The sequence below is a fragment of the Ptychodera flava genome, chromosome 13, assembly GCF_041260155.1.
Source record: "Ptychodera flava strain L36383 chromosome 13, AS_Pfla_20210202, whole genome shotgun sequence".
Classification (NCBI taxonomy): Eukaryota; Metazoa; Hemichordata; class Enteropneusta; family Ptychoderidae; genus Ptychodera; species Ptychodera flava.
Window position 1 is genome coordinate 25,920,663 of NC_091940.1, and position 72,089 is coordinate 25,992,751.

Here is a 72,089-nt window from a genome sequence, read left to right on the forward strand (position 1 = left end):
TCAATCTGTATTTTACATAAAGTGTTTTGCCATATTGCAAAAACTTCACGTGTTATTGAAGTAAGTCAGACAACGCAAGTTTGCACAGTACCACAGACAGAAAAGGAGGCAAGTCAGCCATATTTATTCATACGTCATTTACGTCAGTAACTCTACACAACATTGGGGGCGCACTTTTCTTGCGTCGCCACTCAAATCAAACTGAATAATACAGGTAACCGATTTCCGCTAATTTCGAGTTGTCCGTCCCAGTGTCTTGTTTAGGTGGCGTTTTCTAGAATTCAAGTCTTGCTAGGACGCAAGATTTTCTTCGACTGTAAGCAAATATTTTGACATGTCCAGTGCTGGCGCACACATCTGTAGGTGAAGTAGATCATGATGTTACGGTGTATGGACAGAACAAAACTTAACTATTACCAGAAATCTGAACCACATGCGGTATCAGAGGAGTGCATGTATGCAGAAGCCTAGGGCTACTCCAGTTTCTCTACTAGTTTGCTTTTGCTAGGTTACTGTACAATTTTCAGTTGGAATAGTTAAGTACTTATTCTGGATATGGGGAATCTAATGTACATTCCGAGAGTTTACTTGTTTTAGTGCTCTCTCTCAAGCAAATATTACCGAAATTTTAAAACGAATATATTAAGTGTTCGGTTCGGTAGCATTAAGAGCCAGTGTGATAAAAATTGATAGACAGTGAAGAGATCTGAAATCTTTATTAAGGGTTACATGTAAAATCTGTAAAGAATACTTTTTATTCATAGAATTGGTGTTTCTTTTACTCTGAGTCTTACATAAGGTAGATATTTGTCAAAATTTCGTAGCTTCAAAATGCAATTGATTTTACATTTGCTATTGTTTTTACTTCTGACAAAGTTTTGAGATATTCTATGACGAACAATTCACATTAAATTTGTAATCATGTGTACAGTACCAACACTTGAATTACACGGTCGATACTCGATTGACTTCTTGCTATATTAAAACCGCATACTCTCCACTACACTATAGTTGTGGGACTTCTTCATAGAAACTACTTCCAAGAGATGCCACAATTTTATCTCCTAATCTGTTAATCCTAAATTATTGTAGAATCTATTTTCTTGACTTTTAGCGAGTCGTAAGATACTGCTGGACTTTGAAAAGCTCATACTCAGGTTTTGAAATTGTTGTCATGCATACCTATTTCAATAGTACCACACCATGACTCTTCGTCTGTAGATCAGTAAATGTTCTCCAGAGAAAACGAATCACTATCATGAAAAAACGAAATGCTCAAAATAATGTTCCTAATAACACCCTGAAGGATTCAGAAGGAAACAGAACGTTCAATGTTCGCCTGCGGCTAGTCTCATGTGTATGCCTTGTATTGTTACATCTTTTAAACGCTTGAACGTTCGAAGCTCAAGGCTGACAATGGTAGACCCCAAAGGTAGCCTCGTTCCACTATAGTCCATATGCACGCACGGCCTCGAACCCGCCGCATTTAAACTGCGATAAAACAAGTATTATTGAGCACTGATTTTCTAGTAAGCTATTTGAACCTTTTACCGACATCTTATATGGACGTACTTCCGGTGGAATGAACGTATCCCTCATAGCTAGATCAAGTGCAAAATAAAAATTAATTTTTACGATCGTGTTATGATTTTAATTTAGAATTGTACCAAAAGAGAAAAATCAAAAGATGTATGTGTAGGAATTAACATACCGCCGATTTCGACAATTACGTTCTGATTCAGACTACACATCTCGTCACAAACAGGACGGATTGTTACCATTAATTGGTAAAATACGACATCCCACGTTGTTACAGGCTCTATGGTTACATTGGCGTAACATTTGCACACCAGAAGGGCACCTGAAAAGACAAGCTGACCGGAGAAACATTTCACTGATGTTATGAGTTCAGTTATGAAACTTAGAGACTTGCGCACTGATGAATTATTGAATGCCGAACGCAATTCACAATGAAACCTCGACAATCTGATTCTAGCAATCAGCATAATTGAACGACGAATTGAAAACAAACCCCGACATATCAGCGAGACAATTCAAGGTCAGGGTCGTTCATTTCCATAAATATCTTTTTGATGTCGTTATTCAAGAACGATCAGAAAATTAAGACACGTTGTGTAAATAGGCCAGGTATCGGTTGTTCAGTTTACGATTTTTGCTACCGAAGCGATTTAATCGCGGCCGATGAAATCCGATAGGCATTGAATAATTACCATAGGCGACCAGGCACAGTTTCTTTTATGTCAGGAGCGACCTTATTGAGATGTTAGTGTCCAAGATTCATTCACCGAATGACGCTTATCGTATCATTTCGTTGTCTGTACCTGTACCTTCATTAGTTACCAATGAAACTTCTAATTTGAAGTTTTCTGAATTAGTCACCAGTTTGTACAATGTGCCCGAAGTGATCGCTATTCGACGTGACGGTGACTTATTTTAAATGTAGAATTCTCAACATGTTCAGGTTTCTGAACGTGTAAATTTCTCGTTACTTTGCTTCAATAACATTATCCATCATGTGCGCACGCATTCTAGCATAACCGACATGATGTCTTGACACTATGTTATTCTCGGTCCTCTTAGAAAGTTACAATTTTGAATAAATTGTCTTAGACATGGTGTCAGAACACCATGTGCAGAAATTCACCTCGAATATGAGGTTGTGATCCGTGTAATTTCAGTGCAACTAGCAGATTGCTAGATCGCATAACCAATTGAAGATTACACAGACTCAATATATCGTTTTTATTTCCAAATCCAACCATGAATGTACATCTCATTTTTGTGCGTTAAGACGTGCGCAGGATTGCTGCGGGAGTGGCAGGGCTACGGATCCGCAGCAAGCGTTTACTATGCAATGTGGAGTGGGTACAAATGTACATAGGGCGCTTTAAATAAAATTCTTTGTTTGCCGTCCGCGTGCTGGTAGGTTTCATAGAAAATTAAGAAAACAGACACAATCTTAACGCTATTACAAATAAACATATTATTTTTCAAAAGAAACCTAACAAAAATGACCTTATGTTAATACACTTGCATTTTTTTGTCTGTGTTTGTTTTTACCTGGCTGGCTGATAGGTTTTTAAAAAATATAAGGACGGCAAACAAAGAATTTTCTTTAGAGAGATTCAGGGCCGATCATGCCGGGCGATGTTCACTAGCTTCAAACTCAGTTTCATATTCTTTTACGGTCGTTTTCTACGTCTACAAATTCACTGGCATTGCCAAAACAATAGAATAATAGCAATAATGTACCCCCTCCCTGCCCATAATGGACTCAAGCAAATTTTGCACTCCATAATGTACTTGGATTTGCCTCGTAAATTCATGACAATCGCGTCCATCCCTTCTGATGCTGTGATACTTGACATACCGTATTCTATTACACCTGTTTTGACATTTTCTATTTGTAATTTCGACAATGTCAATCGTAATAATGCACAAGCCCTCAATCGTTTAACTGGAATAAAACAGAAGGGAGATGCAAGATATTCCCCTTTTCGTAGATTTTAACACAACGGCACCGAGATTTAAGTTTAATAAGTCAAGTTGTCGTTTCGGCGCGACCAATCGTGTCAGGGTGATGTAACATTTGAATTTGTGGTTGATAATTCGTGGAGTAACTATACCATCGTGAACACTGCATTTATCCCTTTTACACTTTGCAAATATAATATGCAATAAGGTCAACTTGTAATTGATTATACCATATGAGTTTGACCCCATTTAAAGCAGAGTGTCAAAGTGGGTGTAACTTTGTCATTTATCTGCTATTTTAGCAGCTTGATACAGCCTGCCAATCATTCTATATTCTGATTGGCTGAAAGCAGCCACTCCCTAATTAATGCGAAATCGAATAAAGGCAGTGTTAGCTGGTCACCATGGAGATGAAAAACCGTGTGTCAGATTACATATTAAGTTTATACGCACCGATTGTGATATCAAAATTTTATTACAAACAAAATTACAAACAAAAATCCTGGCATTACTGGCGTATCAGAAAGGAGTGTGCGCAGATTCTGTAACAGGCCTGGTATTTATCATCACAAAACGCGAAGAACTTCATAAAAAAGTTGCGATAGCTTATACGGAAGTTTACCCAGCGATACAGAAAGAACTATGACTGAGTCGCCCCGAGTACCCAATGATCAACGTTATGAAAATCTCACTCAGTAGTGAAAATGTACCTATCTTTTACAGGACCACGGTCCTGTAATCTAGTGTCAGCTCCGATCAAACGAACGCGCACGCGCGCTCGTCGGGTCAAACCAATGGGTTCAAACCCATATTATAGCAGGTTTCGGGCAGACGATACTTTTAAAAGGAAATGGGTTTTGTGCACTCCATTGGTGACATTAATAGGGAAATAAGCGTCGGTATTTGATTATAAGATGGGATTGTCCAACTACCTATATACACCAGCTTTCCTCACTTTCATGTATACAGTAGAAATCATCTACAGACATCAAAATGTATTCAGTGCTGGGCATCGTCAACATGCTTACATTAGCCCGATTATATTTGAATCCAACTGGATATTTTTCAGAAATCAATCAGGAGATAGCTTCATTTTGCGATACTAGCTCATGTGGATAAACAAAGGAGTTGAAATTGTAAACAAAAAGATTGATTAAAAATGTAACATCAATAAAATGTAATGATGTCTGTCTTCTATCTTCTTCTTGTGTCTATGGATCGATGGCGTTGTAAATTTCAATAGTTAATAGACTTCAATTGAATGGATGACTCATTGATAACAATCTTGTTAATACATTTGGGCAAGAAGACAAACATATAATTTGACATTACATATCTCGCTGGTAATTGATATCTTTATTTTTCGATGTTAAAACTTACATGTTTTTAAAACAATCATTCATTATGACCTTTATCGCGCAAGAGTGAAAACACGACGCACCTCCGTAAACACATCAGCTAAGATAATGTCGGTGTTGTATGCTGTCGTACAAACATAGTTTCTCATTTGTTACAATCTATCATCGGATTAATTACACGCGCTATTGACTGCCAATCGTTTGCAAAGCCAGCTCTTCGGAGGAATAAATAGCAAAAATATCAAGTACAATCATAAACGCACCATTTTAAATTTCACAAGTCTGAATGCTTTAGAAATTCGTGTAACATTTATCGTTAGTGAAGTCACCGATTGTTGTCACTGGAAATCAACACTGGCTATCCTGGTGAAACAGGTAAGCACGGAATAATTTTGCAGCCTTGTTATTCATGGATATGAGACTTAGAAGGTGAATGTACAGCGGTTACGGGAACTTCTCAGGTGTTGACTTTCAGTCCAGAATACTGGAATATAACATGTCTCCCTGTCCAGCAAGAAGTTTGCTAATTAATACAATCCAAAAGACTGCGGCGAATTCACGCATAGTAGGTACACAGAGCAGCATAATCAGCTTGAAAGCAAAATTTTCGACTGAAATGATGTTAATTATACTAATTCACCTATGATGGCAAGGAAGAATATTATGAAGGATACCTGTAAGTGAAATAATGGATATCAAGCACCTATGAATCGACGACTGCAAAATATTTTATCAGGAAAAACCAAATACGTTACTAGACTGACAGGCCTTTAGTGATCAGAAGCAACGTACTACCCATACAATCATTTTCTTGGTATCGGTGCTACACAAACTGAAATCCTGCCGGTAGTTACGGTAACTCACAAAGGGGACGACCGAACCCCACGGAAGGATAATCGCTCGTGCGTGTACGGGAGTGACGCAATAGAAATAGGGAGCACTTTATAGAGAAGTGCAAACATTGAAATTCTGCTTTTTCGGAATGAACACCCTTCGATGTCAGATGTGCCCAACTATACAAATTTTTAAAGTATAATAAATGCCTGTTGTAATATAGAAAGGGCACATTTATACAATCTATAGTCTATGTCGTTATCAGGGATGACTTTAATTCGTCTCTTTATTGCTTCCTCTCACACGCATCTCACCACTCTTGCGAAATGCATGAGACCAGCGTATACACATTTGTAAGATATTTTACTGTTTGATCGTAGATGATTTTAAGTGTCTTGGATCACAGTACACCATTCTTCTTGCACCTAAGTCAAAATAATGTAACCAATTACCCACTCAAAGAAATTTTCAAGACACCTTAGAAGATAATCGAAATTTGATGATCCCCCACCCTGCTGCACGCAGTTGGTTTGTGAAATTTGACGTTTGACATTTCAGTATTTTGTTCTTCTTGTAAAAGCTACTTGTAACGAAGCTCTAAATTGTGACACTCTTTTAGGCATTTGATCCATGTATAAACTACAGCTGGTTGGTCTACTTGTCATAGCGTGTTAAATAACCAGTATTCTATTTGTCAATCCACTGTGTTAATGAGTTACCTGTATTGTTATGGTTGAAAAGTGAAATTGGACGTGAACGTCAATTTGATTAGCAACACTAACAATGCAGGACACAGGTACACTGTCAATGTCGACAAGCTGGGTATTGGGTATTTCAATACGCTGTCCGAATTTCACCAAGAAAACGTTGCCAACACATGCAACAATACCCGAAAAAAAAAAAAAGTTGTAAAAAGGCAGTTTGTAGGCTGTAATTATACTACTATATTGCGATTAGCGTTTTTTGATGTAAAGACGAAATCTGTGTATATATTTTTGAGAGTCTACCGGAGGACAATTTCATAGCACGGCAATAACCCAATTGATGCGGTTAATTTCACTGAAACACAAATGAGACACATATAAATTTCGTGTAGAATATTCAAGGCATCCTAGACTTACACAATTTTACTGATGTTCAAATCCCCAACCCAAAAAGTAAAACATTGATAAAATGGTGTCGCAAACCCCATGGATCTTAAAGGTACAATGCACTTCAGCGACAGATATTCAGATTCAAATTTTACGATTCTTTTCTGATCTGCCACTTGAGGGGGCTTATTTTAAGTATCTTGGAGTAAGAAAAGAATTTACCGTCTTATATTTTTGAATTCTTTTTATTTAATTCCATATAGCATAGAGCTAATACAGGGATGGCGGCCACTTTGAATCATAACGTTAGAACCTTGAGTTTTAGGGACCCAAGCCCTACGGGGGTTAGGCCCTAATTGTTTTCACAGGATTTAACTCTTCTTCTGCTAATTCTTATCCTTATTGCCAGGGTAGAAGTCAAAAACGACTCAATGTACTTTTTTCACAGTATATGGCTTACTTGGTCTTACAAGTACCAGTGCACCTGACCATTCAAGTCACGTGATCCAGCTGTCATCTTAGATCGATTTTTTCATTCTACCTTATTTGCATGAAACTTGACCGATGCAGAAATCGCTAATACACTTTTTGGCAACATTGCCGAAATGTAAAATGCAAAGTTTTAAGGTTATCGACAGTGTTCTTTGAGAAGATTTTCAAGTGATTAATTTTAGATTTTTCCGTTTATAATTAATTATGCAAAATCAATGTATCTCAGGAATTACAGGGTTTACAGATTTTACGAGTCATTTGGGACCAACGTTTTTGACAAATTTTGGATGACCTTGAACAACTGTGTCTCAGCAACTATAGGGGCTACAGGTTTTGTTCCTTTTGAATATCGATGAATATGGGACGATTAAATTTTCTAACTTTTTGGATGGCCTTAAGTGACCTTCGGCCTACTTTAACGTATCTCATTAACTATCGAGAAAAGAGGATTTATTCTTTTAAATATTGATTGATATGGGACAATCGTGTTTTCTAAAGATTTTGATGACCTTGGATGATCTTGGACCAACTTAAAGTATCTCAGCAACTATCGGGGCCACCACTTTTTTGTTTTTAACATCGATGTATATGGGAAAATCAAGTTTCCAAAGATTTGAATAACCTTAGATATTTGACCTACTTAAAAGAATCTCAGAAACACTAGAGCCTGCATGCAGGCTTTGTTCCTTTGAATATTAGTGAGAATATGATCACCAAATTTTCCAAACTCTTTGGATGACTAGAAATGATTTGAATTGCTTAAATGTTGCGGAAACTATAGGGACTAGTTTAGGTTCATTTTGAATATTGACAAGAATGAAACTATAAATTTCTTAACTTTTTGGATAACCTTATACCTTTTTTTAAATAAAACCCTGCATGGGCGGCAGGTTTTGGCTTTTTGATCATATGTAATTAAGGGACCAAAATCGTTTTGGCAATTTTTGGGATGACTAAGTATGACGATTGGCCCACTTTTGAGTATCTGAGTTTCTCAGCAACTTACATGGGCTGCAGGTTTCGGCCTTCTTTCTTAAGGTAGAACGCGCCTCGGGGACAGAAATTCGGGCCTTCAAATTTTATCAATTTTCTTCTGACCTACCACTTGTGGGGGCTCATTTTGAAGCTCTTGGCAAAAGAAAAACATTCACTGTCTTAGTTTTTCGTAAATCGAAAATTTTATTTTTTCCCATAGAGTTAACACAGGAATGGCGGCCATTTTGAATTTCATATATCGAGAAATCGCAAGTTATTTGTCTCTCTAGTACCCAAGTTTGCACGGTGACCCTTTATTTTTATTCTTGCTTTAGTAAAGATGGTTGAAAGTTTCACTGAGGAAGTTTGAGCAAAAGTTTAAGTCTTTCACTTTCGAGGTGCATATTACCTTAAAGGACCATCATTTTTGGACATTATATTGGGCGAACTCGTATGACTTTTAAACTCTTTAAACGTTTCTTGGAAACTATAGCGGCTACAGGTTTGTTTATTATTTTTCAACATCGGTATTTGATCACTAACTTTTTATAATTTTTGAATGACCTTAAATTACCTTTGACCTTCTTAACATTTCTCGGCAAATATAGGGGCTACAGGTTTCGTTCCATTTGAATATTTTATGTGAACAGGACCATCAAGTCAAGAATTTTCCAGATGAACTTGGCTGACCTTTCACTTGTTTGACATATTTCAGCAACTATGTGATAAAGAATTTTGTTCATTTCATTGTTAGGTAAGGAACCTTAAAATTTCCAAAACTTTTCAGATTGCCTTTGATAAACTATACGGACAGCATGATCTGTTTCGGTTGAACATAAATTTACGAATTCATTGTAGCTCAAAAACTTCAGGAACTACGGGGTTTCTCTTCTTGTGGATTATTTTGTGCATCGAAGCAATTTTTTTCAAACTGCTTTATGACCTTTTGGTGACCTTTATCCGTCTTCAGTGTATCTTAGGAATTACAGGGATTGATTGGCTTAGGCATAGTTGTCAGGCCTTTCTGCTCTAAAATGCGCCACTGGTCGTATGACGTTTTCCATCCGATAGCTTAGCAGTGTTGTATAAGAAATAAATTTTTTACTATAACCCAAACGGGATTCGAACCCCCACACACTCACGGCACCATCGCCTAGCTGCTAGGCCTCACACAAAACCAGTCGGCTACCGTTTCCAACCCAAAAGAGTTGGTCACAGCAACCGACTTAGATGTTACAATCCTGTGCGCGACCGAACAACACAGTGTGCATGGAGCAGACGACACACAGACACAGTACAAACACACATATAGTAATCGGAAAAGCACGAAGCTTTTTACTGAGCTATCAGACAGACTCGGGGACAAGTAAATATCCACCAGCAGAAACTGTCCACTCAGGTTAAAGAAATATGGCGGACGATTTTGACTAGCTTCAAACTCAAACAACAATTTTCTTTTATATTCGCTTTCTACATCTACAAATTCACTGGCATTACTAAATCTATAACATAATAGCAATACTCTACCCCTCCCGGCCCATAATTGATTCAAACAAACTTTGCAAAACATAATATACGAGGCGAAGCCGAGTATATTAATTTGTGCAAATTTTGCTTTCGCCCATTATTAGCGGGGGGGGGGGGGGGGTTACATTATTGCTTAAATAATCCTTTGCTCTCTGTTTGCCATGTAGGATGGTTGTAAAAAAATATAAGTTGAACGGAACATATCTTTGTTGATATGCAAAACCGGAACCATATGGCACGCGTCGGGCACACGACACTCTTAAAGGCACATGAGCTGCAACTTTTGGTATTATTTTCATGATTTTATATTCAGATTAAAATTAGTTCATAGAAATGTTCTTACTCAAAGATGTTTACTCAAGTATAATTATCCACTGAGTTGGACTGCATGGGGATATTTCAGTAAGGCAAATAATAAACGGGTGCCACACTCAAATATGGCCGCCTTCATACAACTAAATAATTAACAGCGTAAATGGTGCATGTACACATTTGAATCTTTACAAATACAACATGGTGCAACCAACTGAATAGACGGGAAAGGGACTACCTCCACTTTGATAAAAATTCTCCTTTATTCACATAACGTGGCAAGATTTTTGAAAATGGCGGGAAATTTAGAATGAACAAAAATCAGTTCAATTTCTTACCTATTCTGGCAAATGCAAACGTTTTTTAGGCAAAGATAATGACTATATCGTTCAATTTGCAGATTGCCATGAATATCCGAGGAAATGTGAGGTACCTTGAAGTTGGACAAATTTCACAGAGTTGCAACTCATGGGCCTTTAAAGGAAATAGGTTTTGTGCACTCAGTCGATGACAATAATAGGGAAATGAGCGTCGGTATTTGAGTATAAGATGGGATTGTCCAACTACCTATATACATCAGTTTTCTCACTTTCATGTATACAGCAGAAATCATCTACAGACATCAAAATGTATTCAGTGCTGGGCATCGTCAACATGCTTACATTAGCCCGATTATATTTGAATCCAATTGGATATTCTTCAGAAATCAATCAGGAGATAGCTTCATTTTGCGATACTAGCTCATGTGGATAAACAAAGGAGTTGAAATTGTAAGCAAAAAGATTGATTAAAAATGTAACATCAATAAAATGTAATGATTTCTGTCTTTTATCTTCTTCTTGTGTCTATGGATCGATGGCGTTGTAAAATCAATAGTTAATAGCCTTCAATTTAATGGATGACTCAATGATAACAATCTTGTTGATACATTTGGGCAAGAAGACAAACATATAATTTGACATTACATATCTCGCTGGTAATTGATATCTTTATTTTTCGATGTTAAAACTTACATGTTTTTAAAACAATCATTCATTATGACCTTTATCGCGCAAGAGTGAAAACACGACGCACCTCCGTAAACACATCAGCTAAGATAATGTCGGTGTTGTATGCTGTCGTACAAACATAGTTTCTCATTTGTTACCAATCTATCATCGGATTAATTACACGCGCTATTGACTGCCAATCGTTTGCAAAGCCAGCTCTTCGGAGGAATAAATAGCAAAAATATCAAGTACAATAATAAACGCACCACAAGTCTGAATGCTTTAGAAATTCGTGTAATATTTATCGTTAGTGAAGTCACCGATTGTTGTCACTCGAAATCAACACTGGCCATCCAGGTGGAACAGGTAAGCACAGAATAATTTGCAGCGTTGTTGTTCATGGATATGAAGCTTAGAAGGTGAATGTACAGCGGTTACGGGAACTTCTCAGGTGTTGACGTTCAGTCAAGAATACTGGAATATAACATGTCTCCCTGTCCAGCAAGAAGTTTGCTAATTAATACAATTCCAAAAGACTGCGGCTAATTCACGCATACGTACACAGAGCAGCATAATCAGCCTGACAGCAAAATTTTCGACCGGAATGATGGTTAATTATACCAATTCACCTATGTTAGATTGCAAGGAAGAATATTATGAAGGATACCTGTAAGTGAAATAATGGATATCAAGCACCTATGAATCGACGACTGCAAAATATTTTATCAGGAAAAACCAAATACGTTACTAGACTGACAGGCCTTTAGTGATCAGAAGCAACGTACTACCCATACAATCATTTTCTTGGTATCGGTGCTACACAAACTGAAATCCTGCCGGTAGTTACGGTAACTCACAAAGGGGACGACCGAACCCCACGGAAGGATAATCGCTCGTGCGTGTACGGGAGTGACGCAATAGAAATAGGGAGCACTTTATAGAGAAGTGCGAACTTTGAAATTTTGCTTTTTTGAGTGGTGACCTTTCGATGTCAGATGGGCTTAGTTTTAGCAAAGCATTATAAATGCCCGTTGTAATACAGAAAAAAACACTTTATGTAATTTAGTCTATGACGTTTATCAGAGCTGACTTTAATTAGTCCCTTGATTGCTTCCTCTCACACGCATCTCACAACTCTTGCGAAATGCATGACACCAGCGTATACACATTTGTAAGATATTTTACTTTTTGATCGAAGATGATTCTGGTAATCTTGGATCACAGTACATCACTAGGGGGGGGGGGCGCCCAGTGTTTATAGCCGGGCTGGGTCGACAAATTCGTCTTGCACCTCATTCAAAATAATGGAACCTACTACGCACTGAAAGAAGTGTTTATGACCCCGAGAAGATGATGGAAATTTGATGACATCGCCCTGCTGCACGCAGTTACTTTAGGAAATTTTGACAGTTGACATTTCAAATTTTGTTCTTTTAGTAAAAACTACCCGTAATGTAACTCTAAATTTTGACACTATTTTAGGCATTTTGTTCTATGTATAAACTGAAATTGTTCGTCTACTTCTTGTGTCATGTAAAAATACCCAATATTTTATTTGTCAATCCACCGTGTTAATGAGTCACGTTTTTGTTATGGCAGAAAAGTGAATTCGAGTGTGGACCTGAATTTGCTAAAACATGCAAAAAACCCCTGAAAAACAGTTGTAAAAGGCAGTTTGTAGGCCTGTAATTATACTACTATATTGCGATTAGCGTTTTTTGATGTAAAGACGAAATCTGTGTATATATATTTTTTGAGAGTTTACAGGAGGACAATTTCATAGCATGGTATAACCTAATTGATGCGGTTTATTTCACTGAAAAACAAATGAGACACATATAACTTTGTGTAGAATCTTCAAGACATCCTAGACTTACACAGTTTTGCTCATGTTCAAATCGCCTCATGTTCAAATTCATTAACTTGACAGTGCTCAGAGCTTCACGCGACAATTATATATATTTATCATATAAATATCTGTAGCAGGTTTCACTAAATTTGGTGCCATAATTTAAGAGATATATCATTAATTACAAAGTTCATTAAATATACAAATGAACCTTCAATTTTTCACACAACTTAATGCTTCCCACACAGTCGGATATGTGTCAGATCATTTTCTGCAGCAGATTTCATCAAATTTGGTCCAGTTATTTCAGAGTTATATGACTGATTACGAAACTTCATCAAATATGCAATTGAGTTATTTATTAACTTGGCACTGCTCAGTACAATTAGATATCTATCAGATCAGTATTTGTAGCCGGTATCATCAAACTTGGTTTAACAATTTCGGAGTTATATCACTAATTTCAAAAGCTCATTAAATATGCAAATGAGCAGTCAATTGACATGACACTCAGTATCATCATTATGTTCTGAAATTGTCATCTGTGGAAAGTTTTATGAAATTTTGTACAGCATTTCTTGATATATGTCGACACTGTTCTTACTGTCCTCATAGGAAACTATTACATGAAAAAAATGACATTTCATAACTTCATTAATATGCAAGTTAAACCGAAATCTAATTTGTTCTAGCAAGTAGCATATGGTACCTGTCTACCAAATCTGACTTGAATCCGTTCAGATGTTTTTGAGTTATCGTGCGACGTGTAGACAGACAGACAGACAGACAGACACACTCACACACACACACGGACAGACAGACATCGCTACGACATTAGCTCACGTGTGTGAACACGTGAGCTAAAATGACTCAATGTTGTAGGGCTTACTTAGTCTTACAAGTACTAGGGCACCTGATCATTCAAGTTCAACGGGTCACGTGACCTAGCTGTCATCTTAGATTGAATATTTTTATTCTCCCTTATTTGCATGAAACTTGACCGATGCAAAAATCGTTTATAACACTTTTTGGCAACATTACCAAAATGTTAAATGCAAAATTTAAGGTTATCGACATTGTTCTTTGAGAAGATTTTCAAGTAATTAATTTTAGTTTTTTTCCCTTTATAAGTAATTATGCAAAATCAATGTATCTCAGAAATTACAGGGGCTACAGATTTTACGAGTCATTATGGACCGACGTTTTCTGACAAATTTTGGACGACTTTGAATAACTTGTGACGTAGTTTATTGTGTCTCAGCAACTATGGGAACTACAGTTTTGTTCCTTTTGAACATCGATGAATATGGGACAATCAAATTTTTCAACATTTTGATGGCCTTAAGTGACCTTCGGCCTACTTCAACTTATCTCACAAACTATCGAGAAAAGAGGATTTATACCTTTCGAATATTGATTGCTATGGGACAATCGTGTTTCTAAAGATTTTGATGACCTTTGATGATCTTGAACTAACTTAAAGTATCTCAGCAACTATCGGGGCCACAACTTTGTTGTTTTTGAATATCGATGCATATGGGACAATCAAGTTTTCCAAAGATTGAATGACCTTAGATCTGTGACCTACTTAAAAAATCTCAGGAACACTAGAGCCTGCATGCAGGCTTTGTTCCTTTTGAATATTAGTGAGTATATGATCACCAAATTTTCCAAAAGATTTGAATTACTTAAATGTAGCGGAAACAATAGGGACTAGGTTAGGTTCATTTTGAATATCGACAAGAATGAAACGATCAAGTTTTCTAAACTTTTTGGATGACCTTATACATATTTTAAAATAAATCCCTGCTGGGGCGGCAGGTTTTGTCTTTTTGATCATATGTAATTAAGGGACCAAAATCTTTTTGGCAATTTTTGGGATGACTCAGTGTGACGTTTGGCCCACTTTTGAGTATCTGAGTTTCTCAGCAACTTACAAGGGCTGCAGGTTTCAGCCTTCTTTCTTAAAGGACCATCATTTTTGGATATTATTTTGGCGAACTTGTATGACTTTTAAACTCCTGAAACGTTTCTTGGAAACTATAAGGGCTACAGGTTTTGTTTATTATTTTGTAACATCGGTGTGTGACCATTAAGTTTTTATATTTTTTGAATGACCTTAAATTACCTTTGACCTTCTTAAACATATCTCAGCAGATATAGGGGCTACAGGTTTCGTTCCCTTTGAATATTTTGTGTGAACAGGACCATCAAGTCAAGAGCTTTCCAGATGAATTTGGCTGACCTTTCACCTGTTTGACATATTTCAGCAACTATATGAAAAAGAATTTTGTTCATTTCATTGTTAGGTAAGGGACCTTGAAATTTCCTAAACTTTTCAGATTGCATTTGATAAAATATAGGGACAGCACGATCTTTTTCTGTTGGACACAAATTTACCCAATTCATTGTAGCTCAAAACTTCAGGGACTATGGGTTTCTCTTCTGGTGGATTATTTTCTGCATCGAACCAATTTTTTCAAACTTCTTTTATGACCTTTGGTGACCTTTATCCGACTTCAATGTATCTCAGGAACTACAGGGATTGATTGCCTTAGGTATACTTGCCAGGCCTTTCTGCTCTAAATGCGGCACTGGACTTATGACTTCTTCCATCAAATAGCTTAAGCAGTTGCATTTTCGCCAAGTTACAAAAAGCTGTTTATTGTCAGTCTTAAGTAATGTTTCCTTTGTAAAATTACAAAACAGGGAAATAATACTGTAACTACGATAAAAATTATTTTCGATATACTTTAAAATGTCTTCTGAAGAGCTGAAAATACATTAGCCAGCTTAATTTAACCAATTTCTCGAAATTCGCTTTGATTTTAGGAGTGAGAGGGGAAAACAAAATCATTAACAGAGCAACTCGCTATTCCATTGTCTATTGTCATTTGCATGAGTCAAACGCACCTAATCATGAATTCTCTCTGTTCTTTTGCAAGCTCCTGTGCAACTTCTCATTGCCTACACTATTATTCTACCATCAGTTACGTAAGCACTCATGCGGTGACATGCACGGTGCTAGTGCTCTGATATTTCAGCCGAATTTTCATGGTCAGGCCGATGCCTAAGCCTTAAAACCTGTACAGGACGTCATTTAAAGGAACAACGAAACAGACTTTTCAAGATGGGGACTGATTTGGAAAGTTACAGACGAAAAATTGGACATTTCTCTGGTGGCGACCCTTCACGTCAGCGAAAGCTACCAAAGATGGCGGCGCTTCGCATTCCACTTGTAAATTGCTGTTTGTCATTGGCTATCAAGGTATTTCTTGTTGGACTTCTAGTTGTAGCTGGTAATGTCGAAAGAAACCCAGGTCCCCCAAGACTTCGAAGTACAGAAACAGCAACGAAAGAGGACATCTCTGATCTACACGAAAAATTAGATGCAATTCTCGCCGACACAAAAACCATGAACAATAACTTTGCGCTTCTTCAGTCCAGACTAGATAATGTAGAAGAAGATCTCAACGATATAAAAGTGCAAATACAAGAAGACGGAGAGAGAATTACAGAACTAGAAAAGCTGAAATTTGAGATTGATAAAATGAAAGTGAATTCCAGCGTCATCGCTGACTCAGAGATGCAAGCAGACGATTCAGCTGGCTTGCTGAAATCGGCAGTGGATGATATGAGAAAGTCAATCAACGAAATTAAGAAAGAAAAGACGACTTGGAAAACAGAAGTAGAAGAAATAACCTGGTCTTCTTTGGCATAACCCAAGATCGTACAAATGAAAATTGGGAAGACTCCGAAGATAAAGTAATTCAAGTAATTCGAAATCAACTCGGCATAGCCGACAACGTGGAATTTGAGCGGGTTCACCGAATGACGACTGCACCACCTGTTCGCGACTGTAAGCCCATCGTGGCGAGATTCAGAAGCTTCAAAGATAGAGAAAAAGTTCTTCGAAATGCTTTCAAGTTAAAGAATACAAATATCTCTGTAAGTGAAGATTTCTCCAGGAGGGTCAGAAGAATCCGTTCAAAGCTATGGGGTCATCGTCGCGCCCTTCTTGAAACCAACAAAGATTTGAAAGCCCATCTTCAATACGATAAACTGGTGGTGAAAGGCACTGACTGCAAACGCGTTTTCAGTTTCAACGAAGAGACTGGTCAGATTTCCGAACATACCTTTCCATTCAATACACAATTACCTAGATGAGAAAAGGGCCAAGGCCAAAGGTGTGAAAATTCACTTTCACTGTTAGTTTGGAATATTCGTGGTCTGAAAAGAAACTTGGGTAATCACGACTTCATATCTCTTTGTCAGAAATACGATATTGTTTGTCTTTTAGAAACTTTTTGTACAAAAGATGATGTTTTTGATTTTTTGTCAAATTACAATGTGTTTTCGTTCCCAGCCGTTCGAAGTTCTCGGAGAGGCAGACCCAGCGGCGGTGTGTCAGTTTACGTCAAAAAGTATATTGATAAAGTAAAGAGGGTAGAATGTAGAGTCGAAAATTGTATTTTTCTTGAATTCAACAAAGATGTATTTTCATTTGACAAAGACTTACTTTTCGGCTGCTGTTATATTAGACCAGATAATCCTACCCATAGAATTGAAATGTTAGATGACTTTCTGGTTAACTTTTCTTCAGTCAATCCTGATAAACACATTATTTTATCGGGTGATTTTAACTCAAGAGTAGGATGTCTTGACGATTTCATCATTGATGACACAATTTCACACGTACCTGTATTAAACAATCTGGGTTACATTCCTGACACATTTTCCACACCCCGTCAATCAAAAGATTCAGTGATAACTCCAGCAGGTAGAATGTTAATTGATCTATGTAAGCGAATCGACATTCATATTGTAAATGGGAGAACAGCTGGAGACCAAGATGGTAATTTTACATGTATATCGTATGCCGGTGCTAGTGTTAATGATTATGTCATCTTGTCCACTGAGTTATTTCACAATGTAAAGAATTTCAACGTACTGCCTCGCACCGAATCTGACCATATGGCCTTGTCATGTCATTTGTCATACACAGGGCATACGAATCATTGTGATGTAAATGTCGAAAATCAAAATGGTGGTAGAAATATAGAGCGTTTTAAATGGTCTGAAAATTTTAGAGAAAGCTTTCTTGAAAGTATGTCTTCTAATGAAGTGAAAGATATTTTACAGGATTCTCTTGACAGTTTACCCAATGTTGATTTATCAATTAATATGTTCACTAGAGCACTTAAATTGGAGGGGAGGAAAACATGAAGGGTCCAGTGTCTGATAGCAAATCGAAACAACGTAAACAAACAGTGTGGTTTGACAAAACTTGTGTTTTTAAAAAGCGTGATATGTATAGTAAATTAAAAGTGTTGAGAAAGACAAACTCTGACATTGAGTTAAGGGATTTTATTGCTGCAAAGAAGGATTTTAAACAAAGTTGTCGAAATGAAAAACTCGATTACCAAGATGCTATAAAAGAGAAGCTCTTATTATAAAAGCTTGCACTGAGGGTAACGCCGATCTTTGGTCTATTTTGAAATCCTGCAAATAATATTACTTTAGAAGACTGGTATTAGTATTTCAAAAACTTGTATATGCAGTGTAAAGATAATGAATCTGTGGATTATGACTCTTTACAAACTGTAGAAGAAGATATTCAAAATACAGCTATTCAAAATACAGATATTTCATTCAATGCTACACAGGAAATGGATGATTTAAACAAACCCATTTCAATAAATGAAATTTTGATAAGTTTGAAAAAGTTAAAATCATCAAAGTCCCCAGATTATCATAGTATTTCTACTGAATTTTTAAGTTTTCTTTTCATGTAATTGCTCCGTTTCTGCATACTTTGTTTAATTTTATTTTCGAACATGGATATTTCCCACAAGATTGGGCTATTGGAGTGATTATCCCTTTGTTTAAAAAAGTAACAAGAATGACGTAAATAATTATCGTGGTATCTCACTTTTAAACGTGTTTGGTAAAATTTTCACGTCAATTTTGAACGAAAGGTTGACATCATGGGCAGAGAAAAATGATGTAAGGTCTGACTCCCAAGCTGGTTTCCGAAAGCAGCATTCTACTGTTGATCATATTTTTGTTTTACATGCGATTGTACAGAAATATCTCAGTGTTAAAAGAGGGAAATTCTATTGTTTATTTGTAGACTTCTCAAAAGCGTTTGATTCTGTAAACCACTCCTTACTTTTGTATAAACTTTCACTCATTGGTCTTTCTGGTAAGATGTTTAACATTTTAAGATGTATGTATTCTAGTGTCAAGTCATGCGTCAAATCTAGGTCAACAGTTTCAGGTTACTTTGACTGTCCAGTTGGTGTAAGACAGGGTTGTATGCTGAGCCCTATTTATTTACATTTTTCATTGAAGAGTTAAATGACATGCTTAAAAATTCTGGAGGGCTTGGTATCCAACTAACTCAAGATATGTTAAATTTATTTTCATTATTGTACGCAGACGATGTTGCAATTATTGCGGATTCTGTTGGAAATTTGCAGAAATTAATTACTGTTTTAGAGCAGTTCTGCAGTAAATGGGAAATGCATGTAAATTTAAATAAGACCAAAGTTATGGTATTTAGAAACGGTGGTCATAGAGCTCGGTCAGAAAAATGGGTATTAAATGGTCAATGTATTGAAGTTGTAACTACTACAAATATCTAGGAATTTTAATTTCGTCCAGAAACACCTGGGGCAAAGCGGTATCAACTTTAGCTGATCAGGCGAATAAAGCATCAAAGGTTCTGTCAATTTCTTCTAAAAAGGTGGGGGGATTTCCATTTAAAACGCACTTTATGTTATTTGATTCAATTATTTTACCCATCATGCTTTATGCCTCTGAAATATGGGGTATCAGTATTATGAAAAACTAGAGCAAGTTCAAAGAAAATTTTGCAGATTATATATGGGTCTACCGTCGAGTGCACAAAATGAAGCGGTGGTTGCTGAATGCGGCAGATTTCCTATTTTTTATTTCCACTTTAAAGCGTTGTGTTAAGTTTGGCTTAGAGTAATTGAATTACCACCTTACAGACTGCCACGTCAAGCGTATGCTATGCTTGTAAAGCTTGATGTACTGGGACGGCAAACCTGGGCGACCTCCTTGAAGCATATTTTATATTCATATGGCTTTGGATACGTTTGGCTGGCACAGGAAGTTGGTGATAAAGACAGATTCATGCAAGAGTTTGACTTGAGAATTAAAGATGTATATAAACAAAAATGGTGGGAAACCATCAGCAGGAAACCAAAAATGCGCACGTATATTGAATTTAAGACCACCTTAGAAGTAGAAAGGTATTTGTCTTTGAAGCTCGACTTCAAAATACTTCAAACGTTTGCTTGTTTCGTTGTTCTTGTCTTCCGTTACAAATAGAGGAAGGTAGACACACTGGTATTGCCAGCATTGAAAGAATCTGTAAAATGTGTAAATCCAATAAGGTCGAGGATGAGTTTCATCTCCTCTTAGAATGCCCTGTTTTTGACAAGCTTCGGTTAATGTATTTTGCAAAAGAATTTCTTATTCATCCAAATAAGTGTAAATTTCTACGTTTACTACGATCAAGAGATGAGAATACTTTAATTAAGTTATGTAAATTTGTTTACAAAGCTTTTCAGCTTCGCTCAGAAATTCTTTAGAGTGAAACTAAATTGTAATTTCTCTTTACCTGTCAAATCAATTCAATTTCTTTTCCGTTAACCATTTGTATAATTTTTGAATTGTAACTCCTTGCAAATGGGCCGGAGGCCTTGAAATGCAATAAACTAAGCCAGTCTAAGTTTAGAAATTAGCTGAAATTAGCCATCAGACGTCGAAGTATTTTATCGCGCTGGGTATTTCAATTTATTGCATTTTATGAAGCTACCCAAGATCATTATTCGAACGAAAAGTTTTGTTTAGCTCAAAGGTAGACAGTTGTGTAATGAAGTACTAAAAGACTAGCTGCGTCGTATCAGTCTGTACATCACAAATTATTTCATTACTGACACTTTTTAACAGATATGCAGTTATCATAATTTCTCAGGTTATTCGTAGATTTTATATGGGTCTATTTCATGTTGAGTTATACAAAATGCACGGTGACATTCGAAAACGAGGTCAGATCTCTCAAAATGTGAGTGTCCACGATTTCCTTCGAGTCAATGGTAATAGCGAAAGACCTTTTTCGTTGATTTTCTAAACAACTTTGTCGTTGCCCTAAACGCTTCATCAAACTTCGGACATTACAATAAATCAAATGCCTTGTCCCCTCAATAAAAACCTGGCTTGTCACTGATCAGAGGTTACAGTTCAATTTGATCCATCTATATAATTAGCGATCATTTATTGTTATTATTGGATTCAGTGTTTCTTTTTTTATTGCATGAAGCCAGTTCTTTATTGATTTGCCAGAGCTCCATGCATATGGCAATATATGTACGATTCTAAATGACGTCAAAGTTCTATCATAAATATGCGAAAATAAATATTTGTCCAAAGAAATTCAGTTATATGTTTAAGTCACCTACCTACAAGCTTAGCGCAAATACAAATGATAGAATCAAAACTCATACCATTCAAATATTATATTTGCTCAACCTTTACTCTGACTTTGTCTTGTTTCCTGTGTGTGCATTCGGGCTTGTTCTTTGTTTCTGCCTGCCTCCTTAATCAAGTTAGGTTTCTAGAAAGGCATACTGTTCCGTTCTTTGCTTGCTTATAGATTTGTTTTTGACATTTTGTATTCGGTTTTGTAATTTTTTTCAAATGTTTCTGTTAATCGCTACACCAGGAAAAGAACAAGAAGAATGAAGTTTGTGCTATTTATGCTGGTTGTTGCAGTTGGTACGCGCGAATCACATGGTCAGTATTTCTAAAGTTGTCTAAAATGTGTCAGGTTTCTCTCTGCAACCAGCAGTTGTTTTGCACCTCAAGGTAGATGTACTGATTTTGTATAAGAATTTTGGGGTGCATGCTTATGATTATTCATTTACTTTTTAAGTTCTTCTGCTATTTAAAGTAGCTGTAGTTGCAATGAGCTGTTTTGGCTCTTCTGGACGTGGTGGTACGACAGAAATGCAAGTAGGGCACTATTCATAATATTTTTTTCTTTTTCTGAATAAAGTAATATCTAATGAATTAAATACACGACAAATAAAAAAACAAAGTATTCGGTCAATATAAATAAAATCACGTAATTGAGTTATACAATTCAACATTAAGGTATAATTCGAAATACCCCACTCAATGATGCATTTGTACAAATTCATCCTTTTACTACATGGTATTTACGTTCATATTTATGTTTCTAAATATCATTCACTTAATGCCATTACATGGACAAGTAAATATGGTGGGAATCCTGATAAAATTAGTAGTCAGGATATACCAATTACTCGTTAGGTAGTGAATCACCAAGCAGGTTAAAGTGATATTGCTAAGTTTTGCTTGAATGCAGAATATGCAGATATGTTCTCTACGTAGTCCATCGAAGTATGCATACACTATTACTAATTTTCTTGTGTACAGAAATCAGGGGTTCTATCGCTTTCTTGCACTGGTCGTGTTACGCAAGCGCTGATCTTCAACGATCAAAGCAACTTGACTTAAAATGGCCATCTTCATTGATGTTTGTTCAATAACCGTACATCTGTTTTGTCATTCTATGGCACACCTTCACACGTTTCTATGATGTATACTTTTGAAGGATTGCTTTTGTTGTTAGATTAAATGATCGAACTCCCCCACTCCCTAAAAAAGCAAACCAACAAAAAACAGGAGGCGTACAAGTTCAAATAATTTCCTGTATCTAAACATCAACATGCCACAATGTCAGGCAGAAAGAATGTCGCAGTGGGTAAACCAGTCAGTGGAATAAGGCTACAACAAGATACACAGGACACCCTACCCTACCTCGTCGACCGGATACCAAACACATGTGCAGATTCAGGCCCACTGGTGACTCGACCTGCATTTCAGATTGATTTGGGAGGAGATCATCTAGTACAAGGAGTGAAACTAGTTTTCCCGAATGATTGTACACAGACTCTATCGAAGACGGGTTGTAAGTATTCTGTAAGAACACCACAATAGCTACTGAAATAGACAGCACAAACGTTATCACGTATTGAAACTAATTTGAAAGTTAACTTTACCAGCATATCATATGTAAATCACTTTGCCAGCTTTGACAACTTTGACAAATGTCATATTTATACAGAAATATGGTGCAAAGAAACACAACTAACCATCCCCCCAAAAAATATCACGATGTCGCTTTTGTAAAAAATTATCAGAATGATATGTATTTTCTTTAAAGGTGTATATGGTAACACGGTCATAAGGGTTAGTGGTGAGCAGAATAGCAAAGGTGAAGTATGTGTTAGAATACAGAATGACGTCTTTCAATCAAAAGGAGAATTACCTTTGGATTGTGAAGCCGGCGCTGTCATAGGCAGATATATAACGTTGATAAAAGAGGATTACACTTATTCACATCGTGCAATATACCTTTGTGAATTAGAGATATACGGACAAGGCAAGTAAGATGTAACTTTCTTTGTTTTTATGGTAATATCACTGCTCAACGTCTCCCTACGGGGTACATGGGGATACAGAAACAGAGAAGTGGCTCAAGGTCTTCAATGATAACACCGTCTACTTCTTGAACATGGATGTTACACATTGCCAGGTGTTGTCCTTTCTTCCCCCTTCTATATACAGTGGTTATTTACATGCAGTGGTTATTTACATGCAAGTAAAATATAAACTCATTTGTCATCCACTGTGCATATGGACAGCCTGCGTGATCAGACCGTCAAGCACTCCTATGTCAACATCTTTGTCATTTTATTGTTATGTTTATGATTTCTTGACTCATTGTCTCTAGGCGAAAGGTAACCACTGCAGGTATTACGCGATATAGGGACTGGACACAAATTACAGGGGGGTCGCCATATTTTGCGCAAGCATTTTTGAAGGGTCATAAAATGTTGTGTATGCCTATGGGGGAGGGTCACCTTTTTTATGCATCAAAGCTGAAATTGCATGTGCACGTATTGAAGAATATGGAATACTGAAAAAAGAAAAAATACCTCCTGGCACTTTCATTTTCTGCCATTTCCATTTTCGGCGCGCCCTTCGGGCGCAAGTTTAAGGGTATAATAAACAACGTATTGATGATCCAAGCAGCCACATTGATTTAAGTTGTCATGATTTCTACTTATCCAACTCCTCTATTGTGCATAACTGTCCCCTATTATGACTCTTTCAATAACAATTTGGGAGATCACTTATTTGATATCATTCTCCCATCGGCAATACATTGGGTATAGGTCAATGTCAAATGTTCATGTCGCTGTATGTACATTTTTTTTTATTTTTTGAGGACATTGACAGAATACAAACTATTCAGAATAGTGCAAAATGTCATCAATAACAACTGGAAGCTTCAGGTCGAACAACTTTTGAATAACAATTTAGGATCAGATAACCTATGAGTTATTTGTAGTTTCCTAATAGCCTACAATGTATAGTGAATCAACATTTCGATGAAATTCCAAAATGAAATTTCTTGCACAACCATGGACTTGAAACCACTCTAGTCTAATCATTAACATTAATACTAATAATTAAGTGTACATAAATGCACAGATTTACTTAGTTTTGTATTGGAAAAAAATATTCATAGTTTCATCATAGACTGCTATGCATAGTGAATCGACATTTCAGTGAAATTCCAAAATCAAATTTCTTGCACAACCATGGACTTGAAACCACTCTGGTCTAATCATGACCATTAATACTAATACTTAGGTGTACATAAATGCACAGATTTACTTAGTTTTGTATTGGAAAAAAATATAATAGTTTTGCCATAGACTGCCATGTCTAGTGAATCAACATTTTAGTGATATGCCAAAATGAAATTTCTTGCACAACCAAAGACTTCAAACCACTCTAGTCTAATCATTAACTTAATACTGATAATTAGGTGTACATAAATGCACAGATTTACCTAGTTTTGTATTGGAAAAAATATCCATAGTGTCATCATAGACTGCTATTCATAGTGAATCGACATTTCAGTGAAATTCCAAAATCAAATTTCTTGCACAACCATAGACTTGAAACCACTCTGGTCTAATCATGAACATTAATACTAATACTTAGGTGTACATAAATGCACAGATTTACTTAGTTTTGTATTGGAAAAAAATTATTCATAGTTTCTTCATAGACTGCCATGTATAGTAAAATCAACATTTCAGTGATATGCCAAAATGAAATTACTTGCACAACCACAGACTTGAAACCACTCTAGTCTAATCATGAACATTTATACTAATAATCTAGTGTACATAATAGACAGATTTGCCAAGTTTTGTATTTTAAAACAATTATTCTTAGTTTCATCATAGACTACAATGTATAATGGATGAACTTTTTATGCGAAATTCAAAAACAAAGGTCTTGTACACAGATGCACGCACCACCCTCTTCTAATCAAGTACAATTATGTCAATTATGCGCGCAGGGTCCGTATATGCACAAAGTGCATATTATTAATTGTGAAAGAATTTTTTTACAGTTTTGTCACAGAGTCCCATGTATAGTGGATCAACATTTTGAGTGAAATTCCAAAATCAAATATCTTAATTGTTCACATGTGCACTTGTAAACAACCGATGCTAATCAAGTATATTTATATAAGTTATTAAACATCTATAGATGAACAGATATTGCTAGTTTTATATTGGAAAATACACGTTCATAGTTTTCTTATGATTTGAAATTTTTGGACAAAGCGTTATATCAGCCACATTTTGCCTTCCTTTTGGGGAGAGGATTTCAAAAGTATAGCAAGTCAGAAGGGGGGTCTTGAACAGATTGCGGGTTTGTTTGGGGGTATTGAGTAACAGGGGAGGGTCATTTATTTTCCTGCACGGATAAGGGGGAGGGTCACTAATTTTTGTGCTTGAACTTTTGAAGGGTCACTATTTTTGATGCAGTGGTGTTTCGAAAAACACCGGCCCACCCCCCCTGTAATTTGTGTCCAGTCCCTAACATGAAACTTGACGTCAAAGATGAATGACCACTGTAACAGTATGTTTGTACGTTTTTCTCTCGGATGCAAACTGTAAACCTTAGGTACACCTAGTTACATCGAAAAGAATTTAGCGACCAAAGCAGCCCGACTATATGTGGCCATCTCTATTAAAGCAGACTCAATAACCCCTCCTAATAAAATCAAATTGAAAACAAGGCGTATATAGTGCAATTTTCTCCGTGATAATTCCGCACGACGAAAGTTCAATGAGGGGCAGTCACGCTGACACACACACTGACACACAACCTACACAAACTCAACGAAATACGATTAATACGTCGCGAAGACTACGGAAAAGTACGAATTCAAGCTTCATGCTGCAGTATTTGTTTAAAATTTACTTGTTTAAATGACATTTATTTTATGCAATTTCGCGGACAGTAAAACATGTTGGGATTCCGATCTTTGGAATTACCAATAACTCGTTAGGTGACGTATCACGTAGCATTCTGTAGTGATATCACTAACTTTTGTTGATGACTAAGATTTATTTATACTAAACTATGGTATTAAGGAGTGTATCTTATTTTCCCTATTGGTTTTGACTCACAATATTGAATTTTATTACTTTTCGGGCCAGCCTTGTCATTCTAGGCTGCATGTTCATATCTTTCTGTACCTTAACGATAATTTGTTCTTCACTCAGTAGCTTGGTCACCCCATCCTCAGCACTAGTTTACACGATCTCACCTACATAGGTCTAAACATTGTCAACATTCTCGGATTTCAGGCCGAAAGAATGTCGCATTGAATAAAAAAGTCACTGGGGTACGGCTACAACAAGATACACTTCACACCCTACCCTACCTCGTCGACGATATACCAAATACATGTGCAGATTCAGGTCCAGCGATGACTCGACCTGCATTCCAGATAGATTTGGGGCATGATCATCTTGTACAAGGAGTAAAACTGGGTTTTCCCAATGATTGTTCACAGACTGTAGCGCACTTTGGTTGTAAGTATTCCGTAAGAAGACCAAAATAATACCTGAAATTAACAGCACATACATTATCACGAATTGTAACAAGTTGTAAGTAACAATATGTAAATAACTTTATCTGCTGATAACTGTCATTTTAATACACAAATACGATGTGAATAAATGAAGCAAAGACAAGCTCGTTTTTGTACAAATTGATCGAAGTGTATAAATTATTTATTTTCTTTAAAGGTGGGTATCATGACACGGTTATCAGCGTTAGTGTTGAACAGAATAGTAATGGTGAAGTATGTGTTAGAATAAAAGATGACGTCTATGAACCAAAGGGAGAGTTAACTTTGGAGTGCAAAGCCGGCGCTGTAATAGGCAGATATGTAACGCTGACAAAGGAGATTGAATCATCTTTGCCTCGTGCAATTCACCTTTGCGAGTTAAAGGTTTACGGACAAGGCAAGTAAGATATAACTTTCTTTGTGTTTGTGATATATGTGCAAGTAAATGCAGAGTAATTTCCTCTCTGGCATGCAAACTCTAACCCTTATTAATATCGTCTATCAAATTTAACACTACCTACAATTGTAATATAATGGTATGTCCTTACCATATAAATGAGAGTGTGGGTTTCAATGATATTTTAGTTCTGACTGTCTGTCTGAAGACAGCAGGGTGCATAAAACTTAAGTAACAGATATGATTACTTTGCACTTGAAGTTACTTGTGTTATTATTTATAACGCTTATATAATTTATATAAAACTTTATAAATTTATAATAAAAAAGCTTATAACGCATATATATATATATATATATATATATATATATATATATATATATATAATATATATAATATTAATTATGTTTATATATGTATGTATATGTGGATATATATAAAGATGACAAGATGGATGTATGAATGCATGTATATACCGGTATGATATATGTATGGATGTACTTATGTGCTCCACAGACACACAACAGGAGTATATAATATCAATAGCGTACCAACAGCACTAAATAGAAAGTCTAGATTGATCCTGTGTTCTCTGGAGCGTCTTTTTACTTTAAATACGGGACGGTACAGATTTTTAGTTACACTATTTGGGATCAAGTCAGTGTTTACTTCAAGACTATTTGGGATTCACGTGACTTAATCTGGCGCGGGGTCTTTTATATCTGGAATGTAAGTGACGAGAAGATGCGCTGAAAACCTGCTGATTTGTAGACTTTTAATCGGTAAGAGGTAAACATGTATAAGTATGATTGAGAAGGACTAATGTGCTTTGACCCTACATCGAATTTTACCACTTTCGATGCTTGCTAGGTGCATTTTTGGCGATGGCAAAAAGTGTGTAAAAAAGGAGAGACATCCCTTGTGTATAGTTAGGCTGTATTGAATTTTGCAGCGCACGTGTATAGTTAGGCTGTATTGAATTTTTCAGCGCATACTTTGTTCTTTTCTGCAAATACTATCAACAACAACAACAACAACAACAACAACAACAACAAATTTACTGAGTCCAAATATATTTTTATTTTTCTTCATTTTTAAATATTTAATCATCACCATCATCATCATCATCATCCTCATCATCGGAGATCGAGGCCCCTATGGTTAGATACGATAAGAATCCCTCAAAACGGACGTTCGAACCTGGTCACAAGGTCATGTTCTTCTTCCGGTTCCTGGCAGACCACATCATGCCCGTTACTTTGGTACTTACCTAATTAATAGGAAATTAAGCGATTTTAACGACATCTTAATTACTCCTGACAGGCAAAAAAAAAAACCAAAACAAAGATAGTTATACTACATTAATATGCTTAAGTCATATTATGATATGGATAATGCCACAGTAACACAAACTGTCAGTGTAGTCAGTTCAAACCATTATGAAGGTAGTAATAGTGACAGTGACTCAAGTGAAAATACTCTAAATTTAAAGCTTAACAAACTCCAAAATTCAGAGATTCTTTAAAATCTTGGATCTAAGTTGGCACATCTCCGGCTTTCAAAACAACAACAACAACAACAACAACAACAACAACAACAACAACAACAATAACAACAACAGGTTAAGAACTGATTCACAAACAGGAACACTTGTTTTTTTTATCTTTTATTAAGGATACTCCATTGAAATTAACAGATTATTTGAAAGCAAACAACAGTACGTTTGACTTTTTTACATTAAATATTACATAACACTAATTATTTTACGCATTTCATCCAGATGTACAGATCCTGGTCTTAACTCTTTTTCGACTTTATATCTGAGAATCATTTCGTTCTTTAAATAACATTTACAGGGATTTTGGAATCTGTCACCCAATATTTGTGGATTGACCACTTGCCAAGCAAAATTAAGAGATTGACCACAAAAGATGCATCATTCGATCTGCTTTGACTCAAATCATAATTAAAAATTATTTCATCATTTGATAATTTCCCACAGTTTTGAAGGTAACCACTTAAAATTCTAGAAACGTTGTGCCAGAGATTCTTTGCTAAGGCACATTCAAGAAATCTGTGTTCTAAAGATTAAACACTACAGCAAAACTTGCAGCACATAGAATCTACTTTTTTCCAGTAAAAAGATATTGTTACAAAGTAGAAATCTATGGAGTAACTTCCACTGAACTCACGTAATTTAAACTCTTTCGTCATCTTGTTAACATTTTTTCAAATGACGACAGTGTTTTTGTCGCTGTTCAAATAAGCCACTTGTAGCAATGTATACCATTTTGTTAATTTATCAATATGAATAAAATTCTTCTTCGCAAAGAGTGAGTAAAAAACCTTCGAAGACAACTTAAAAATATGAAGGAAATTGAAATCTTTCCATACTCCATAATCTACATCTTCTGTTTCTGCTAATGACCTGTAGAAGACATTATACTTTTTAGACCATACACACAACACGTTCTTGTTTTTGACATTTTGACTGGCGCTGTACCATGCATTTAAGATGCTTACATAAAATTCTGGAATTTGTAATCTTACATTTCTTGGCAATACATTGCAGAACTGATTTTGCATGAGGAGATCGCTCGATCTATCCAACTCAAGATATGACCATTGTATTGCAGTCCAGGTACTGCCTCTATCAACAACAAGCCTTTTAACCCATGATGCATTGATAGCTTTGACCTGGTTACCCAAATTAACATGTTTTACTCCTCCTTTGGCATAATCTTTTTCTAAAATTTGATTTCTTATACGTCTTTTCTTCTTGATGAAATTGTCAATGAGATTATGCGTCTACTATCACTTGGTCATCGACAGAGAGTGGTACATCCTTGATGGTTAATTTTACCCAATCTTCATTTATTTCTCTACGAAATGGATTCTTACCCCACAACTCAACTGCCTTGCCTCTCAGAGTCAGACCATGTTGGAGAAGTATTGTTCTGTCAGCTTTGTCATTCAAGTAAATTCTCCATAGTCCTCTTATTCGCTGTAAACCTTCAAGACTGTTCATGGTTATAACTTCTGAAATGGCTGTTAAAATTTCTTCACCGGTTAACCATCTCTTGTTATCCCAAGGTATAACATCGGACTGTTTGAGAAAAACTGGTAAAACAGGAGGCTCACCGTCATTTCGTTTGTTGACATTCCATTCATTGGTCATCACCTGTGCATATGTAGCACGCTCAGTCGCCATTGCTGTCGCCATACTGACTTCTGAGTATTCGGAAAATGTAACAAAATCTCCACTTTCTTGAGTTTTATACACGATTTCAGCCTATCTTTCACTGCTTACTAACTTTGTTGGAGTATACCAGTACTTTTTGTTGTAGAAGTCTTCGCCTTTCGGTGCAAAAAATCCTAGAAACTCAGAGCGCTCTAAACAACTGCTTCCGTGGATCACAGATAGTGCGCCCTCCCTGCGATAACAGGAACACTTGTTTTGAGATGTTCCAACGAAGACAAAAATCAATTATCATGATGTTGATGCTTGTGAAACAATATCCGTACAGACTGAATTTAACGAAAGCAAAATATCACCAAAAGAAGTCAAATAACTGCTGAACAATGACTTTATGCAACCCATGTAATAGTAACTGAATTCACCATACATACCTGTGCCAAAACCTGATGGAAGCTATCATATGTGTACCGACAAAAACAAAGACAGACACTTTCCCAATACCTAGAATTGATGACTGTATCGATCGAGGGGAAAAGCCAAGCCTGTCATGTCACAGGCACAAACAGTAAATAATCAGCATCATTGAAACACATCTGTTTCTTTGGATCGCTTCAGAACACTGGTTAATTAAAGGTTTGTCTCCTGTCTTGTTCTGAGTGATTTATTGGTATGATTTGCATTGAATGAAGAGTTGGAGGCCACTCTGAAATTTTCATGGCCCCTCTGCTAATAAAGTGCAATTTTCACAGTGATCATTCCGCACATCGAAAGTTAAATTAAGGGCACACTAACACACAACCTAAACAAACTCAACGAAAACGGTTAATACATCACCAACTAGTGACAATTAAGAATTAAACCTTCACACGTAGTATTTATTTCAAATTTACTATGCTAAGCTCAAACACAATTTATTTTATGCAATATCATGGCCAAGAAAACGTATTAGGTATGCCGATCTCTGGATTTCCCAATACCTTGTTAGGTTGCGAATTACGTACAATTTAAGTGATATTACTAAGTTTTATGATACTGTGTATGTTCATCATGGAAGCATTAACATTGAAACACAGAACAGTTCTCTTCTTCCACTGTGAATTAGCAAAACATGTCTTCATCAGTGTCCACACTTGATCTGACAGAAAGATCCAAATGCAGGCATTTAAACAGCTGGAGGTGTGAACAAACTTGAGGTGTGAAAACGTTTCATTGTCACAGAAAATGTGTTAAGTGTGGAAATTGAGCTGTCCACTGACTTTCAGGATGTCACCATAGATGGGTGGGATCTCATATTTTCCAACATTGGCGTTGAGTGGTGGATTGTTTACATTAATGTACATGGCCTCTAATAATCTTCTTTTGTCCACGTGTTGTTCTTTATCAATGACTTTGACTGACAAAGAAGGAAATTCTGGAGGTTTGTGTTTACTTTCTGAAATATGCTGTCGGATAGCTGATTGATCTTTTTTCTTGTGTTCTTCAAAGCGTTCCCTAAGAGGTCTACTGGTCTCCCCTATGTAATAGGCATTGCACCCCGGTGTTGCACAATCTATTTGGTAGATGACGTCTTTCATGTTCTCTTTCTTATTCTTATCTTTGGGTTTGACCAGGATATCTCGAAGTGTGTTGCTGCTTTTGAAGTATGTCTGTATTCCTCTCTTTTGTAGTGTATTCCTGATTCTTTCACTGGTGCCTTCGATGTATGGTATTACGATGAAACCTTTGCTGTTACTGTGTTCCTGGTTGATGGTTCTTTGCTTGTCTTTGGTCGATTTGATGGTACTTGACCTTGATCTGGCCCATGTCGGAAAACCATTCTGTTGTAAAACATGGCTTATATGTTCAAATTCCTTCTTTTGTCTTCTTGATTTGTGCATACGTTTTCTGCCCTGTTAAACAGTGACCTTGGTACTTACAACTTTGCATTTAGTGCATGATTACTATTCCATTGTAGATATAGATCGGTATGTGTTGGCTTCCTGTACACTGTGGTCTTCACCTTCCCGTCAGTTAATTGAGTGACTTTGGTGTCCAAGAAAGGGATGCTTCCATCAGCTTCTGGTTGCTCCATGGTGAATTGTATGCAGCTATCTCTACTATTGATGTAATCATGGAACTCTTTTACTTTGTCCTTCCTGATTGCTGAGTTGGTATCATCAACATATCTGTACCACCAGAATGTGTTTGACAGCTGACAAGGGCAACGCCAAGGTTGTTATGGACGCTGAGGACTACAAAGGCAAAATCAATAAGATGCTAAGTGTCACAAGTACCTATGAGAAATGATGACACCCTTCAAAATACAACCACGATGTCAACTGCCAGTATCTGCAAACTTCTAGAATTCTGTCTCGACAACACGTTTTTCGTTTACAACAGCAACTTCTATCGTCAATGTCATGGTGCTGCAATGGGTTCACCGATATCGCCCATAGTCGCCAATCTCTACATGGAAATGTTTGTAAACGAGGCTCTTGCCAATATAAATACCGACCTGGCACCTCTCTGGTGGTACAGATATGTTGATGACACCAACACAGCAATAAGGGAGGACAAAGTAAAAGAGTTCCATGATTACATCAATAGTAGAGATAGCTGCATACAATTCACCATGGAGCAACCAGAAGCTGATGGAAGCATCCCTTTCTTGGACACCAAAGTCACCCCATTAATTGACGGGAAGGTGAAGACCACAGTGTACAGGAAGCCAACACATACCGATCTATATCTACAATGGAACAGTAATCATGCAAAGTTGTCAGTACCAAGGTCACTGTTTAACAGGGCAGAAAACGTATGCACAAATCAAGAAAACAGAAGGAAGGAATTTGAACATATAAGCCATGTTTTACAACAGAATGGTTTTCCGACATGGGCCAGATCAAGGTCAAGTACCATCAAATCGACCAAAGACAAGCAAATGACCATCAACCAGGAACACAGTAGGCCTAACAGCAAAGGTTTCATCGTGATACCATGCATCGAAGGCACCAGTGAAAGAATCAGGAATACACTACAAAAGAGAGGAATACAGACATACTTCAAAAGCAGCAACACACTTCGAGATATCCTGGTCAAACCCAAAGATAAGAATAAGAAAGAGAACATGAAAGACGTCATCTACCAAATAGATTGGTGCAACACCGGGGTGCAACGCATATTACATAGGGAAGACCAGCAGACCCCTTAGGAAACGATTTGAAGAACACAAGACAAAAATATCTATCAGCTATCCGACAGCATATTTCAGAAAGTAAACACAAACCTCCAGAATTGTCTTCTTTGTCAGTCAAAGTCATTGATAAAGAACAACACGTGGACAAAAGAAGATTATTAGAGGTCATGTACATTAATGTAAACAATCCACCACTCAACGCCAATGTTGGAAAATATGAGAGCCCACCCATCTATGGTGACATCCTGAGAGTCAGTGGACAGTTCAATTTCCATTTTCTGTGACAATGAAACGTTTTCACACCTCAAGTTTGTTCACACCTCCAGCTGTTTAAATGCCTGCATTTGGATCTTTCTGTCAGATCAAGTGTGGACACTGATGAAGGACAAGAGATTTGTTCGAAACATGTCTGTTTTGCTAATTCACAGTGGAAGAAGAGAACTGTTCTGTGTTTCAATTACTAAGTTTGGTTGATGTCTAAGATGTATTTGTGCTTTATAGTATTAAGGAATGTATCTACTATAATTGCTTATTTGTTTTGGTTAAGAAACTAATAAGAATCTTATCACTTTTGGGCCAGCCTTGTCATTCCAGGCTGCATGTTCATGTCGCTTTCTATACCTTTAAGGGGTAGTTACATGACCTGGGCGCACAATAGGGGGTTACTGACGACGCAGCCATTTGCATACACTGGGCGGGACGTTTTGAATTCTCATAGCATCACTTTGACATTGTGATAAATTTGAATAATCATGATGGACACTTTCGGGACATATACAAAGAGAGGTCAAATGGTTGTACAGGGAACACATTTTGAAACATATGCGTTCTCCGACAAAAGACAGAACAATTATTCAGTTTATTTTCGACTCAAGTTTAGTCGCTACATATTCACAGATATCATATGCAAGATTCAATGACAATGAACGCCTGAAACATGGCAAAATTATGGGATTCTGGGACCAAACACGGCACTTCCGATCAGTAGCGTTGCTTTTTTACATTTGCATAGATTTACGATAATCCGGCTTTTATAGGGGAAGTTCCTGTTTAAAGATGATTTGTTCTTCATTAGCTTGGTCAACTCGCCCTCCGTACTGGTTCACAAGAGCTTACCTACATATGTCTAAACATTGTCATCGTGCTACAATTTCAGGCCGACAGAATATCGCATTGGATAAAGCAGTCACTGGGATAGGGCTAGAACAAGGTACACTACACACCCTACCATACCTTGTCGACGGGATACCCAACACATGCGCAGATTCCGGTTCAAAGGTGACCCGACCTTCATTTCAGATTGATTTGGGACGAGATCATCTAGTGAAAGGAATAAAACTAGTTTTCCAAATGATTGTACACAGACTGTATCGGAGGTTGGTTGTAAGTATTCTGCAATACAGCACAATAACCACTGAAATAGACAGCACAAACATTATCGCGCACTGCAACACATTTGTAAGGTCTACAAACTCCACTCAGCATTCAGAACGCAAATGATTTATAAATATTAACTCAATTGATAAATTTTTTTAGTGTACGAATAAGATGTGAATAAAGGAAACAAAAAAAACCCACTACACTTTTGTAGTAATTGATCGAAGTGTATATGTATTTTCTTTAAAGGTGGATATAATGAAACGGTTATCTGTGTTAGTGACGAGCAGAACATTCATGATGAAGTATGTGTTAGAATACAGGATGACGTCTTCCAACCAAAAGGAGACTTAACTTTAGAGTGTAATGCTGGCGCCGTAATGGGCAGATATGTAACGCTGATAAAGGAGACTTCATCACCTCGTTCAATTTACCTTTGCGAGTTAAAGGTTTACCGACAAGGTTAGTAAGACACAACTTTCATTGTGTTTTGTTGTACAACTAGCAAATACAGAGTAACTTTTCTCTTGGACGCAAGCTCTTAACCTAAGATACCTACATACATCGCAAAGAAGTCCGAGTTTACATAGCCGCAATATCAAAGTTGGTTCAATAACCCTTGCTATTATAGTGTATTTTCATAGTGACAATTCGGCACAGCAAAAGTTAGATAATGGGCAGTTACACGTATATACACACTGACATACAACCAACACACACTCAATGCATACGTTTAATACGTCGCAGAACTATGGAAAGTCAATTCAACTTTAACGTTGTTCGTAATTGTTTCAAATTTACATGTTGAAATAACATTACTGTATGCAATTTTAACAAGACTTTTTTTTTATTTGGGTCATCAAAATAGTTTACAATCTCAATACTGGGAGGGTACATACATGTCTATTACAAAAACTGCAATGCAATGATAACAATGAATATCAGTCATGAAGTCTCAACGACGGCTGGGATTCCTATCTCTTGATATACCAAAAACTTGTCAGGTTACGAATCACGTAGCATTTCAAGTGATCACATTAAAACGTTGGTTTATGCCTAAGATAGGTTTATCTAATATTCCTTATTTTATCACTACTGGGAACAGTCTTACCATTCAAGGTGCATTTAATGTGTTTCTATACCTTTGCGTTATTTTGTTCGTCGTTAGCTTTGTCAACCCACCATCGATACCGGTTCACACGATCTCACCTACATATGTCTAAAACGTATCAAAATTCTACTATTTCAGATCAAACAAATGTGGCATTGAATAAACCAGTCACTGGGATAGGGCTAGAACAAGGCACACTGCACACCCTACCCTATCTCGTCGATGGCATACCAAACACATGTGCAGATTCAGGTCAAGCTGTGAACCGACCTTCATTTCAGATTGATTTGGGACGAGATCATCTAGTACAAGGAGTGAAACTAGTTTTCCCGAATAATTGTACACAGACTCTGTCGAAGGATGGATGTAAGTATTCTGTAAGAACAGCACAATAACCTCTGAAATAGACAGCACAAACATTATAACGCATTGCAACAAATTTGTCAGTTTTACAACTTCATTACGTACATAAGAATGTACTAAATAACTCTGTCAGCTGATAAATATTTTAATTCACAAACACGATGTGAAGAAGCGAAGAAAATATCTTCACTTTTGTTGAAATTAATCTTAGTGTATATGTATTTTCTTTTAAGGTGGGTACCAAGAAACGGTTATCAGTGTTATTGATGAGCAGAACAGTAATGATGAAGTGTGTGTTAGAATACAGGATGACGCCTTTCAACCCGAGAGAGAGTTAACTTTGGAATGCAATGCTGGTGCTCAAATAGGCAGATATATAACGCTGATGAAGGAGAATTCATCACCTCGTGCAATTTACCTTTGCGAGTTAAAGGTTTACGGACAAGGCAAGTAATGTAACTTTAACCTTATTTGTGTGTGTGGTATGTGCAAGTAAATAAAGAGTATTCTTAAGTTACACAATAGAAGACTAACCCTTGACATGTGCTTTTTATACAAAATAATTCATTCACATTATGATTCTCCAAATATTCTAAATCAAATCTGCTTTTATGCTCACAGTAGAAATTACGCAAGAAACCCTTTTTAAACCAGACTTGTGTTCTGTTAATTGCAGAAAATTCTCGACAGTGCCCAGATGCATGTCTGTTTTTAATGATATCTCTTTTAAATGTAATATAGATATTTTTTCTACGCTGTGTAGTTTTAAAACTATTTTATCCAGTCATTTTAACAGTTCTCCTTTTTGATTCGTGTATGTTTTTTTTCAATTTAATGTAACGTGTTACTTTTATGGTTGTCTTGTACATTTGTCTTGTGATGGTGTGACTTTTTTTGTTTCGCAGATCTGTTAGTGGGTTTGCCCGTTGATCTGTGTATCAAATAAAAAAAAATAAAATAAAAATAAAATAAATAAAGTATTTTTCTACATGACGCAAACTCTAAACTTAAGGTAACCGGCCTTTTGAAATTATATTACTAAGTTTGGTTAATGCTAAGAAAAGATAGATATATTTATGCTAAGATTAGATGAGATATATTTATGCTGTAAAGGATAAAGAAATATATCAAATATTACTTATAAATAAGAATTTCATCGATTGTAGCACTGCGTATATAGTGCATTTTCAACGGGTCCTATTAATTATTGCCTGTGACTGCCCGTACCTGTCCGAGAACTGCCCGAGGACCGCCCGAGGAAAAAGAAGGCTACATTTCGCCCATTTTAACACATAGCCCATAGGTTCAACTTATCGTTCGCCCAGTTAAAGCGATGAAATTCGTTTCTTCGCTTCGATAAAGTGTGTATGTGCGATGTATGATAGTGAGCATGCGTGCGTGAGTGCTTCACGAACTCTACAACGTGTTGAGCGGTCTCAGTCAGAAAAATGTAACAACTTAGCCGGCTATTGAACCACTCTTTTTGGAGTGGAGATTTAGCCGAGTGGTTCTGTCTGTGGCCTCTCAGCTAGGCGACTGATGCCGTATGTTGTGGGTTCGAATCCGATTGAAAACTAGCCGTATTTGATTATATCATGCCTGGCTAACCAAAAATATCATTGATTTGGCGTTCACATGATGTTTTTTCTTGCGGTTTTGGAACCCGGAAGACGCAGGATTATCGACAAGAAGTACCTGAAGTACGTCTACAGCTTGATTGAGATCATACCATTCAGTGCAAGGGGTGAAAGGCTCTCAAGCTGCTAGCGCGTGGCGAGAATATCGTACTACTCCTTGCACTGAATGGTGTGATCTCGCTATCAAGCTGGCGACGACGTCCTTCAATTCCGGCATTTAATAGATGAAGTCGGAGGGGGGACTTAAGGTGGAGGTGCTCGTGATGCAACGTATTTTGCTTAACCTCGTTTTTTGCAAAGATCCTTTCAATTTTAAGTACTTTGGCAACACGAGATAAAATATTGGTTGGGTTCACCTTTAAGCTTGTCAAACAGTAATAAATTAGGCGAGAAAGATGTGTAAACTTATGCGAAATTTATGCAAATCACTCGATTTCCTGGCTTCTCTTTTCTCCTGATTTCAAGATTTTCAAAGAATTTAACTCCACTCTGGCCGGGTCAAATTTTCTGATTTCCCATTATGTTATTTAAAATATTAAAATTATTATATTTTGGATAAGAAGCATTTTAATTTTGCCTATTATGACTTTAATTACTCGGTGTGAGTGTCAGTCGCTAAACCCCTGTCAATTTAAAATAAGAATAGATAATACAAAATAAGGTAATCGTTTTTTTCCTGATATACTCTGTTTCAAGTGAACTATCACATTTCAGAAAATTATTTTAAATTATGAATTTAAATCAGTTTTCATCATTATACCAAAATTGATGTTTTCATATAAAATGTAATCCGCCTTATCCTTCGAGTGAACTATTGCTACTGGACTAAAATTTAGATTCTCTGCTTTTTGAAAATATATAGACGAGGGGGTTGCTATTTATCTTTGATGAGAAATAATCCTTTGTAACAACTGTGTTGGGCTTGCGATCTGTTCGTCCGTGCATCCATGCGTCCGTCCTTCTGTCCATGGAGATATCTCATGCATGCCTAAGCAAGTTCCATTCAAACTTGGTACAAGGATAATGCTCCACGGCATACACAGTCATATCTATCGTTAAGGCTGTGGCTTGCATAATTAGTGCCAATGTGCATAATTAGTTATTAAAAAAGTTGTTTTCAGAAGACTACGTTTACGTTCATGAAACTTTGTGCAGATATTGTCACGTGGAGCTCTAATAGCACAAAAAGCAGTATTGTACCAATTAATTGATAATTTGCATATTAATTCATAATTCGGATGATATGTCAAGAAATACAGACTTGATAAGATGAAACTTGCTAACGATGATATACCGGTATCAGAGCTGTAAAAGCGAGTAAACATATACGCAGTATCATGTCAATTGATTGCAAATTTGCAAATTGATATATTTTCATAAAAAGGGTGATATGTCTACAAATACTGCAGCAAATTTGATGAAACTTTGCCCAGATATTGATCTGACAATGTTATGATAACAATCAAAGATATTCAGCACTATTATATCGTGAGAATTTGCAAATTCAAAAAAAAATTATTAATTAGTGTGCTGAGTCCAGATACATTGCATCAACTTTAGTGAAACGTTGTACAGATGTTGAGCTGACAGTGCTTTGCCAGCGTATTTTGCTCAAACTCGCTTTTTTGCAAAGATCCTTTCAATTTTAGTAATTTGGCACCACAAGATTAAAATATTAGTTGGGTTCACCTTCGAAGGATGAAGCCGGAAACATGAGGGGTAGAAAATAAAATACTATATTATGAGAGCTCTATGTGACCCAAAAATAATATACAAAGATGTTTAGTAGTATCGTTTCAATTGATTGATAATTTGCATATATAACGAAATTTCCTTATTAGAGTTCCATGTCCAGGAAAACTGCATCAAATGTTGTTTTCTTCAGTAGAGTTGTACTTCTACACAGGGAAAGAATTTTTGTAATTACTGATAAAAAGCTAATTATGGTAAGTCTCATCCGTAATAAACACAGGGATATTTTTGGTTCATTATAGCGAACTTGCTAAATGCATGGACGAAACGAAACGAAAGGAACGATACACGCCCTGTGATTGGCTAGAGGCTGCAACGTTCGTTCTTTTCGTATGCAATCCTTTGTTCTGATTGGCTGAACGAAAACGACGAAAGACTTTTCGTTCCTTTCGTTCACATTCTTTTTCTTGATTGGGTTAACGAAAGTGACGAAATATTTGCATAACCATTTTACTGATTGTCTGGAAAGAACGAACTATTGTCGTTCCTCAAAATGTTGGCGCCTCGCTCTTATTATATATTCACCATGTAATAACTCCCGTTTTTGAAATACAAGGACTAACAGTGAACGCATAGAACAGTTCATTCACCGTGACATCCATTCAACTCGTGTCATGAAAGTACAGTGGCCCCTCGCCAAGTCGCGCCTCAATAAGTCGCGGTTTCGGCTAATTCGTGGTTTACGTTATGGCTCCCATTGTTTTCTTTGCATGATTTACGAACTTGATTTACCAACGTGTTGCGGTGTGTAAAAGCATGAAAGTGGTCTCACAAATCCGCACGTCAATCATACAAATTGTCACTATCTACACCATAATATGGTGTCGCGGCCCCCTTTCAAGCATTGTGTAATTCGTGTAGCGCGTCAAACGAAGTGTCAACGTGTTTCGGTTAGTCTCAGTGGCCTCTGGAACCCGTGGTCAGTTTTATTCCTTGTATTTCAAAGACGGCGGAATTACATCATGGTGAATATATAATGAGAGCGAGGCGCCAGCATTTTGATTAACAACAGCTCGCCCTTCCATGCAGACAAAATGAATATGCAAATCTTTCGTCACTTTCGTTCAGCCAATCAAGAAAAAGAATGTGAACGAAAGGAGCGAAAACTCTTTCGTCGTTTTCGTTCATCCAATCAGAACAAAGGATTGCATACGAGAACGAACGTTGCAGCGTCTAGCCAATCACAGGGCGTGTATCGTTCCTTTCGTTTCGTTTCGTCCATGCATTTAGCAAGTTCGCTATTCTGACATTCTTTTTTTTTCATATTAAGAACCATAACTCAGATATGTCTGGATCAGTTTTTAGCAGAATAATTGAATTTTAACATTTCAAGAGCAAGTACATGACATACCTGATTCTGTCCAACTTGGTAAAAGGACGTAACCCTATGCCATTCATACTACTAACTACAACCCAAGGTGGGCACCGACCACCTACACGTTTTTGGTACCTTAATTTCGTTTTTATACGCATAATGTTGACTTCAATTCAGTTACCCCCCCCCCCCCCCGACAAATTTCCAATTTCAAGCAGGGACTATGTCATTGTCAATGAAATTATTAAATATATATGTATTTCAATATGTACATATTATGGATGAATAGACGAAATGACGGATCAGTCAATGGATTCGTGCATGCGTGCATGAATGAATGCATGAATGAATGAATGCGTGCAAAGATGAATGGATAAAAGGATGTATGGATTATTTTTGTATATGTATTTATCATACTGTAACGTATATGTAATAATGTCTTTCAGTCCCGGAATGCAAATTACCGACAGTCACAACTTTTACGTTCAAATATGTTCCCACACAGGTATTTAACAGCGACTGTGAAGAAAAACATGGAGGGACGATCTACGATGTGGTCCCAGCTTTCCTCTCCCCAATGGCTGTCCTGCAGAATGTGACCCGAATGGTATCTATCCCTGCTGTTCACCGGCTGGATGGTGTGGCGCAACAGCAGATCACTGCACATGCTGTTCTTGCATCGATTTTAGGAGTGAGTGTTCATGATAATTCACCATTTACTGCCTAATAATATAGATTTAGCTTGGATGATTCGGCACTAACGATTTAAGGTGGCTTGCTGGTATGAAAAAATGAAATCAGGATTTTTCTGAATCTTTGTACAGATGTCAAGCTGGGGTAGATATGTTAAATAGTAAAATAAAAAAATATGGTCCCCATGCAAATTTTGGAGATATGGCGCCCTCTATGTTGTCCCGCGAAAACATTTAGCTGAAATTGGTTAAAATGTTGTATTATTCGATTAACTAGTGTTATTGAATAATAAAACTGAAATAAAGTAAAAACAATTCGACAGATTTTATACAACACAAGTCCCCGTATTGTAATATATTAGTTTTGTGATCTACTTTTGAAAATATCAGAAAATATAGCAACGTTTCCATGAATAGTGCTTTTATAAAAAGAGCAAAGTTTGGCCAAATTTTGACATTTTCATTACAAATGTCATGATCTGAAATCTGCATTTTCTTTAAACTCTCATACATTAAGCCCAACAATATACAGATTTCGAATCAAACGAAAAAAATGGGGGTCACCACACAAATTTTTAAGATATTGGCATTTTTAATACAAAAATGCTACACTGAAGCGCCCTCTAGCGACAGATCCCTGTTTAGTTTAATATATTCGAAACTTTTTTAATAGGTATTAAATAAAGTTTAGTTCACTTAAATACTGCAAATAATCCCACATTTGTCACACTTAAAGCGGGCCTGTTACACAAAGTTTGCTATCTTGGTGTCAACTGTTTTGACAAACCAGATTTGAAAGTCGCATCTCAAAGTAATTGTATGCTATATCGCGACAAAAAGACCACTTCCGGAAAGAACGCTCGCAGAAAGAACGTTCTTACGCGTGCGCAGATACGATGCGCAGTACGAAAATTCGCGTTACCCGCAAGCTACGTTAAGTTGCAATGCGTTGAATGAATTTCCCGCAACAACTACATTTAAGCAAGTTATGTTAATTCTCTTTTTAAAAACTAAGATTTTCAATCCCTTTCCCCCTAAAATTTAAATATTATGTCTGTTTTCCTTTTTTCTTGATGGGCAACAGACGGCACATTAAAGTTCCATTAGCTGTATCTTCTGGCGATTTTTCCGTTAGTTTTGATTGAAATGATCACTGGCTCATGTTGAACAGGGGTACCTAAGAAATTGTAGTTTTGACAGTGAAACAGATGCCATGACTATGCACGCAGTTGAATAGCCTGTCAAATAACAGAGAATCGCATATTATTCGGAAACATTACGTGCCCTACAACTAAATAACATGTGATTTTACAACGAAAATTTCAATTTTTGTCCAGACAGAAATACAACTCTGTTGACACGCGGATTGCAACGTAGGCATTCTTCTGCACCTGCGCGAGCCATTTACAGCAATTTCAAAATAAATATTCCTTACTTATGCCCGGTACTTACGTCGTAGTCCATTGTCCGAGCACGTTGCGTAGCCAGATATCTGACAATCCACGACGCAATGTTGTTTTGATCCCGCAATAAACGTGAACTTGTACATCTCGCGTGATCGCGGCGTCACCATATCTGCGATTCTCCAGCACGCTGAGCATGCCAGACGTCAACAAACGAGCTCGGAAGGGCATCACGTTTAGCAGTTTTATGTGGCTATAACATCACTAATCTTGTTTGTTTCTTCGTAAAAAAACATTTTGCAACAAATATGAGCCTCCAACATGGAATTTTCCGAGGTAAAAAATGGTCAAAGTTACAAATAATGACCCTTTAGGTAAATAGAAGCGATGACAGTCCGTTGACCATCGTCGATGTGGTGGCAAATTCAGGAACAATCTCTAAACTATGACACAAATGTGATAATATTTTGATCACTTTCATTGTTCGTTCTCAGCTAGCTTCCTCTATAACGCACGCTGAAATCGAGTGATATTGTTCGGATGATCAATAATTATTCATCATATCATACCAGTATATTGGTGGCGCAAATACGGCGATCTATTGGTCGAGACGTGAAAAGAACCTTGGTATATTCGCGATATACCATGGCTGGCAAATATGCGAGCTCTCGGCAAGAGCAAAAATCCTGTTTTTGACGTTTCATGCCAGAATTATAACATGCTGTTATGATATAATAGCAATAAATCACACCCAGCGACGGTATACCACGAGATTTTGACCAGTCCACTCCATATATGCACTCGCTATCGCTCGTGCATATATGTCGTGGACTTAGTATACCATGGGTGTGCTGTATTGCTTAAATATACCCATAATAAAACACATACCGTCGAGTATACTGTTGGGTACACTTAAAACGTACAATTGTAATCATATAGCAGATAATTAACAGTCAAGCTGCACTTGTGTCTTTGCCTATGTCCCAAAAAGTTAGAAGTTGACATGCCTGAGCTGATTCCTTTCAAACTTGGCACAGGATAATGCGCTATGGTATTAAATACACATCTATCATTTTGAGTGAGGGAAGTATAATTAGTGATAATGCGCATAATCAGTGATTTTTAAACACTGAGTTCTGTTCTACGGGTGACTACACCAAATTCATGAAACTTTGGACAGGCACTTGTCCCATGGAGCTCCAATAGCGCAAAAAGACGTATGGCAGTATTGTATTAAGTAATTGCTAATTTGCATTAATGATGTTCATAATGCGGATGATATGTCGAGCAATACTGACTCAAATTAGATGAAACTTGCCGAAGACGTTGATATATAACATCTGCGATAGCATGCAAAGGTAATTGGCAGTATTTAGCACAATATTTAGCAAATTTGATGAACTTGCTAAAGATGCTGGTCATACAACGATGTGATAGTACGCAAATATATTCAGCACGATTATCCATTTAATTGCAAATTTGCATATTTTATGAATGTTCTTAGTTACTGCGCTAAGTCCAGTCACAATGCATCAACTTTGGTGAAACTGTGTACAGATGTTGAGCTAACAGTGCTGTAACAATGTACAAAGATGCTTGGCAGTATTATGTCAATTATTTGATAATTTGCATATTTCATGAAATTTCCTTATAAGTGTGCTATGTATAGAAATACTGCATCAAATGACATTCTGCAGATTTTGATCATACAAAGATTTAAAAGTCAAAAAAGCATTTAGCAGTAAAATAGCTATTTGTAGCAAGTCTATTCTATAATGAACGCGGGTGCATTGATGGTTACTACTGGCGTTCTGATTGTTCGAATCGAGAGCCATTACTCATACACGTCTGGAACAGTTCCTTGCCGATTGGTTGAATTTTAACATTTCAAGAGCAAGTACATGACATATCTAAGTCTGTCAAACTTGGTGAAATTATTTAACCATATGCATTTCATACCAATCTATACTAGCTTACAATCCAATCTAATAGGGGCATCTGTCACTGACATGTCTTTGGTACTTTATATATATATATATATATATATATATATATATATATATATATATATATATATATATATATATATATATATATACATTTTTATATATTATGGACAAATGAATGAATTGATAGAACTAAATGCGTGTGAAGATACATGAATATATGCATTTAGCATTTATGGTTGTATTTAGTACTGTTTGCCAGTTCCGGAATGTTATTCACCGACAGTTGCAACTTTTATGTTACATTATGTTCCTACAAAGGTAACAACAGCGACTGTGAAACCAAAAAGTGGAGGGACGATCTACGATGTGGTCCAGACTTTCCTCTCCCCGACGGGAGTCCTGCAGAGTGTGACCCAAATGGTACCTATCCCTGTTGTTCACCGGCTGGATGGTGTGGCGTAACAGCAGCTCACTGCACATGCTGTTCTTGCACTGACTATAGAAGTGAGTGTGCATCGTTATCCGCTATTCATATCCGCTTTTCTCCTAAAATTTAGACATTTTTGAAATTGTGTCTGTGTTCCTTTTTTGTCTGTGAAGACTTGATCAGTAAAAGACAGAACACTAAAGTAAATTCAATTTACCATATATGTTCAGTAACATAAAAAAGCGATGAAATATTTAATATACTTGATCATCAAAACAATATCACTCGATTTCAGAAACGTTTCTGCGTGCGTTACAGTGAAAGCCACCTGAGAACGATCAATGAAATTGATTGAAACCACCCATACATGCAAACATATCACATCCTACAGGCTGTCTGGTTTTATTGCCATATCTAAACAATAGCAGTGGATACCTACTGTGAAACAACACTATCACCTCTCTGATGTTTACCGCAACTTTACCGTAAGTACTGATCCTGTGGTAAAATTTTGAACAACTTTTGAAACCAAATACACAATTAGATAAATTTCATCGTTCATGCTCAGCTGACTTTCACAATAATCCATACCAACCGTGTACTTGAAATAGAGTCATATTCATTGGTGTTACGTTTCGCTTATGTGAATTGGTTGCTGCAGACCCGCACTTTTCAATCCGTTATCTCAATTGCTTTATTTTGAAGACAGTTTAATTTTTGCATTTTCGGATTCATTACAACTCTCTTTGACTTTTGCCTTTTCCAGGTTTGCTTTGCCTGTAATTGTCTATTGTGTGCTTTACTAGTTATTGTATACAGCCGTTGTACGACTGTTTAGTTTATTTACGCTGTGAATGATAACCGCGACTTAAGATTCCTTATCTACGATAACAGTTTCATGTATTTTCTGTCGTCTCAAGAGTTTCAGCTCTTGTGGTCACAAACTCTGCTAATTATATAGGGTTGTTTGTCTCTCTCCACATATAAGCATGTGTGATCGTCGTTTGTATGTATAATAATCGCACTCATAATCCGAAAATACTAGGTCAAATTCGCAATACAATAGTTATAAACATAGACACAAAACAGCACAGAACAGACAGTAACGCACGGCACACAAAGCAAGGCCAAAATCATGAAAGAAAGATATATGACCTCTGGCCAAAAGACCAAGAAGTGATGCCGGTGTTTCGAAAATAGTAAGCGCATCCTGCCCCACATGTGGCACCCGCCTATATCAAACTGTGAGTCAAATAGGTAGTGGTCACTAACTAAGGCCAAATGTCACTGATGCCATCGGCGATCATTTGTCGAAGAGAGATAGCGTATTGATTTACCAGCTTGTGATACCTGCCGTTGAATGTAGAGACAAGTCTTTCTCTGGTGTGACCTTGATTTAACAGTTTGTAAGAGAGATAGCTATGTCTCACTCATTCTCATGTAACACTGATATAATTTTGTGGCTTGCATGATATGATGGTCATAAAGTCATTGAAGGTGCTACTTTCTTTTAGCCTATGGGAGCGCAACTGCAAGCCATTTCCATGCACATGACAGGAACCATATGTACGCGACCGGTCATCTGTAAAGAATCTAGTTCTGCATTTGGTTTAATGGTATAATTCAATATAACCACTAGGTGGCCATTACGTTAGAATTTGTTCACATACGCAATTACTCAGATATTCGTGTACAAATTTCATTCCCTCTTGGCACCAGAAAAACGATGTGGTCCAAACTTTTCGCTGGTCGACGGAGATCTTGCCGAATGTGACCCGGATGATATCTACCCATGCTGCTCCCCAGCTGGATGGTATTGGAATACTTCATCTCGCTGCACATGCGACTCTTGCCTTGATTACAGAAGTGAGTAAATTCATATTTTCTTTTATGGACAGTGCCGTCTTCATATTCGCTCTTTAGCGTTGACATGGCGTGTGTATGATTACAAACTCGACTAACACATATCGACATGGAAGACAATTAGATGTTGTAAATGGATTACTAGTAACTGCATGGTTAAGCTGAGTTCACAACTAACGGGGGGAGGGGCTGGAGGAATTGCGATTGAAATGTTTTTTCAGACCCCCTCAATACCCTCAAAGATTTCAAGTCCCCCCGTTTATATGATCAGCATTTTTCAAGTCCCCCCCCCAATTATCATAAAGCCATATATTTATTAGGGATGCATTCAAAGAAAAAATAAACATGTTTTGGGCAGTTTTGCTCACAGGTGTTATTAGCAACTTAAGTTTGTAGAGTCATATTCCTAAAGCAAGTTCTTAACTTGATTCATTTTTAAACACATCAGCGGACTGTTTTAGTTATCAGTCAAACCGACTGGATTTAATCCAACTCCGGCCAGGTCAATTGCACCTGTTGAAGAGTACACAAAATGAGGATCATGAGAGAGAAGGCAAATTGTGAATTCCTGCCTACATTAGATGCTACTTATAAGTTTTACAAAATTGAAAATACTGCAAGGCTAAAGTATTCCATCAAATAAACGTTTCAATATCTGAAATATTTGTGAAATATTTGGTGTAATAATGACAAATTTCGCAAAAGCAAATATAATCCCATTTATTCACATATTTTTTTGATTTAAATTAGATTCTTTGTACAAAGTTTTACGTTTGTGTTATTTTACAATGAGAATGTGAACATTTCGAAAATCAAGCAAGATGACCCCATTTTTTTCTTTAATGTATGATTATTCTCATACGCCAGAATTCAAAAATCCCTGATAACTTACAAGTCTCCTGGTCAAGACCCTGGCCTGATCTGGTGTACTTGTATGTTTCACTGTCACGAGCGTCACTTGATCCAAACTCTTCTTCAGCTACTTCATAGTCAGAGCTCTGTCACCGCCGGTATGCAGTGACAGTGACACTGTCCGTCGGCAGTAGCAGGGCAGTAGCTGATAATTTTGACAATAATTGTGTTCAATTCATACAGCTGCTAATGGTTGTACTCTCTACAGCAAGTTGAACTGTCAGCGCAATTTTATCATTGACAAATGACTTTTGGTCTGGACTCTAATTCGATTATCACCCAATATTTGTATATGCAGGCTTTTGTCAACAAACTTAAAAATTGTGTGTTTTAGCATGCTGTAGGGAGAAGCAAGCAACTGTATTTGATAGATTGCATAGAAATATTGAAAAAAAATATCAACAGTTGCAGCTTCTGCCCCGATACCAGACCTCCTTTTAAAAAAAAGTATACATTTTAGATATTTTCGACACAAAAGTAATGAAATGCGACAAAATAGTTCTAGATTTTGTTCAATTATTACTAACATTAGAACAATTGGATGACATTAAAATGTTTTTTTCATTAAATTTACCCATCAAACCTTGGAATCGTAAAGAGTAAAAGGGAACAAAAATTTTTCAGGTGCCCTATAGACAGATCAAAACTTTCAAGTTCTAAGCTTACCACCCATAAATTTTCAAATCCCCCTGAATACCTCCAGCCCCCCTCGATTTTTTTTGTGAACGCAGCCTTACTGTGTATATATAAGGGATGGTATAATCTCGTAAATTTAAACCAAGATAGATTAAGCTGAATCGAACAGAGGTGGACCATTTGATTTCTCAAAAAAAGTCGTTGCTGGCCATTTATAGGAAAAAATCATCGTGTACCCAGCCGACATCGCTTCAAAATTGCTTCAAGGTTGGACAAAAATGTTGTGTCCATTCACCATGAAGATAGTAGACTGTGTCTTCAATAGTCTCTGGAGCTCCCGCCTACGGCAGTTAATTATGGCGAACTTTCATAAATTGGTTGACAATTAAGCTGTAATTAATCTGCTGCATAGGATATATGGCACGAATGAGCAGAAACCTCAGTATGCATGGATACGCACGAATATTCGGTTTACTTCCAAATTGTTTACGAATGCATTACTGCTAACTTTCTTAAACAAACAAACAAACAAACAAACAAACAAACAAACAAACAAACAAAAAACTAAGTGTACTTCCGGAAAAGGTAAAAAGGGGGACTTTAAAAGAATGCCTCCTGAAAAGGGCAGTCTTATATCCCTGGTTCTCGCATTAGTGATTGTTAACATTGACTGTTTATGTGATCTTAGTCCTTTGTTTTCCGTTGAAATTTCTGCAGAGTTAGTCAATTTGCTCAAAGGTAAAGTTGATAGAAAACCCGGTACCTTTAACAATTTTCTACAAACGTTTCATAAAACAGCAAATTTCTTGGAATGCTTGGTATTTGAAAACCAAAGTCCATACATCAAGCAATCAGAAAAGAATTTTCTGTAGATTTATTTGATATTCTGAAAAGTTAAGCTATCCTAAAATCGACAAATATAATTTTGTTACAACGTACGAAATGAAGTATGTGAATGTGAACATCTGTAGGAGCCACCAAAGTAAATTTCAAAAGATGTACATATATATTTTAGGAGGATTTTATGACTACAAATTAAAAATAAATACAATACGTTATAGTCAATTACAGATAAGTAAAGGTAATATTTTTCATGATTTTATTTTTTTATTTTTATTTTATTTTATTTGCTCATCAATAGCGCCATTAGGCCGTCAAATACAGACGAGAAAATAAAGAAAAGGATAAAATACACAAAATTTAAACAAAAAAGTACCCTAAACATCAAACAATGACAAAAACAAATTAACGTGTCTTTTAAAAGTTGAATTAGATTCTTCAAAAACATTGACATCGCAAACCTTATCAATCAAATCCAGGGTTTGCTCTGGCTACTCAAGCTGATTAGCCTTTTTGGCTAATACAGTGTGAACACAAGTAGCCAGATTTTTCTTTTGAGAGGTGAGGTCAAGGGTCACACACATTCATCTCGAAGGGTCAAAGGTGATATCATTAAATACTCAAGAGTAATGATAACCAAATATTTCAGGTCTGCCACTTTCTCATCATCATATGTATCCTCAGTGCTGCTTTAATAGTTCAATAAAAAGAATGCTTCGTATCAAAACTCATGCATGACTATTGAACACCAGTTGAACTTTCAAACGTCATCCAAAGAAATTGTGAAGTACAAAAAAATACAGAAAAGAGTAACATCCTCAAGATCTTCATGAACGTGGCATGGCATGCCATGATCACACCGATATTGATACACGTCCGTGCATGGCCAAAAGACAGCAAAACTCGGTAACAATTTCCAAGCTAAGTAAACAGTGTTTTACGAAGCTGTTTTAAATAAACTGGTTTGCACAATCCCTCGATATAGAAGTGACATTTTGGTGACATTTCAGCTTGAATCATACCTTGAGATAAACATAAACGTGAAACAAAGACATCATGTGTGCTGCCATTCACGTTCAAGAGCATGGTGTGAACCCGTGAACTGGCATGTGCATTATGGCTGCACGTAAAAGCAACTCTACTTTCCAAGATCAAACGGTCCGTGTCTTGTTAAAACAGCAGCATAGCAGTGAAAATTGTAATGGTCACCGGTAAAACCGCTCTTCACAGATGAAAGGATGATCGCTGAAAACAACTGAAATTGCATGTTTAGACTTGGACTATGTCAACCTCCCGGGAAAACAGGACAGCGTGTACGTGAACAATGGCGGACGTAACTAGAGTGGGACTATTCTATTTAGGTAACGGGGGACATTTCGGAGGGGCACAAGTACATGTATTGGGTATACGTGCCATTTTGCTCACGATACTATCACGGGAACTTCGATGTCCCATTAGCTTCTTTTATCTGAAAAGTAATTTTACCAACTTGTACGACCCATTATACTCTGAAAACAGTGGCAGGGCTTATACTTAGATGAGTACGATAGTACTATGGCGGAAGACTTCCAAAGAAGTAAAACAAAACACCGCAATGCAACAGAACATCGTAGAACAAAGTGACCGAACGTACAAATTTTGAGTCGCCAGTCTGGCGATTGTTCTGACCGTCTGAGTCGCCAATGAGTGAATCAATTCGCCATTTTGCCGTCTGGCGAGCGGTAGCGCGAACACTCAAATCATTAAAAAGTTGTGACGTACGTCCAATCAGACCATTTTGTAACATCAACTCTACAGTAAGGGATGTGTAATAGAGGTCTAAGTCTAGCAGAGTATCTAGGCACGCATAGGCCATAAAAACCTGTACAATCTGTAGAGTCATAAGAAGATAAAAGGCATTTACGCAAAAACATACAATCAAATAGTTTCCTACGTAAGAACAAAGGTTGAATTTTAAATAAATTACAGAGTAAATTATAGTCACAATTACACCAAGATGATATGTATATATTTAATGACCTTGCAGTGTCAGGATCTGTTTTTGTAAGTATCGCATGACACACCCTCGTAAACACCAGTCCTTGACATTTCCAAATTTAGACCCGCTATACCACAGTATCTGCCATGATAGATTGATGGAAAATATTAGAGAAAGCAGTGGCTAGCTTGCAGCAATGCGAAGACCAGTGAATCCCCTCATACATTTTAAAGCCATGTGCTGTACATCAGACAGGGAGATTGGCTTAACTAGATGTATCTCTGAATTTACCTCTGAAGGTTGAGTAACTTTGAAAATCAGTTGATGATATGCATGTGCAATGATATACATATTTTAACATAGGTAATTAACTGTTGAAGGCAAGTAACTGTAACGTTTGCTGATTTTTTCATGTATTTTTGTCAGTGTCATTAAAGTTTGTTACTTTTCTCGTCATCTTGATATGCCTTGAATTACAGTCCTTACATGTATCCACTGCATTGTTATTGTGCACGATTAAATTTTATTTCCGACAGAATTCCATTTGTACTCAACATTTATGCAGTTCACATGTATACTTGTTGTGTTCACAAATTCATACTCGACATTTCTATATATTCTAAATAGTAGAGCAAGAAATAGTAGTTGATACACTGAACATTTTAATTCTGAACACATCAACAATAGTTACAGCTACTGTCACTTTGAGAACATTGTATTTCACAAAGACTGTGTTTTAATGTTTTTGTTTTCGGTGAAAAATGGCTTTGAATCTAGCTACTGGAAAAAATGCTTACAGGTAACCTTTGAAAAAATTGCTCCAAGGATGTGTGAAAAAAAGTGTTGCCATACCCAATTCGTCAAGCCCCCCCCCCCTGAAATCAAATGGTTCACCCCTTAAGATTTTCTACGCCTACATTCAGATTGTTAGGCTTGCATACTTCATGCGCTGTGTTAATCCATTATGTATTCTGGTGACATTCCATATGGATGTGGACTCTTGCCCATCGAAACATTCGAACTACACCAACCATCAAAGGCAAAAATGGCACTAGTGGCTGTCGACTGTCTTATGATATTAATGTTTTCTTCATTCAGGACCGTGATCAAATGAGAAGAGTAACCAGATGTGAAATGAAATGTGCTCACGTGGTTTACAACATGTTCATTACTATACATAATAGTACGCTTCACAGAAGAATTAGATATCTGTCAGATAACTATATGTGGCAGGGTTCATCGATTTTCGCACAGTACTCTCGGAGTTAAATCACTAATTACAAAACTACATTTAATATGCACATGAGCTGTTTATTAACTAGACACTGCTCAATTCTTAATGGGACAATTAGACGTCTTTGAGATCAACATCTGTGGCACGTTTCATCAAATTTAACACTGTAATTTCACAGTAATATCACTAATTACAAATTGACACTACTCAGTATTTCAGTCAACAATTAGATATCAGATCAATATCTGTAGAAGGTTTCACCAAATTTGGTGCAATAATTTCAGATTCATATCACTAATTACAAAGTTCATTTTATATACAAATGAACCGTTAATTAACTTGACACTACAAAATGCTTCACAGCACAGTCAGAGATCTGTCGGATCAGTATCTGCAGCAGATTTCATCAAATTGGTGCAGTTATTTCATAGTTTATAAATGTTTAATTACACAATTTTATTAAATATGCAAATTAGCTATTTATTAACTTTACACTGCCCAATGCTTCTCAGTACAATTTGATATCCATCATCTCAATATCTGCATCAGGTATCATCAAATTTGGTGTAGGAATTTCGGAGTTATATCACTAATTACAGAAGCCCGTTAAATATGCAAATGAGCAGATAATTGACATGACACTCACAGTATCATCAAAATGTTCTGAGATTGTCATCTGTGAAAAGTTTCATGAAAATTTGTTCAGTATTTCTTTATATATGCAGACACTGTCGTTACTGTCTCCATAGGAAACCATTATATAAAAAATGATATTACATAACTTCATTAATATGCAAGCCTTACTAATCACAATCTAATCAGTTCTTGCTGGTAGCATATAGTATCCGTCTACCAAATCTGACTTGAATCCGTTCAGGTGTTTGGAGTTATCATGTAGACAGACAGACAGACAGACAGACAGACAGACAGACACAGACACAGGCACACACTCACACGCACACACAGACAGACAGACAGACATCGCTACGACATTAGCTCACGTGTGTGAACACGTGAGCTAAAAACGAATATGAAGATTTCTTCTCTTCCTGTGTTCACTTTTATTTGATATTACTCTTTGTTTAATGGCATGCTTTTAAGACAATCTGAGATTAACAATTACTATTGTTGTTGGCTCCCTGTAATTCAAATAATTTAAGAAATTAAAATTACAAGTTATAAAGCAATAACACAATTCTCCGATCAATTTTATTGACACGTTTGATGTGATCACTAAGACAACAAGCTTAGGTAAACAATAAACAGGCTTTGGAAGGAAATGATCAGACTTAAAATCTGTCAAGGGACAAAATATAAAATCTCGACACTTGACATAGGACATAAGTTACATCAGCTTTAGTTGCCATTATGAATTGGATATAATTATACCGAGAACTTGTGTTGATACACGTAGAAACTTTGATACAGAATGTGAAATAACTGTATCTTCACACGCACTGTGGTGAACTATATCCTGTCGGAACTACTTTCTTATTTGCAATGAAAGAAATTGTATCATAAGTTAGCCAGATTAGCACGTTGTTGAATTTGGACGCTTGCATAACTTTGCTTATACGTTTGGTTTGCAGTTTTAAGGCAAAACCAGTTGGTGGACATACTTTCGAACTCACTACAAGTTTCAAAACTGTCATAATGCAGAAGATCCGTTGCTCGATTTTGAATCTTGCAGACAAAATTGAATTTTGATCATCTGTTTTTCGTGTTAATTAAATCTTTACTTTTCCCATAGATAAAGTCAACATAAAGAAAGGCAATCATATCAAAAATCAGTAATCCATGAGGATTCATCTTACTTATGCCTAGTGCCCTTCCTAGACACTATTAGTCAAGACTCGTTCGGGAAGAAGTTAAATAGTGTGAAATCTAAATGATAGCAATAGAAGGTGTGTAGAAAACTCTACACTGATGACTGTTCTGTGTCCAACCACATGTAAGGAAACAAATGAATGTTTATTAATATTTGTACGTTAAGTGCTGAAGATGAAATATCACACAAGTGACACACTCCTCTTGGAAAAATGTTTAGCAGCAGTATAATACGCCAAACAGTAGAGGGGTACTTTTGATGTTATAATTACACATTGCATGTTTGATCTAAAATATGTACCATTATGACTTTTTTATTGATGTAAGGCTATCTTCAAATATGTGGAGATCTCTCTTATTGATTATTCTCAGATGAGTCCATCTTATATGGGAATGTCAGATGACAGAAATTTGTTGGGGCAAATTTTCAGTCTAGTCGCTTTTCGAATAAGTAATGTCGCTTTTCACAAGCCTGACTAACATGCACATTATCGTTGTTTTAAGATGGACAACTGACTCGAATTGAACTGCATATGTCCAAAATCAAACACAAATAACCATTCCAATGCGATATAAGGCGTCCTTACAGTGGAGAAAAATAATCAACCAACTATAGATATATTTTCAAATGACATGAAGTTGTATATCGTAGACGCCTTCAATTTAGTAGATACAGACATTAATTAAGAATATCTCTGACCAGAGAATTAATTTCTTTGAGTTTCAAAAAAGGAAGATGAAGAAGATCTCAAATATTAGAAATCAATGGCCTTACCGAATATCGATAATAGATTCATTGATAATGTTCTGGCAAATTACTGAAACGTTATACGTGGTGTATCATCATCTCAAGTGGAACCCTAGTAGAATATATACCCGGGCTTTACATCGGCGACGGTGATTCAGAACATTTTCCGTAAAATCAGATATTTTAATAACGAAGGCTGTACGAAGTGCATTGACAATTAGAAGGCATTTGATAAAGTGAATGCGAATACGTGAATTTTGGGGACGCCTGTTTCAGATGGATTTAAACACTGTGTACTTCAGTTCAAAGTTTTCCTATGTAGCCTGCAATCTTAGCAAAATCCACCACAACAAAAAATTGTTCGTATTTCTGATAAATTCCTAGGGACAGGAAAATCTTGTACAGCATTCATCTTCTTTGGATCTACTGATATCCCATCTTTAACAAGGAGATGTCCGAGAAATTTCAGCTGCTTCTTATCCCACCTCGTGAAGGCTAGTTCAAATAGCATCAAGATGTCACAACTGTTCTTAAAACGATTGTGAAAAAAATAAAATTATCGATATACACCGACATATATGGCACTTACACATTCCGAAAAAATAAACTAAGAATTTGCTGAATTCTTCATACCCAGAATAAGCCTATTAAATTTGTGAAAAAAACATCACAGCAGATGCAGGCGATGTTTTGTTTATCTTACTTATTAATGCAATTTGCTAGAAGCAAGACACCGTGTCCGAAGAAGAGAAATATTGAGGGTTCTGATCACTTATCATTTCAAGACATTTTATTCAATCCGGGATGAGGAAGCTACCGAGTTTGCTAACGGCGTTCATTTTTCTGTTATCGACACTAATCAGTATCGATACTAATCGGTATTCTCCGGAAGGTGTCTTGACAAGGACTACCGGGCTTGGGATTGAGACGTACTTTGAGAGATTATACCCTATACCACTATATTATTAACTGCTTTCCCTGTGGTTTTTCGCTTTTCTGGGTCAACCCTGCATCTGAAAAAGGTTGGGCCCCTGGGACTAATTCAATACGATGTTTGATCATGTCACATTGACCTAAACGCTTATCATTGTCATCAAACCCTGAGTGACTCCTCCATAAAACATCTTGTAAATTATTTGTTTACTCTTCGCCCAAGGCCGAATTACTAAAGTCATATTACTCAGGAAATGTTGTATGAGAGTCTCATTTGCTAAATTATTCGAGAATACGTTATTCTTAGCATCTAAATAATGGACAGCGGATCCCCTGAGAAGCGGGCAGGAAGTCACCAATTTTGTCCCATTTCTAATGTAAACGCCCCTATGGAATTTTGCCTTCCTGCCCTTTTAGTTGCAACTCGTGCCGTCGCGACTCTCAGGTGTATCAAAACAATAGTGGTTTCTGTATATCCGACGATTCCATCACACATACTACAGTTAAACTTGCCGGACTCCACATTCAGAATGAGGCGGAATGGCGAACCCCTGGATAGACATGACAACTGGAAAGAGCGAAGTTTGAATTTCTTGCACTCTATATCTATTGGAACTCTACCTTGTCAGAGAATCAACAACCATAATGTCTTAGACTTTCAACTAAATAAATTGACAAAAATGCTTTCTGACTATTAATAGAAACACGGTCATCAGACAATTTTACTGCATGGTAATTTGTCTAGCTGAAGAATTTGCGAAGAATTTATTTGGGATATGTGACGATGAACTTATAGGGGCCACTGTAATTGGGGCCCCTTTGATTCGTAATGTTTACATTGATTACATGTATACTTTATATATAATTTTAATCTCAACATTATATCAATTTCTTTTCGTAGACGAAAATTTATATTTCTGTTGTCAAAGTTTGAACCTGCCAGCTGTGTTTGTTTCTTCCCTTGGGACCTAGGCCTCCAGCGAAACAATTTTGAGCAATATGGCCGGGTCGACCACAAATGTTACAAACCCTTGAAACACGGCAATTTGGACAATTTGTACTTATGTGCCCGCCAACTCAACATGTATAACAATAACCGTTATTATTTCTCAGTTGCGCATTAAATATACAGCATAATGACTTTTAGTGGTGGCGTATCGATCTATGGAATCTACCACACGGTACATTACCAGTGTATCTGTAAATCTGCCACGGATTTCTTGCAACTTTGAAGCCGATGTTTTTTTATTAAATAAACGGTCTGCGTTTATTCCTTAAGCTTTTTATACTTTTGATGTTATTATTATGCCATTTATTCCATTTTTGAGACATAACTATTCTGTGCGGGATAATAAGCTTACTTCTGCCGCCAAGCACATTAAAATTTGACTTTGAGAAAGTCTTGGAGGAAAAAGTCACCTCCATAATAATGGCATGGATACAGGCAAATCTGAGAAGTTTGGGAAATAATGATATAATATTCGGAATAAAGATTAAATTTACATAAATCAGTGTATAAATGATTTAAAAGCGATGAAAAGAAATACATTTCATCTTCATACATTGCTTAGTTTCACACTCATGTTTAAGTATTCTCATTATTGAAATAAGTTGAAGTGAATCTTATTTGTGTATACAGGAAGGAAAGTTAAATATCGTTCGTTTTCGGCGTTTGATTGTCTTTAGAGACTTTGTATTACTGTAGCACAACCTTAACTTGATTGAGTTTGTTTGCGATATTAGCTGTAGTGAAATAACTGACAAGGACAGGAGTTTGGCAGTCAGTAGGCAAGAGCCTGTAATGTTTTAATGAAGGTAACTGGAAGAGATGCTCTTGAAGGCCCTTACAGGAGAATAAAAACACTGTAGAAAAGCTAACGTACATAGTACCGGTAGTCTCACAAATGCATGAAGTTACAGAACTGTGCATTTTATGTGACATGCAAAAGACATGACCTTGAATGCTTAAAACCAATAGATGCATAGGTCTAACTTAGCTGTTTGAACTAATAGTTAATACGTACGTAATGCACCCGCACTCTTAATTAAGGGAGGGCAGGGTGGGGAAGAAACGGAGACAGCTGTCCACGACTTCTGGCCTCAAATAAAAGTTTGGCGCAATAAGCATGACCAATAGAGGGCGCTGTCTCCCACGCTGTCAGACTAGATAATTATGCAACATTACTCCAGTACTGTGGCCTTTCGCAATATTGCCTAAATTATGAAGTGAAATAACTGACAAGGACACGAGTTTGGCAGTCAGTATAGGCAACAGCCTGTAATGTTTAATGAAGGTAACTGGAAGAGAGGCTCTTGCAGGCCCGACCACTGCCCAAACAAATGTCCAGCCCACTGATAGTGATAAACATACTAAGCCTGGAACATTGATGACTTTATGTGCGTGCTCATAACCCAGGTGACTTGGTAGCGTGTGTGAAATGGAATCTTTAAGTACCTGAGATAAGCACTGGACTGCCAATCTCCCTGAAGCTTTATTAATTCTCCTGGTACATTGCAACTGAAAGCAAACGATGCTCCGCCTCTGCGCAAACTATGGCCAGAATACAGACCAGGTTGATAACCTGCCTTTAGGAGGAGCTCTTTGAGAGAAGAAACTAATCCCGAATGGGTTAAGCATGACACACTCCCACCAACTGGAAAAAGAAGGCTGGGCTAGAAGGGGAAGCAGGGATGAGAGAACACATGTGTTTGTACGTTTGTAAAGGGCAGAGTGGGGAGTTGGGAATCTTGGCTAGGGGGATGGTTAAACATTTTTCACAAACTGGATGGTTTTTGACCATGTTGCACCCACCAGCAAGCCGGAATCAGTGCATACTATCTTACCCCTGGACAAATGTTTTTCAGGGGCAAACGCAGAGGGAGGTTTGGGTACAAGGTTTGACTTGCGGAAAAAGGAGAAAAAAAAACGACTAAAATAGCCGCCCACACTGTGGCATCTTTAGGTGACGCTAAATTGAGGAAAGAAGACATATCTAACAGCATGCGAGGTGTGATAGGCAATTTAGGCTTGGGTGGGAGCAAGGTGGTTCTACGCAAACCGCGAATAGTAAGTTTGACAAGATAATGCTCGCAAGGAGCTGTGTCATAACCATTGAGTCGATGATACACTTTAACCGCATATAAATAGTTGTGAATGGTTCCAGCAGCTTTAACAGAACGTGCCAAAAATTGAATGAAACGACAAATGGTGTCAGTAGATGCTGGCAACGGGACTAAACTAAATGCTCTACAAAACAGTAAATAACCTTTCAACTGTGAATGAATGTTACTGCGTGTGCCTTCAGCCAGAGCTGACTGTTGTGAGTGACGGACCTCTGCATCTAAGGCTTGGAGTGCTGGTTTCCAGATGCCTGCAATGCAATATCAATAAACGCATTACCACTTATTAGAAAACTCAAAAAGTGAGTTATTAACTGGTCTGTTGATCTTATATTGGTTTCCAAGCCGTTCAAAGAACTGTGTTTCATATTGTGGGCCTAAATGCCATCTGCTTAAGTAGTCAGCTGACACATTTCTCATGCTCATGAAATTGTGTACCGCTTTGACCAAACACAACTCTCTCAAGCAACTAAGCATAAATTTATCTCTTACTCTCCCTGTATTGATCACCCAAACCGTAGCTTGATTATCACAAAATACTTGCACCTTGTTACCACCCCAGAGATGGCCCCACAGTTTAATGGCAACTGTAACTACTAACAGCTCTAGAGCATTTATGTGTAGGTTTCTCTCTAGGATATGATCCGGAAACCTTACATGAAAATATTCATCAGCATAGAGACCCCCTCCACCTGTGAGGCATGCATCACAAGAGAACGTATGTGAGATGTCCCAGTCGGACGTATTTATCATTATTACCCGTTATACGTCCTCATGAACTCTACCCACCGCAGTAAATCTGCTTTGAAATCTTTATTTAAATAGGTATGGTGATTAGAACAACTCATGGTGCGGAGTAGCTCTAACATTCGGGCTAGGAATAGCCGGCCGGGTTTCACACACTTGGCAACAAATGCCAACTTGCCAATGAGCGACTGTAGCTCCCGTTTGGTTGCACGTTTACGATTTTGCCATGACGACAGCTCATTGTCAACCTCTACTAACCTGTCTGGGGTTACCTCTTTGGTCATGGTAACTGTGTCAAGAAGAATCCCGAGAAATGTCATCCTAGTTGTTGGTGGGACTGCTTTTTGAGGAGACTCTTGTAGCCCCAATGTTGATAACACTGTCTCAAGTGTTAGAAAGGCATCTATAGCTTTTTCAGGGGTTTCAGCCCCCCCCCAAATCATCGAGGTAATTTACACATTTGTACCCTTCACTGCTATAAATGTATGCTACTGCATTCGTCGTACGCTGACAGGCTAGAGCAGCTGTACGTAATCCAAATGGTAATGACAAGTCAAAAAACAAGAGATCTTTCCATTTATAACCTAACAGATTGTAGTCTTTTGGATCCACAGGAATTTGTCTGTACGCTCTGCTCAGGTCACGTTTAAACAAGAGGCAACCTTTACGTTTCTCAATTATAAGATCAACAAGGTCATCAATAGAGGGGTACTGGAGTTGTACTGGTTCTCCCAAATATTCTCCTTTTTGTATACCGTCATTGACTGAATGATTTGGGGGAAAGCTGAGATCAAACACGATTCGCCTGTCAAGGCTGCCTTTATTATCTACAGTCTGCATGGGGGATGTGATGAGTGGAGATGTGAAAGGATTGCTCTGAAATGGCCCTGCTGTGGCCCCTGCCGCCACCTCCTTCATGATCTAGTTGTCCACATGCTCAGGATAACTCAGTGCTGAGAGATGATTCTTTGTACTGCTAACTGGCAAATTGAGCGCTGTATAATTTATTGGCCAGCCAAATTCGAGATAATCGCAAACAATTTTGTCATGGAACTGTTGTAATTTTGCCCGCCAAATTGGGATCTGCAAATTTGATGGCACTGGAATTCGGCAAGACTGACAATTTGGAAGGCCCAACTTGGCAACGGTTTCATGCATTGCAACCACATTTAGCAAATTAACTGACGGACGTGGTGGCCATATACCCTGTTTTGAGGGAGTGTTTGCGTGAATCTGAAGCTGTAAATCAGCAGCTCTATTTCTGTCATGCGCATCCCCTGTGCTGGCCTTGTAATCAGTTTCTCTGATTTTATCCTTTGTGCTGAAAGTTTCAGTGATATTTGACTCAACAGAGTCGTTTTGTGTGTGGACACCCTTTTCAGACCTGACCGCAATAAATTCATCTGGGCCACTTGAAATGACGGTGTTGACACTAGACTTATTTAAGCCCTGCACATCAACCGATTGACTACCTGCAACCATAGCACAAATCGGTTCATCCTGTGCCATACCAATAGGCCTGGCGATACTATCGACTACAATAGCACTGTGATCTGTGAGATCAGAATTGCAAATTGAAATTTGATCAGTATCGTTAACCTGTAATTCCATGGAGTTACTATCCACTATGGCTGTGGCAGCGTGTCTGTCTGCACAGACCTGCCCTGTTATATCGTGTAAAACACTGTGATTAATAACAGTAGCACTACTCTCCACTATTTGTGGGCTAATACCATCGCACAAATTTGTTGAATACACTTGGCTATTCATGCAAGCGAGATTACCCTCAATACTATCATATACCACATTAATGACGCCGTGTGAATCTGCTACACACTTAGTTCTACCCAAGTTATTTTGGTTATTACTTAATTCACAAGGAGCAATGCTGGTGCTCTCTAATTTGCTATAATTGTTACTGCAGGCACCACTGTTTGTTTATTAGTGGCGGAACCTGTTACGCGTTTAGTGTGAAGTGTTTTGTCAGCGACTGACCTGGTAATACATGAAGCAACATGTGAGTTTAGCAAAGAATGGTTCGATTTTCTCCCTAAATGTCTTACTACCTCATCATTGTCTTTTTTGCCCGGTTGTCCTTCCTTTTCACTGAACGCTTTGTCTTTCCACGGGCACTCTGCTCGGGGATGCTTGGCTAAGGTGCTCCAAAACTTTAGGCATACCTCGCAGTAATGCTTGAATGTGCACTCTTCCTGCTTTTCACACTTGCCGTTCTGGAACTTGTAACAGATGGTGACTTGGTCTCTCTTCTTCCGTTTGCCTCCTCGGACAAAGTCGTCGTTGTATTATCCCTTTTAACTTCCCCGATACGCGGTAGCAAGTATTGCTCTCTCAGATCTGTTATGTCGCTCTCCCATGTCTTCACTCCAGTCTCCATATCAGTGAGATAGGCACCATGGAATTTCAATACTGCGTTCCAAGGGAACATGGCCGCATCTCTCATCAAGGCCTGCAAATGTTGCAATCGCATAGCTTTTTCGGAGTCAGGAATGGTAGCTGATTGCAATATTGCTAAGTTCCCCTCCATAAACTCTGCCATAGATAGATCGTCGTACTTTGGTGTTGCGGAAGTAAATGTTCTCGGTCGTACGAACATGTGCGGCCACAAAACCTGTGCCTGTACGTAATCAGACCTCGTGTAGAAACGCATGGATTTCAACGTACCTGCTTTGTTGGCGCCGGTCGCCATCATACTTCCCAATGGGGACTTGAGGTTTGCAGAGTCGATGTGTTGCTTGAAGTTAACACCGCCTGGCTCTGGCTGACACTATGGGAGACCTGATTGCAGGGACCATTGTAGATGAGAGTCCTCTTGCGCCATGTGTCAGACTACAGGTAACATCAGGTTCTTAGTGCCAGAAATCGTGTCGCGTGCAGCTGTCTCCGGCTCCTCCCGTTTGCTGTGCGTAATTTCTCAAGTTCCCGTCTTAAGGCCTCCACTTCATTTTTTTCTTGCAAAGTTTTTATTTCTGCCTCCAATTCTTCTTTCTCAAGTCTCAACAATTCTCCTTCTGTTCTTGTACATGCGACTGGAGTAGGTTGCTGATGACCATACCTTTCCCGCCATTCGGGCGGGGTGTAGCCATTTTGATTCTGCTCCTTGTGCTCATGGTGGCCAGCTTTCCTTTCCCAGCTTTTCTTGTCGCTGGCTTTCGTCGAGTTGCTGTGGCCTGTCTTCCACTTGGTGAAGGATCTAGTCCTAGATCTAGGAGTTCTTGTTCTGCTGCCGATGTGTTCATTGTTATACTATAAAAATATGAAGAAACGGAGACAGCTGTCCACGACTTCTGGCCTCAAATAAAAGACTTTTACTGTTTTCTTAAAGAGCACATGTTTATACTGAGCTGAAGCAGCTCCAATGAATGTAATTATTGCATGTTTTCGTATTACAGAGATGAATGGTTTGTTTTCTTTCTCTGTATTGTTCACTTACATTTGTAACACATCTTGATGTACCATACCATACTCTCTGTTAGTATGTGTCGAGTAAATAAAGATTGATTGATTGATTGATTGATTGAAATAAAAGATCGGCGCAATAAGCATGACCAATAGAGGGCGCTGTCTCCCACGCTGTCAGACTAGATAATTATGCAACATTACTCCAGTACTGTGGCCTTTCGCAATGTTGCCCATATTAGCTGTGGGTAAATAGCTGAGCAAATGGGTTTCTGTCATTTACGATTTGATTTTGTCTGTAACGACATTTAGCTCCGCCATCACAGCTATGGTATATTCCGTTTCATAGACAAGCAACTGAATCCGCCCGCAAGCAGCTAGAGTGCACGATTTTTTGACCAATTCACATCCAATTTACAATCTGCCAACACTCATCAATAACCTCGTTACAAGAGAGGTACCATGACCAAAACTCCTGACAATACATAACTAAATACCACTGTTTCTAACACGAATACCCGGAACCCGCGTTTTTACGGCGAAGCAGCTAAATTACTTCTTTAAACCACAGCCTGCTACGCCCTCACTGAAAATTTTGAGAAACAGACGCGGAATATGTTTACATTGCATCTCCATATCTAACACAGAACTGAACTGATCTGAATAACCTGCTTTGAGAATCCTGTCTCACTGGCTTTTAGAGTGGACTTGCTGTGTATCCCTCGAAAGTCTTTATATATCTTACTTGTCCTATCACAATACAGAATTATAAAAGAACACAGCTGCTTGACTAATTTATTTTTGTTATAATTTTCTTTCAGCGTCAATTTTTTTGAGGGATGATTTCATAAAGGAGAGAACGTTGTGTGGCAATGATAGTGTGTTTATTTATACCTTCATCTCTTTACTTCCTTCGACCTGCCAAAATTCTACGCAGGATAGAGTGCACCCTCAGATAGCTAACTTTAGCCTCTGTCAGTACAGCCTAGCCTTAATAAGTAACAACATAATTATATCTGTTATAACGACATAATTGTATATGTACGTTTCATGCATCTGACAATCTTCAGATTAGCTTTTCATCAGGATTTTTCTCTCATTTTAGTCTTACTTCTGCAGTAGCAAACACTATATAAGCCATAAGCGAAAAAGACCCCTTTGGTCATATTACGTTCGATCACGTACACAACAAATTTGATAGTTAACGATAAAAGCCCGGTAGAATCGTCCAGGAACGGGACTTTGGCCCCTTGATGTCATAGCTTTACTTTAATGTGCTAAAGGGTAACTTTAGATTAAATATTAACATTGGAATAGTTGTTTGGCATTGGTAGACAGGTGGAAAGGAATATGTCTGTATTGTTTCATATCTCACAAATGTGATTATTGCCGCCCATAAGAAAAGCTGTTAACATGTTTCCCCGACGTAGGATCATCAGTACCGCCAAATTTCTACTCTAAGAAATGTTTACTTTACAGAATTATGTAAAGTTTTCTGTAAATGCATTCTATATTTTCATTGAAACTGTATGAATGTCCATGTGAATCCGTCACAAAATTCTAGTATTTTTACGTAAGGACTTATAATTTAGAAATACGTAAAGAAAACAAGTGATTGCCTGGATCTGTGATCGCACGTCCCGTGTACGCTGGGAGTGTGTGAACACAGCATCGTATGGCTCATTGGTCGTCCGCTGGCCTCACGCGCAATGAGAGCGTGTGTTGGTCGCTTAGTGTAAAACCACAGGGCACAGAAGTCAGTCCCCTGGGGTGGGGGAGGGTGGGGAGGGATGGGTTTTTTGTGCAACGGTTTACTTTATTTGATTTTATTAATTTTGACTGTGATATTTCAAATAAAGAGTTCAACTCCAAACCGTCTGACTGCTTTCTTTATTATTACAAGTCCATATCTCCTCTCAAATCTGTGTATACATCACTGTAATTGCTCAGTAAACATTGCAAACTTGCTAATCAGCTGTCCGTATCAGCGGATTAACTGATTAAGTCAACACCACAGCCGTCACACACGTAGTAAAATAAGAGAAGGGGTGAAGATCACAGACACAGTGTCACGATGTCGTCCGTAAAACTAGTGGACCCTTAAAATATTCAGGAATTCGAAAATAAACAGGAAGGTACACAACTTATTATTCATAAATAAACGGTAAAGGAGCTCCCTAGTGACCGGCTATTGAGATAAATTACTGAAAAAAGTCGAAAACCTGAAAGCCACAACCTCGCGACCGGTCGTGTAGACAAATGTTGGCAAAAATCTAACACTTTACACTTACAGCCACGACCTCATGATCGGTCGTGGAGAAAAATTACCAGGAAAAAATTCAAGCCTGAAAGCCCTAACCTCATGACCGATCAATGAGAAAATGTCGAGATAAATTCAACACTTTACAGCCACGACCTCACGACCGGTCGTGGAGAAAAATTACCGGGAAAAAAGTCAAAGCTTGAAAGCCATAACCTCATGACCGATCGTTGAGAAAATGTCGGGAAAAATTCAACACTTTACGGCCACGACCTCAACCGGTCGTGGACAGAAAATGAAGTCGAATACCTGAAAGCCACGGTCGTTGAGAAAAATGTCGTGAAAATTCAACACTTTACAGCCACGACCTGGCGCGACCGGTTGTGGAGAGAAAATATTGGGAAAAAATCGGAAACCTGAAATCTACGACCACACAACCGGTCGTGGAGAGAAATTGAAGCTCCTTGTCTGTGATGAAATCAACTAGGCTACCGTCCGACCGATCAGGAGAGAAAATGTAGAAAAGTTAAAAAAAATCACTAACAACAGCCATGTGGAGAGAAAGCTAAGAAAAAATTAAATCTGGACGGCCTGAAGGAGAACAGCAACGTTACAAAATTTTTGATGACATAGATTAAGTTCCTGACTACATTTTTCTACCCTAGGACTTTAAAAAGCTAAGTCCATGCTTTTAGCTCATTCATATTATGTGCTGCCGTCGTTGAGTTGCGTGTTTGAAGAATGATAATGGTGGAAAGTGCATAACAATACAGCGAAAATATATACAAGTCAGCATGGACCCTCTGTTGTGCCGCACAACAACCTAAACGCAGCGGCTGACGTTTTTACAAACAGAATACACAAACAATGTAGCAAATACTGTGAAATCGTTTATTGAAAAGGCATGCTTGCAGTACCAACAAAAACTGAATACAATTTGATGATTTTATCCGATCCATCTAGTTCTCGGAAACTGAAACGAGGCTGTCCGTCTTACGCTAGACATGGACGCGGAAGGGAAAAACACACTAACATTTTGAAACGAGAACAGGCAAGAAAATGTCAGCAAATTCGTAAGCCTGGTAATACCGGGGGTAATACTAGGAAGTCTAAGTCATGTTCCTGTTCCTTGCCATCCAAGATGTTTTGTTGATACGATGTGCACATGGTGGAGGTTCTTTGGAATACCGCTAGGTGAGAACTTCATAGTCGCTGATGTATTAGCGGGAGGCAGTGCAAACGAGTCGGTCACAGTCGATGACGGTGTGCTACGTTTACGATAGACGCTAGATGTATAGTGACGATGGTGGCAAAGAATAAGATGGATAGTGTATATAATAATATACACGATGACATCAATCTATAGTGAGCTGACTGCAGCGGCGTTCGTTCGGTTGATGCTGTCCCAGCCTCGCTAGAAGGAGAAAAAGAAATTCTCCTTGTCTGTGGCTGAAGAAGCTCCACCTCGATCGACCAAGGAGGTTTGTGTAGATGCAGTGGCAGGAATCGTGATACCTCGCTCTTAATCTCTTTGTGTAGGATTTACAGAAGATGTAGTCATATTCTCGAACCCATCGTTAGCAATTTTTTGTGACAAAAATGATACAAATTTAATCCTTGTTTGATTTTGTAGGATTGATTAAAACCAGTCGTGTAAGCGTGCTAATATAAAACGTTTACTCATTTTGAGCATGATGTACGAACTTTGACATTATATAACATCAAACGCATCATGGGAAATATGTTTACTTCTGGACTGGAAACACCAACGTAAAGTTGGCGTCATCCCCATCCTCAGCCCCAGCCTCAGTGACCTTCTTGCTGACGCTGAATATGATGCTACTCAGCGTCAGCTTCAGCGTCGTATCCGAAGATTGCCGAAGTTGCGCTACCTGATGACGGTTAAATGATAAAATTCGCCAAAACTTAAGAAAATAACAACTCCATTCTTCCTCAACTTTCTATTGAATCGTAAAACTGGTTCGCAGGTAATATTTTATCATTAGAATATCTCATACAGACTAGTTTTTTGGAAATGTTCGTAATTTTCAGTCCATGGATCCGCGGATGTGTTTGTTGGTATCCTCTCAACTCTTGCGTTAAGATTTTCCAAAAATTGGGTGCAAAAAAGTATACGTGGTCCGAAATGTGTAAAATCGCCACCATGAGAGGCAATATGAAAGCCCTAATTATTCAGAGGATATATAAAACAATTAACTGGTATAACTATGACTTGAGGCCTGAAAAGTCAACGTATTAAACATACAACCTTTGAACTTTAAGGAAATTAAGGGCTAAGAATGTTGCGTTATAACTACATCGTGAGAAACGGAAATTAGAGGAGAGGTTACTAAATATTATAAATTAATATTATATAGGGCTCAGCCATTGGTGTCGCGCCAGGCGTTGAGATTAAAAATGTTATTTGTATCGATTCATGATTACTAATCATAAAGGATAAAATAGAATTAATTGTTACTTTCTATATACGTTTGTACAAGTATGACCGGTTTACCCTCTGATGACAGTTCACGTACACGATGTCAGACCCTGTAGGTATAGATTTTCTATTCTGTGTAAAAAAGTTTGACATAAATTTGCAACTTTTACCATGATTACTATCTATTGTATTTAACAAGGGACGTATTGTACCATCATTAACTTTGCAATAGTAACTGTACCGCCCAACTTCCGATATTGTAAGCCGAAAACCAGCGTTACTTCTGAACGGGTAGATTTTGCACATAGTTATTGACACAGAGGGCGCATTTCTAAGATTCAATCCCAGCATTCTTTGCTCGTTCATATGCACGACAGTTTTCTCTCTTCTTTTAATTTTTAGGCGTGATAAGAAATTTTGTATCAGCGACAGGGCGGATAATAATAATTACTCGCTAATAAAAAAAGATATATTTTATTAATGGCATGTTATAAAATAATAGAGGGCACGTTTCGAATTTGTTTATTTACGAGCACAAAAAAACATGGCGGCGCCAACGAAAGAAGGGTACCCTTCCGGTTACTCGCACAATATATTATGAATACGCGCATGCGTAGTCAGTAAGCCGCTGGCGCGACTATTATACACCTACTGCCGTAACCTATGGGAATTTGACCGTCCAATAACTTTCCATATTTTGTATAGTACGCGGAGTCCCGAATATGGGAGACGCGCGATGCGCCTGTTTGACCTTTGACCTAGCGATTATCGGATGTAAACAAACTATTTTACGGTTATAGACATAATAACAACTTCCACCAAAATGTATTCGTAGTGTAAGGTTTAAAACACGCTAAACACAAAACTGAGTCTAAGGGAGCGTTCAGTTATTATGGCCGGGAGTGGGCCGGCAAAATCCAGGGGGGGGGGGTCATCTCAAATTTGAAAGCTGCAAAGGGGTGTCATGTATTTTTCAACAGCTCAGAGGGGGGGGGAGGGGTCACTCAATTTTCATAAGTATCCGTCCCGTCAAAAAGCAGTTTCAGTGTTCATAAATATTCTGGGAGATAAAATGATTCATTGCATGATTTCATTCTCTGCAGTTCTTCACCTGTAAAGCTGAACAAAAGTATAATTATCTGTCACATGAACATCTTGACTTGCAAACTCTGAGGCTTATCTTATCGTATATCAAGCTCATTGAACTGAGGGCAATGAAAAATTCCTATTACTTACATATTAGAGATATAGCATGTTTTGTCAGGAAAATTATTTAACAGTTACCTGCACTGAGACTACTACTACCATGAAAAGTTAAATAATACTTTTAGGTGACATTCCAATATCATAATTGTTGTCCACATCTGAACTTTTAAATACCCTATTTGAATCAAGTACATTTGTATCAATTATCAAACACCTATATAAGCACAAATTAATTTAGTTTAGCATCGTGAAAAAATTATTCTTAGTTTTTTCATAGACTCCAATGTATAGTGAATCAACATTTCGGTGAAATTCCAAAATCCAATTTTTTGCACACTTATCAACCTTTAACCATCCTAGGCTAACTAAGTACTTTAAAATGAATTATCAAATGTCTCTAAATACACATATTTTGATAGTTTTGTATTGGAAAAAAATTATTCATATTTTCCTCATAGACTCCCATGTACAGTAAATCTACATTTTGGTATAATTCCAATTCCAAACACATTGATTTGTTACCACCCTAATCTAATCTAGTACATTGATATCAATAATCGAGAGTACATAAATACATGGGTTTACCTATTTTTGTATTGGAAAAAAATTATTCATACTTTCCTCATAGACTCCCATGTATAGTGGATGAACATTTTCAGTGAAATTCCATAATCAGATTTCTTGTACACATAATATGCACGTTTAACCATCATATTCTAATCAAGTACAATTATGTTTATTATTGAACGTCTGTATATGCATAAGTATACCAAGTTTTTCATTGAAAAAAAATTATTCACAATTTTATCATTGACTCCTATTTTGGATGAACATTTTTGGTGAAAATCTAAGGTCACCTTTTTGTCCTCATGCCAGTTGTAACAACTCTATTTCATTTAAGCACATTTATGTAAATTATCAAATATCTATAAATGCATAGATATAGTTTTGCATTGAAAAAGTATTACATAGATTTCTCATACATGTATGAGAAAATATATGTATACCATGTATAGTGAATCAACATTATCAACTGCTGATTTTTAATTAAATCCCAATATCAAAATTTTGTACACACACGCTTGCACAAAAATATTGCTTTCCACCAGTAATTTCTGTCCAACAACTTTAAGGGGTGATTTCAAAATTATAAGCAAGTCAGAAGGGAAATCTGAGCATCAACACCTTTTGAGTTTGTAAGGAAGGTCATTTGAAAAAATCCAAGCTCTTTTTTGGGGGATTCTATCGCTCCATACCCCGAGGTGTTTGTGTGTGCAGCTTTACTCAAGCAATGTGGGGGGGGGGGGGGGGGGAGGAAATTTATGTCATCTTGAAAGGGGGGGTCATCAAGTTTTTGGTACTGTGGGTAGGGGGGGTTCACTTATTTTGACCGATGCGCAGGAAGAATTTGCCGGCCCACCCCCGGCCATAATACTGAACGCTCCCTAAAGGCAATTGATTTTTATTTCAAAAAAGTTTGCTTGTACTGCACTGAAAATTAATTGGCTTCGTGCCAACGCAAGGGATTTGTACAACGGAGCAGTAGGTGAATTTTGTGGACACAATGGCAGACGAAACAGACGATAACTCTGACCAAAATATATATCCTGAGGACCGTTATTATGATTGGTCTAGTCTACAATGGGTGCAACATCTGAAAAGTGAGTTCTACTATCCGGACGAAGTTAGAGGGAGAGTCAACTTATTTCAACAATCGCGCGCGTTCCACTCATATCACGCGTGCCGCATCCCTCAAAATTTACCACAGAATTAGTTTATACGGACAATTGATGGAGGGAGGTGTATAATAATAGGGCTATACACAAAATACGGCCCAAAATAGGACACATGTACGCTGCTGAAGCGCTGGTGTCATTGAACAAGATAGCTGATGCTGTGGTTCACCTCTCTCCAGACAATGCCATGGATGTCTCCGTAACCTATCCAGGATCATCAGATTCAAGTGAGTCTCTGTCTAATGCTCATTTGAAAATGAAATTTATGTAGTTCTGTGTGTAGATTGAACCATTGAAAACAATGTGGTAGCTGATACATTGATTTATTTATTCCCTCCCCTTGGCCCTCTGTATTGTTTCAGCTGAGTCTTGGGAAACAAACGGATTGTGTCAAAGACAGGTTTG

The 72,089-nt window shown here is 37.4% G+C and overlaps 2 protein-coding genes across 2 annotated transcripts in view; both read left to right on the plus strand.

The window, feature by feature from the left end:
* LOC139147980 (cysteine-rich venom protein natrin-1-like) overlaps nt 1-2,771 on the plus strand; it is a 20,177-nt gene extending 17,406 nt beyond the window's left edge. Inside the window, exon 10 of the mRNA XM_070719237.1 lies at nt 1-2,771. This exon is cut by the window's left edge and continues 480 nt beyond it. The gene's annotated coding sequence lies outside the window, so the exon portion shown is untranslated.
* An 18,912-nt stretch (nt 2,772-21,683) lies between these two features.
* LOC139148728 (uncharacterized) lies at nt 21,684-54,435 on the plus strand. Its single transcript, XM_070720200.1, has 13 exons — nt 21,684-21,748; nt 22,722-22,949; nt 23,205-23,423; nt 26,725-26,952; nt 27,169-27,387; nt 34,918-35,144; nt 35,388-35,600; nt 36,388-36,615; nt 36,846-37,062; nt 41,822-42,007; nt 45,679-45,864; nt 47,507-47,653; nt 53,115-54,435. Exons 1-7 carry the CDS (start codon nt 21,694-21,696, stop codon nt 35,490-35,492), a joined length of 1,281 nt encoding a protein of 426 aa, XP_070576301.1. The 5' UTR covers nt 21,684-21,693; the 3' UTR covers nt 35,493-35,600; nt 36,388-36,615; nt 36,846-37,062; nt 41,822-42,007; nt 45,679-45,864; nt 47,507-47,653; nt 53,115-54,435.
* Nucleotides 54,436-72,089: the final 17,654 nt, after the last annotated feature.

Bases quoted from the DNA above. Each gene is read 5' to 3' on its own strand.
- LOC139148728 (XM_070720200.1), top strand. From the start codon at position 21,694: ATGAAGTTTGTGCTATTTATGCTGGTTGTTGCAGTTGGTACGCGCGAA. The intron at 21,749-22,721 runs GTCAGTATTTCT...CCACAATGTCAG, and splicing joins TGGTACGCGCGAATCACATG to GCAGAAAGAATGTCGCAGTG. The intron at 27,388-34,917 runs GCAAGTAAGATA...CTACAATTTCAG, and splicing joins GTTAAAGGTTTACGGACAAG to GCCGACAGAATATCGCATTG.